This window comes from Quercus lobata, chromosome 11 (genome assembly GCF_001633185.2).
Source record: "Quercus lobata isolate SW786 chromosome 11, ValleyOak3.0 Primary Assembly, whole genome shotgun sequence".
NCBI classification, from domain to species: domain Eukaryota; kingdom Viridiplantae; phylum Streptophyta; class Magnoliopsida; order Fagales; family Fagaceae; genus Quercus; species Quercus lobata.
In genome coordinates, this window is record NC_044914.1 from 32,194,424 (window position 1) to 32,266,512 (window position 72,089).

General features: G+C 36.2%; 4 protein-coding genes and 1 long non-coding RNA gene across 5 annotated transcripts in view; 4 read left to right on the forward strand and 1 right to left on the reverse strand.

Moving 5' to 3' along the window:
- LOC115968014 overlaps positions 1-2,155 on the reverse strand; it is a 2,349-nt gene extending 194 nt beyond the window's left edge. The window contains exons 1-3 of the long non-coding RNA XR_004086639.1: positions 2,083-2,155; positions 1,854-1,896; positions 840-906 (exon numbers count right to left, since the gene is read on the reverse strand). This is a non-coding gene — a long non-coding RNA (uncharacterized LOC115968014). The remainder of the gene's footprint in view (positions 1-839; positions 907-1,853; positions 1,897-2,082) is intronic.
- Positions 2,156-18,506: 16,351 nt separating this feature from the next.
- LOC115969023 lies at positions 18,507-25,576 on the forward strand. Its single transcript, XM_031088581.1, has 9 exons — positions 18,507-18,733; positions 18,854-19,126; positions 19,245-20,013; positions 20,437-20,538; positions 20,896-20,961; positions 22,052-23,617; positions 23,709-24,671; positions 24,754-25,083; positions 25,164-25,576. Exons 1-9 carry the CDS (start codon positions 18,630-18,632, stop codon positions 25,227-25,229), a joined length of 4,239 nt encoding a protein of 1,412 aa, XP_030944441.1. The 5' UTR covers positions 18,507-18,629; the 3' UTR covers positions 25,230-25,576.
- Positions 25,577-26,723: 1,147 nt separating this feature from the next.
- Positions 26,724-29,882, forward strand: LOC115966733 (transcription factor UNE10-like). The gene is made up of 3 exons (XM_031085903.1): positions 26,724-26,735; positions 28,630-28,947; positions 29,739-29,882. Exons 1-3 carry the CDS (start codon positions 26,724-26,726, stop codon positions 29,880-29,882), a joined length of 474 nt encoding a protein of 157 aa, XP_030941763.1.
- Positions 29,883-44,168: 14,286 nt separating this feature from the next.
- Positions 44,169-47,120, forward strand: LOC115969155 (classical arabinogalactan protein 9-like). Its single transcript, XM_031088729.1, has 2 exons — positions 44,169-44,954; positions 46,761-47,120. The coding sequence occupies exons 1-2, from the start codon at positions 44,361-44,363 to the stop codon at positions 46,842-46,844; spliced, it is 678 nt and encodes a 225-aa protein (XP_030944589.1). The 5' UTR covers positions 44,169-44,360; the 3' UTR covers positions 46,845-47,120.
- Positions 47,121-54,666: 7,546 nt separating this feature from the next.
- Positions 54,667-55,123, forward strand: LOC115966734 (tubulin alpha-2 chain-like; the record flags this gene model as incomplete). Its single annotated transcript, XM_031085904.1, has 2 exons — positions 54,667-54,733; positions 54,828-55,123. Coding segments are annotated over 2 exons (363 nt in total), but the record flags the coding sequence as incomplete, so codon positions are not given.
- Positions 55,124-72,089: the final 16,966 nt, after the last annotated feature.

Below are 72,089 nucleotides of genomic sequence, written 5' to 3' on the forward strand. Positions count from 1 at the left end.
GTCTAAGTCAAGTTAGATCCATACTTGGTTTGCCTAGGGCTAATCACTGAACACACCAATGCATGAGTATTACTCAAGTAGCAATAGATAAAAAGTAAACTTAGATGATCACATAAAAGGTAGAATTATTAAGGAAATTCTAGCAAGAATGACTAAGTTCATTATCAATAATTATAGCACAATAGGAACAACACAATCAACACTCCCAAAATAAAATACACTATCTTATATCTTCGTGCAAACAGCCCGCTTGCTCCAAATCAACAACCTACCACAGTAGAATATTTGAATTTACTAAGAGGAGATAAAATAAATTCACACATAGTTGAACAATAATATCACAATATTCACAAGACAATCAACACTCCCAATAATGAAGAGTAAACCACCTTATATCACCGTGCAAGCCACCCACTTGCTCCAAATCAACAACTCACCACAACAAAAAATTTGACATATAATTATATACTAATAAGGTATTTTGAAGTAGATTTTACTCTCCCTTGAGCAATTCATTGGTTTGCTCCCAGAAAGAGGAACTCAAACTTACAATGAGCTGCTAATCTTACAAAATCTAAGTCTAAATTATAGACTACTAAGATCACTTAAAAGACGTAAATTAGGTGACTTCACGTCCAAAATCATGTAAAAAGAGAAGAAACTACTAAATTAAGTACATTGAGAGAACAAACTATAAACTAAAATAGGGAGAGGTGTACAAAGATATACAAACCAGAAGATAAGCTCCAATATTTTGCTAGTTTTCATTTGTTCCACAGTAAACATGAGCTATTTAATAATTTAATCATACGTAGTCAGAGAATGAGAGGTTAACTTACTAGTTGCTACCTTGCTTTGCTCCACAGGGGATGCTAAAGATATTGCAGTAGCCACCAAATGTTTAATCTAGCAATTTAACAAATCCAACAATCAGAATTGAGTTGTTTTTTATTTTAATAAAAAATACAATGACAAAGTAAAATAAAATTATCAACTAAATTGAGTGGAAAGATTAATGCATAGAAGCATTGTTAAAGGCACTTGCTTGATTAATGTTTGAAATATTGATAAATTAGACGTGCCATAACAGACTTGTAGTTCTAGTTCTAGTTGTAGCTCTCTCTCTCTTTCTCTCTTGGGATATATATTGATAGATGATGTATCTAAAATCTTGCACTCTCTTACACTATGCAAGTATTTTTAGTATAAAAAAAAATTAAAAAAAAAAAAAGATTGCAAGAAGTCAAGAGCAAAACTCACTCATCAATTCAAAAGGAATAAAAATGGTAGAAATTATTTAATTGTCAAATTGTAAAGGCATGTTACATATTAAATAATAGTATTTATACATTATTGTCATTCAGGTCAATTTAGATTGTTATTGGGAACTAGCTGTTTGCAAATGTTAGCTATATTTTTAGCACTAGTATACTTGGTCAATGCTACATTAAGCACTCAAAAAATAAAATTCAATGAGTTGGGTCCACTTCAGACGAAATGGTTGGCTAAGAAACCAGACATGAATTGACATAGATGAATGAAAGCCTTCAGTTTGACAGAAATGCCCTGCAAAGTACCATGTTGGCAAAAAAGGGGGGTGGGGGAATATATATATATATATATAACGTAGCCAAGTCTAGATACTCAATAAGGATGGTGAGACAAGGACATTTGACCCATAACCTAAAAATCTACTAATAAAAGAAATGGCCACATTTTAGGCCATGAAATGAAAGGACCAAAATCAAAAAACCGTTCAGTTATTAGTACTGAATGCATTAGCCTTTTCACATCTCAATTACATCAAGATGTAACTAAAAATCATTGAAAGAACTCTTATAAGAAGACCATACCACAATCGAATGCAATAACAGGCTTCAATTTTACCTCTTCTTCCTGAAAAACAATCAACAAATAAAGACTAAATAATTGGTAAAATTAAATGACTAAAACAAGATTGTAGTTAAGGGTTAAAAAAAACTTCACACTAAACTTGCAAAAGAAATACAACAGTAGCAATAATACAAATGAACTTAGTAATATCATAAATAAGGGTGAAAAGTACCAACTCATCACTCATACCTTCACCCTCAGTTTCTTGGCTAGCTTAGATACATGACATTGAGAAAGCTCCCTACTTTGTTGATCCTAAACACAAGTAAAACTATAGAGGTAAAGAAACAAAATTTGTAGGCATAACTAAAGTGGACATCACTTAGAAATTTTTCATGTGATTAAGAAATTCTCACAATTAAATCATGGTATAAAAGTGTCAAAGACCGTTGCATGAATAGATAAGCTCTTAAAGCAAGCACTAAAAAAAAAAAATAGTTTGTTTCTCAAATGTGTTTAATGTAAGACCCAATGAAGGCATCCCTCATATTTAGCATTGCAAAAAAAAGAAAATTAAACTTGTATATGATAATTAAAAAAAAATTAATAAAGCATATATATATACACACAAACCTAGTAAATTTCGATCCCCTACCAGTAGTTTTCCCATAATGAAAATAGTATGAACCGACAGCCCTAGTCCAACCTCAGCTTCCTCCACATACTTCTAGAACTTCCATTCTCCACCATCAATTACCTCAAACCCCACTTGTTCCAATACCTATAAATATCCCAAATTCACTACTGTAAAATTCAAAGTAACTCACATTTTCTCTGCATTGTTAAAAAATCAAATACAACTAAATTTTACACACTTAAGGTTTAACTTCTCACTAAATACTAACCCAAATTCATTATTAGGAAAAAAAAATGCAAATGCCTTTAAATGGCTTTATTAGAATCGTAAACTCAAAATAAAAAAATTACATGGTTACAATCTGATTCGCATATGGTGAAAATATAGCATTTCGAACATAGTTTCCAAATAAAATTAAAAAAACAAAATAGAAAAGGAAAAATGGTATACCTTTGTGAGAGCAGAATGGAGATCGTAGTTGGTCAAATTGATTCCATTTCTATTAAAAATCAAAATTCCTTCTCACTTAATAAGATTGTCAAGCTCTTCTTAAGCATCAAGCTAATAGCCTTAAGTGACAAGCATCTATAGCTAAGCCAAACATATGATTATAGTCAAACCCAAAAAGACAATTCAATTTTCATTCCCAAGAAATTTGAAAGCAAGCACCGGAAGGTTTGTTGCACCATAACTTATACCCATTCTTTTGCAGTTTTAAGAAAAATTCCATTGGAAGTGTAATAATTCTATGAAGATAAAAAAGGGAGCAGGAGCTAGGATGCAAGAGAGAAGAAGAAAGCTCTAGTTAATAATTCTATGTACACCCTTGCTAAATCTTGTGTCCAAAGTTCTAGTTACTTAAATTTTAAGATTTTGTTTAAATATATTATTTCAATTTTGACGAAATTATTGCTCAAAAGTCTTGCCTCCATGTAACAGACCAAAAAGATTTGCAAGCAGTTCCCACTCCCTAGATACAACTAACTCAGCTATCTAACTATATATTTAGGAAATAAGAAAGTTTTGCAAGCAGTCCCCACTCTTTTTATTGCTTTGATTAATGAAATCAATAGTAAATAGCCCGGTAACATTAATATGATTGTTAATCTTGGTAATATATAATCAATACAAATATCAATTCTCATATTAAGGATTTAAAAATGTGCTTTGACTAATCAAATCAACAAGAAATGGCCTAGTAAAGTTAGTAAGATTTGTTAATCTTGGCAATATATAATCAATATAAATATCAATTCCTATTAATGATTTAAAAACATTTAACAATGAATCGTTTAATAAGGAAATATATACAGGCAATTGATAGTTTTAGAATCTCACTAACATTTGAAAAAGTTTTCTAATTACTAAAAAACCAGAAATTTAACATCAAATATATATACAAATATTGCTACAAAATAGAAATGAGAGCTAAAGAGACTTACCTTGCTTTGGGTAAACTTTAATCAAAACCAAATCCAAAACTGAAACCCACACAATCAACCAATAGTTACACAAAAATATACACATAACCCAAACCAAACTTCAACCAAAATCAAAACCCACACAATCAACCAATAGTTACACAAAAAAATACACATAACCCAAACCAAACTTCAACCAAAATCAAAACTAAAAAACCAGAAATTTAACAACAAATATATATACAAATATTGCTACAAAATAGAAATGAGAGCTAGAGAGACTTACCTTGCTTTGGGTAAACTTTAACCAAAACCAAATCCAAAACTAAAACCCACACAATCAACCAATAGTTACACAAAAATATACACATAACCCAAACCAAACTTCAACCAAAATCAAAACTAAAAAACTAGAAATTTAACAACAAATATATATACAAATATTGCTACGAAATATTAATGAGAGCTAGAGAGACTTTCATTGCTTTGGTAAGCTTTACCAAAACACAATATCAATAACTAAACCACACAATCAACAATAGTTTACAACAAAGATAGTTATTACACAATACAAAATACCAAAAGCTGTCACCAAATCTATAATCTAAACAGAAATTTACACAACAGGATCAATATAGTTTTAGCACTAGGAGTTTTGCGTGAGAGGATGAATTAGAATTGTAGAGGTATGATGAGAGCTTAGCGTTTTAGGGCTTTTTGGGGTTAATGCTGTGTGAACCGATTAGAACGCATAGTAGAGGTGCATAACTTAAAGGCGCACACAATCAACCAATAGTTACACAAAAATATACACATAACCCAAACCAAACTTCAACCAAAATCAAAACTAAAAAACTAGAAATTTAACAACAAATATATATACAAATATTGCTACGAAATATTAATGAGAGCTAGAGAGACTTACCTTGCTTTGGATAGGGTCTGTGGTTTTGGGTAGTATTTTTGTGCTTAAAATTTTGGAAAAGAAATGGTGGGTTTTGAGTAAAGAAGAAGAGAGGAGGAGGGGAAGTGGGTTAAGGAAGAGGGAGAGGGAGAAAAAATGTGGGTGAGAGGAAAACAGCTGAACTAAAGAAGTGGGAGACCAAAAATGAGAGACCAAAGTGGTGGGAAGGTGAAAAAAATAAGTGGGAAGTCTGAAAATTTTAAAGTGGTACGAGGGACCTATTCCAGCGTTTTTGGAGACCTATCCTAGCACTTTTGGAAGCGCTGGAATAGGTTGACCCTATTCCAGCGCTTTCGAAAGCGCTGGGACAGGTCTATCCCCATAAAGGAATAAGTGATCCTATCCCGGCACTTTTGAAAGTGCTGGAATAAGGTCCACCTATTCCAGCGCTTCCAAAAGCGTTGGGACAGGTCCCTCCATTCCCTCATGGAGAGAGGCCTATCCCAGCGCTTTTTGAAGCGCTGGAATAAGGTCCACCTATTCCAGCGCTTTCAAAAGCACTGGGACAGGTCTCTCCATTCTTTTATGGAGAGAGGCCTATCCCAACGCTTTTTAAAGCGCTGGAATAGGTGTATCCTATTCCAGCGCTTTTAAAAGCGCTGGGATAGGTCTTTCCATTAGCATTTTCTTGATTAATAAAAATTATATTAATTAATAAAAATATTTTTTAATAAATTAATAAAATAAATTATATTAATCAATAAAAATATTTTTTAATAATTCAATTTAACAAAATTGAATTTAATAATTCAAACTAATTTAATATATTTTAATTTAATACTTCAAATTAATAAAATATAATTCCTCACTAAAAATTACTAAAATATAATGTGATAGCTAAAAAAAATTGTAAGATGTGACTCGAGGACCAACAATATTAAAATATAACCATGAAACCTACGAAATGACCAAAATACCCCAAAAACCAAAAAAAATTACCAAAATATCCCCAAAATCAAAAAATGACCAAAATATCCCCAAAACCCAAAAAAAACCAAAATACCTCCCAAAAACCAATATTTGACAAAAATACCCCCCAAAACCTTAAAATGACCAAAATACCCGCCAAAAACCAAAAAAAGACCAAAAATACCCTTAAAACCTTTAAAATGACTAAAATACCCCCGAAACCAAAAAATTACCAAAATAATCATGAAACCTACAAAATGACAAAAATACCCCTAAAACCTGAAAATGACCAAAATATCCCTGAAACCCAAAAAAGGACCAGGGGTATTTTGGTCATTTTATGGACTTCAGGGGTATTTAGATCATTTTTTAGGTTTTGGGGGTATTCTGGTAATTTTTAGGTTTTGAGGGTATTTTGGTCATTTTTTGGACTTTAGGGATATTTTGGTCATTTTTTGGACTTTGGGGGTATTTTGGTCATTTTTTGGGTTTTGGAAGTATTTTGTTCATTTTTTTGGTTTCAGGGAGTATTTTAGTCATTTTTTTATGTTTCGGGGGTATTTTATTTTTAGGTTTTGGAGGTATTTTGGTAATTTTTTGGGTTTCGGGGTTATTTTGTTATTTTTTTTTAGGGTATCTTGGTCATTTTTTATGTTTAAGGGGTATTTTGCTCATTTTAGTGGTTTTGGGGTATTTTAAAGTTGGTTGATTTGTAGAAATGATACTTGGATCATAATTAGGTACCTATTTAAAATGCAATAAACATTAATATTAATTGGGTTAATACTCATTTCACCCAATTAATAATTGAGTGGGTTTGAGTCTCATTTAAGTAGGCGGGTTTGGGTGGGCAAATGGATTTGGGTTGATTTTGCCACCCCTAGTGTTATTCAAATAATCAAGGGGTTTTCCACCCTTTATATGCAAGGGGGGTGCTTTTGTTATTTTCTAGTTTTTAGGATTCATTTCAATGTTTTGGGGATATTTCGGTCATTTTTTATGTTTCGGGGGTGTATCAATCCTTTTCTGGGTGTCAGGTGTGTTTTGGACATTATTTGTCTTTCTAGGGGCATTTTGGTCATTTATTTGACTTATAGGGGTATTTTGTTCTTATTTAAGAAATCGAGGGTATTTTGGCTAGTTTTAGACACAAGGGGTACTCTAGTCATTTTCAATGCCTTAGGGGGTGCTTAGGTCATTTTTGATGTTTTGGGGTTATTTTAGTCATTTATTAGGTTTCGGGGGTATATTATTCTTTTTCTAGGTATCGGGGTGTTTTTGCTCTTTTTCAATGTTTTGGGGGGTACTTTGGTCTTTTTTTAGGTTTAGGAGAGTATTGGTCATTTGATAATTAACAAATCCCTCCACAAGTATAAGTGTTTGTGGGATGTGAGGGGCAAGTGTCGGGGTTCAAGTCTCCAGGAGGAAATTCCATACACATATACACTTAAATTAGGTTATAGTAGAAATTCTATCTTGTGTTAAAAAAAAAATTAAAAAAAAAAAAAAACCTATAGGTGACCTATTCCAGCGCTTTTGAAAGTGCTGGGACAGGTCCTTCCATTCCTTTAGGGAGAAAGACCTATTCCAGCGCTTCCAAAAGCGCTAGGATAGGCCTCTCTTCATAAGGGAATGGAAGGACATGTCCCAACGCTTTTTGAAGCGCTGGAATAGGTTGACCCTATTCGAACGCTTCCAAAAGCGCTGATATAGGTCTTTCTCCATAAGGGAATGAGGGACCTGTTCCTGCGCTTTTGAAAGCGCTGGGATAGGTGACCCTATTCCAGCGCTTTCAAAAGCGCTAGGATAGGTCCCTCCGTTCCCTTATGGAGAAAGACCTATCCCAGTGCTTTCAAAAGCGCAAGAACAGGTCCCTCATTCCCTTATGGGGAAAGACCTATCCCAGCGCTTTTTGAAGCGCTGGGATAGGTCTTTCTCCATAGGGGAACGTAGGGACTTGTCCCAGCGCTTTTGAAAGCGCTGGAATAGGGTCCACCTATCCCAGCGCTTTCAAAAGCGCAGGGACAGGTCCCTCATTCCCTTATGGGGAAAGACCTATCCCAACGCTTTTTGAAGCGCTGGGATAGGTCTTTCCCCCTAAGGGAAATCAGTAACCTTATCCCAGCGTTTTTGGGCTTCCTATAACAGCGTTTTTGAAAAATGCCGCTATAGACCTCCTATTGCAGCGCTTTATAAAGCGCTGGTTTTGAGCCGCCGTAATAGGATTTCCTATACCAGCGTTTTCAAAAAGCGCTGGTACAGACTTATCTATTATGGCGGTTTGTAAAAACGCTGGGACAGGACGATTTTTTTGTAGTGTGCTAAATTCACAAGTACTTTATTAATTACCAATATAATTTACCTTAAATAAAGCTCTATTAACTAAGTACTAAAAAATTAAAATTCTATTTCTACTAAAATTTTACTACCAAGTTTTGGTAAATTTAAAATAAAATCAATTATCATTCTAATGCTAATTTACAAATTATATCATCAAACTTTACCTAAAATTCAATTTAGTTTTATAACTTTTGAAATTTTTTTTCTTTCATTTCAATTCTATAACTTCCATTTGTTTTCAATGTAGTTTAGAAGAGTTACCACTTACCATTAAGTATTTAAAAAATAATGTAATTTTGATGTTTTTTAATTGGGATTTGGGTGTTATATATAGGTGAAAAAAATTAAAATTTTTTTTTTATACAAGTAAAAATTTTACTCTAATATAATATAAGTATATATGTGTGAGAAGTTTCCTCCTACTCCTGGAGACTTGAATCTCATCTCTTATCCCTTACATTCTACAGACACTTATACTTATAAAATGATTATTGTACTAAGTATCCGGTGGTAAAAAATTTAAAATATTTTGAGACCAACTTTATATAAAACATTTATTTATTTATTTAATAACTTTACAAAATTTTGGGGTCATGTCCCCCCTTATGGTGACCCCCACTAAATTCAGGAGCAACGAATAATGCACATAGAGTGGAGGTGATGACGTTGTAGTACGAATCAGCAACGCGCAAAGGTCCCAATTGCAAGCTATTCTGTGGGCTTTCTTCAACTCTTCCTCAAAAGATTTTAATATTACGTGGTTGAATGAAGTACAGATCAAATATTAAGCTAAAAAACCCATCAAAAAACTATATATATATATATATATATATATATATATATATACGTGGTTGAATGAAGTACAGATCAAATATTAAGCTAAAAAACCCATCAAAAAACTATATATATATATATATATATTAAGCTTAAAAAAAACATAATTCTCAAAAAAAAAAAAAAATGATCTTATTAAAAAAAAGATGAGAAAACTATAAAAAAAAAAAATCTTTTGAATGAGATATTTTGTTCTGAAATTCAATGGACGGGACCATGTAGGAAGCTAGTCTAGTGGTCGGAAATCTAAGTGACATATTACGGTTGTGGGATCAGGAGTTTTAGATTGGAATAATGGCAAGCGATATTAGTGTTTAGTGTACTACTATTAGAGCATCTCCAGCAGCCTCTCTAAATTTTTGCCTAATTTTTACCTGTTTGGAGAATGAACAGTGACATTTAGCTTTTAGCTACCCACTTTTTCAAATACACTTTCCAACAGACTCTCTATCCCATTCTCTATCTCATTTAAATATTATTTCATCATTTATTGTTTATTCTTTTTTTAATCATCATTTATTCTTTTTTTAACAACTATATTTTTCAATAAGAATTGCTATATTTACAACATTTTACACAATACTTTCACAACAAAATTTATGTGAAAAGTTATTACTAGTTCTAATTTGAACCCACTACTGAAATTATTTTTTTACTCGCCAATATTAACTAATAAAAATCTGTTACTTAAAATTTATTGAGAAAATATTGTAAAAATAGTATAGTAGTATTTTTCAATTAGGATTTTTTATTTTTCCTTTTATCTCTTTTTTTCCTCCACACGTTTCTTTTCTTTTCTTTTTTCCTTTTTTTTTTCTCCTCCACACATTTCTTTTCTTTTCCCCTTATCTCTATTCTTCTCTAGCACTTTCTCTGGAGCACCTTTTTTTATCTTTTCTTTTCTTTTCTTCTCTAGCAGCGGCTGGAGCACTTTTCTTCTCTAGCAGCACTTCGGCTGGAACACTAGGAGCACTTTTCTTTTTTTCTTTTCTTCTCTAGCAGCACTTCGGCTGGAGCTCTCTCTCACACATGAAGATCGTCCGCTTGTCCTTCTCCCACCACCGCATATCCTCCTCCCCACCGAAGCTCAGATGGGTCAGCTTTGTTTTTTTTTTTTTTTTGTTCTAATTTGATTAGTTTTAAAATTGTGATTTGAGTTTGTATTTTGATTGAGACTGAGTTTAGAGATGTTTGAGAGAAAAGATCAAGAATAGTTCTGTTGTTACCGTTGTGATTATTGAGTGAAAATTAAAAATTTTAATCGGTTGTGATTATTGAGATTGAATTAATTCTTTTGCTCATGAATAGGTCTCTCTCTTTTCTTTTTTTTCTTTTTTTTTTTCTGATTTCATTTGGTTTATGAGAAAATTTTTTTTAGTGTTTGGATTGTATTCTGCGTTTTGTAGCCGTTGAGATAAAGAAGAGAGAAAGAGAGTGAAGAAGAAAGAGAAAGGAAGGAAAGAGAAAAAAATATTTTTTTAATTCAACCGGGATTAATTTAAGGAGAAATAATGTTTGCAAAATCTACAGTGATTGCTACAGTGCTCTCCAGACTTGGAGAGCTACTGTAGCAAATCTAATTTTTTTTTTGGAGATAGAGAGGCTGCTGGAGAGTTGATTTTGTGTGAACAGTGGCTTTTCTCTCCAAAATTTGGAGATGGCCAGCCCTGTTGGAGATGCTCTTAGGCCATCTAAACATAAAAAGAAGTTATTTTCACGTATCAAAAAACTATTTTATCTATTTTAGTACACCACTTTATAATACAGCATATATTACATATTCCATTTTTTTTATCATCTTATTCAAATATATATATATATATATATATTTGTTATTCCCAGTGTCATTGAAGAGATATAAGAGAGAGAAAGTTTGAATAATTATTAATTAAATCCCAACAATTAGGAAGAGAGAAAGTTTGAATAATAAAAAAAAATTAGAATTGCATTGTAGCTCTTATGAATGTGATTTTTTTTTTTTTTTTTGTGTGTGTGTGTGTTTGAAATGCTAAATGTTAAAAATTTAGCATTTAGCACATTTGATGTTTGTGCTCTTAGATAATCCCACGTCATAATCTAATGCAGGAATTTAAGTGTTGTGGGGATAATGACCACATTTGCAACTCCTTTCTTTCTTTCATTTAAAAAAAAAAAAAAAAAAATCCTCATTTTGCATTTTGCATTTTTTTTTTTTGGTTAAAAAAATACCTAGAGGGGGACAACTAAAGATGTTGCTTTCCTACCTCAACATGATTATAGTAACACTAATCGTTTTCAGACTAAATCCCCACACCACAATCGCTGATGAATTATGTGAAAATCCTCTGAGTATAAAGAGTTGCAATATTGTGTGAATTTAAACTCATGGCATGAAATCTCTACTGGGCTACGTTGATGCCAAATTGATGATTAGAGTAGTTCTATGATCACAAACTATTTCAAAATTTTTTGTCATAATTGTGATGTGACAAACTATAAATAATTGCTTATCACTTTTACTTAGATTCACTATTCATATTTTTTTCCACTATTCACATATTTTTTAATGCAAGATAGAATTTCCACTCTAGTATAATTTAAGTATATATGTGTGTGAAACTCCTTCTTGGAGACTTGAATTTCAACCCCTTACTCCCATACTTCACAAACAATCATACTTATAGAGTAACAATCATACCAAAAATGCGTAATAGTCACTATTCACATTTTTCAACATCATCATAGTTGTTACAAAAGAAGTTGGGTAATTATTTGCGGTATTACATTTTTTTTTCGGATGACTGGTGAATACTCTCAATGGTGACTCAGATCAGATTAGATGTGAAGAGTGAAAGAAAGCGCGTGGTGGAGACGTCTAGTGAAACCAGGGCCTATGTAGTAGTAGTGTTGTGGTAATATGTATGTAAAGACGAGGTACACGTGCAAAGCGATATCGTCATCCACTCAGCAGAGAGAAATTAAAAAAAGACACACAACGTCATCCACTCTCTTCCAACACTTCATTTCCCCACGCGCAGACTTTTTTGCTTTGCTTTTTGCTGCTATTTTCCACTCGAATTTGAAAAAGAGTCCAACCACCTCGTTATAAACTGCACCACAACTCTTTTTTTTTAGCTGCCCAAACTCACTTTCCCACAACTCAAACTCAGTTTGATGTTCAGTTCATCCATTGGTATGTATATATATGGAAAATTTTAGGTTCATTGAAAATTGTGAAACTTGTTTTTGTAGTGTAGTCGGAAAAAGGCCAAAATTGGAAATTAATTCCGTTCGTCAAACAATATAATTAGAAGATACTGTTATTAAATTATATTTTTCCTAACATATCAAGTTTAAAAGACTCGATTTAGGGCTTATAAATCGAGTCTCAAAAACTTGATTTCAGTGTTTTGAACGCATCTTATTTAACATTTTTTTCATATGACGTCTACCTGAAAATCGAGTCTCTAAGACCCGATTTATAAACTAACCGAATTTAATTCCCAATTTTGGCAAAAAATGAAGATACAAAAGAGACCTTGTCCCATCAAAAAAAAAAAAAAAAAAAGACCCTGTGGACATGACCCCTCCATCCAAGCCAACTGGACATAATAGACTGAGCCTAGAATTATTGATTCCTGGTCCTACCTACTCAAATAAATATGCCTGACTAAAGCAAACCTCAAATGCAGAAAAGGAGAGAAGTTTTGAGCATCTTCAACTTGTGACTCTGCAAAATCAGAAAAAATAAATTATGTACTTTGAAATTTTTTTTCCTACCTACTCCTTTAAATTCTACAAGACAAACCAATAGCATTCACTCTAATTTTTTTCCCTATCCACTATAGCTTTACTATCTGCTAGGATGGTATTGTTTAGTGTCAGAGATACTTTCTGTTCAGTGTTCACCCACTGATGACTGAACTGCCCAATTGCTCTGCCCAACTTTTGAGTGGAAATAGGATAGAAAAATGATTAATTGAACCTTCTTGGGCAGAGCAATTGAAGACTCCAGACACTTGAAAATCATTGTAAACGCTATACAGGTATAAATAATTAATTGAACCTTCTTGGGCAGAGCAATTGAAGACTCCAAACACTTGGAAATCACTGTAGATATAAATGGAGTCTTTAATACTCAATTTTTAGGTAAACGCCATGCAGAAAAGCGCCAGTTCAGATCTAATCAGAATATGAAAATCGAATTTTTGAGACTCAGTTTATAGGCCCAAAATCGATTCTTTAAGACTGGAGATGTTAGTATGAAATATAGTTTGAAAACAATGCTTACTAATTATATTGTTTGGAAAACAATGCTAGTTTCCAATTTTGACCTCGGAAAAAAGAGAAACTATTGCTTCCCACAATTTAACTTCAAAATTTCAATTTTCTTTTATGGCTTTTGTTAAGGTATGCTCTAACTGTAAGGGCAATATCCTATTAAATAATTAGTATATATTTTTTAAATAAAATTAAATTGCCCAAATATATCTAAAAGAGCGTGCACATAACCATAGTAAATTTGTACGTGTAAGCTAATGAATCATTGACACATATTTTCTTCTTTGAAAACAGTGATTTATTAATCTTTAGTAAATCACAGTTGGAGTGGAGATATAGCATGTGTATGCATTTTGCATCATCAAAGACCATTTTATATTTTACTCAAAAAAAAAGAGACCATTTTATTTATTTTGCTAAAACAATAGCTTTTATATCCTATCAGCCCAAACCTCCGCTCCATGGACTAAGTCTCAGAAAATCTCCCATTAAAAACTGTAACAATATTATTTCGGATTAGGTCATAATACAGATCAAATACAACTAGGCTCTACAAAAGCCCAACAAATCTTCCACTTGGAGACTAGTTTAATCACCAACATCAACCGCAATCCTCTAAAGACAATCCCTCATCACTGCAACTCATCCTCTTGTCCTCAAGCTAAAAGACTAACTGAAACTGTACATAACTTCAACCTTTCAATAGTGACACCCTTAGTCAACATGTCTGCCAGGTTCTTAGATTCTCAAATCTTCTTAAGTATTACCAGTTTATCTTCAACAAGGTAACAAATAAAATGATATCTCATCTGTATATGCTTCGACTTTGAATGAAAAACTGAATTTTTAGCAAGAAAAATTGCACTCTGACTATCACTGTGTAGAATGCCCAACTCTTGCTTCTTACCCAATTCATCCAAGAAGCTATGTAACCAAATCATCTCCTTTTTAGCTTCAGTTGCTGCAACATACTCAGCTTCTATAGTAAATAAAGCAGCAATCTTTTGTAGATTTAAAACCCAAGATATAGCTATTCCACCTAGAGTAAATACAGATGCATTAGTACTCTTTCTACCATCTATATCACCTGCTAAATCAGCATCTACATAACCCTGCAGTTTTAAACTTGCACTTGTGAAGCAAAGACATGTACTTGTTGAGCCTCTCAGATACCTCAGAATCCACTTAACTGCCTCCATATACAATTGTACAATGATATAAGAATTGTCAATGAACTTAACATAACAACAATGATTAGCTTCACATCTCTTGAACCCAGTTATACTCATAAAATTATCAATTTTTTTGTACCACTGTCTTAAAGCTTGCTTTAGTCCATACAAGCTCTTTCTCAGTTTGCAGACTAGACTCTCTTGTTCCTAAACAATAAACTTTTCTAGCTAACTTATGTAAATGTCTTCCTCCAAGTCACCATGAAGGAATGTTGTCTTCACATCTAACTGCTTAAGATGTAGATTCTCTATAGCCACCATTTCTAGTACCAGTCTAATTGTTAACATCATCACAACTAGTGAAAATATTTCTGAGTAGTCAATGCTCTTCTTCTGCTAGAATCTTTTGACAACTAATTTGGTCTTGTAGCTTTTGCTACCATCATACTCATTTTTTATTCTGTATAATCACTTGTTGTGCAAAGCCCTCTTTCTTTCTGGCAATTTAGTCAGTTCCCATGTTTGATTCCCCAACGAAGAGTCCATCATGTCCTTCATGGCTAACTTCCACTTACTTGAATTTTCATCTTGCAAGGCTTTATCATAACACTTTGGCTCACCAGCATCAGTCACTAGGAGATAATTTAGAGAGGGTGAATAACGTTGTAAAGGTCTAATGATCCTAGAAGATCTATGGACTTCAGCTACAAGTGTACTTTGATTTACCTGCAAATTTACATTCTCCTTTTCTTCTTCACCCTTTTTCTGGATAGTATTTTCAATCAATTCATCTAAGTTGACAAACTCAGATTTCTTTTAATCTATCTCTGTAAGATCTAGCACTACAATTGATTTGTCCTTGTACATAATTAGGTCATTAAATATCACATTTTCTGCTTCTAATGATTTTTCAGTTTTGTTCATCTCAAAATTGATAGCCAAATTTCTTATCACCATAGCTAATAAAATAAAATAAAATAAAACATATTTTAGACTTTGCATCAAGTTTATTATAAGCATCAGAATCAAAATGAACATAAGAAATACAACCAAAAATTTTTAAATGTGAAAACTTTACCTCTTTACCGCTCCAAACCTCTTCAGGAATTTTGAACTCCATGGGAACAAACGATCCTTAGTTTATCAGGTAAACTGCAGTATTAATAACATCAGCCCAAAAAGTTTTTGATAATTCAGCATGCAACATCATACTCTTAGCATGCTTATTGAGAATTTTGTTCATGCGCTCAGCCACACCATTTTGCTGTGGTGTTCTAGGAATGGTCTTCTCCATCCTAATTCCATGTACAGCACAATACTCATTGAACCCTCAATCTATGTGCTCTCCTCCATTGTCTAACCTCATACTTTTTACTTTCAAATCAGTTTTTTGTCTCAACCATGGCCTTCCACTTCTTAAAAGTTTCAAATACATCAGATTTATTTTTCAGAAAATAAACTCATACTTTTCTACTTGAGTCATCAATGAAAGTGATGTAGTACTTTGTGTTGGGGTTTATGCCCTAAAATCCAATTTATTGACATGTCATAAATAATTAAATTGTTAATTATATGAGACTATCTATAAATAAACTAATGAGATATTATCTTAGTCCATGAGATGCATAGTATATGATTTAGTCACAGAAGATATAAATTACAAGTTCTTTGTAAACTCAAAATTTTAATTCGTAGTCGGTAATGAGATTGGGCATTTCATCTGCGAAGACTATAAAACGATTTGTCTTGATCATGGAAGTGGAAATTTCTAGTTGATATGTTGATATGTTTTAAGAGTTAAGATATATTGAATTGAACTACTGTGAAATTTATTATTCTCCTAACGATTGCCAAATGAATAATAAATCTCACGACCTCTATTTACATCAATCCTGAAAGAATAATGAACCTAATCATAAGGTGTAGGTTGCTTTGATATATCAAAAGTGAGATCTAAAATCATGATCAAAATCTCAGTATGTTGGACAATCATATTTAATGTTGATGGAACATATATTCTCAAAATGAAATTCATAATCTCTTAACGGAGATATAAAATATTCACATGAGATAAATTTAATGGGTTTAGTTATTCAGAGTGTTGTGCCCAATCATTTTAGTAAGGAGTTACTAAAGTATATATTTATGAAATTAGATTTCATAAATATATGATGAATAACTTAAAAGATTAAATCAGGTACTCAAGGATTAAGATGTAGTAATTTTCAAAGTGGCAGTCAACATTCATAACTTTTTATTACTACAAATATTTTAATGAAGAGGTTGCATGTATAATAAAATCTTGAGATATAATTTATTAATAAGGCCTAGAGTGTAATTATATTTATATAGTGGTATTGAATATAATTAATGGTAATTTTGAATTTGTCAAGAGTTGACAGAAAAGCCCAAGGCTCATTGGAGCTAGAGTCTTATTTATTCCCTTTTGGTCCCACTCCAAGCCACATACTAAAACCTAATATAGCCTAAAAGGCTAGCCCAATTAGATAACCAGTAAAATATAAGGAGAGAAACATACAGAATTTTACAAGAGAATTCTAATAAGAGTTTTCCTAAGAAATGAAATGGTGTGTATGTAAGTGTAAGCCACTCTCTTATTCTCCCATTAGAAACTGATTGAGAGACCACACTTTTTGGGCATTAAGTGGAATTGGAGTGAAAATTAAAAGTGTTCCCAAGTACTTCTAATATTTTGTTTTGAATTTCACCATACCAAGGTACGCTTTCTTGTTTTTGAATTCTGAAACTTACATAGTACTTATTATCAATTGCAAATGAAGTAGATCCGTTAATTTTCCGCTGTATATGTTTTGTATGCAATACAAATATGTATTTTTTCAACAATTTTATAATGCACCCAATATCAAATGTTCTATTTTTTTTATAACTTCATTTAAAATAATATAAACAATTCATTAAAGTAATAAAGGAAGCAAGGGAATTTAAGTTTTTTAATTGAAGGAAGAGATATAATCTTAATAAAATATTATATTTAATTTTCAACAACGTGTTACAGTCAACTGGTATTTATACTAGTTTACTATAATTGCAAAAAATTTAGCTTTAACTTCTCTAATAACACATGATTTTTTGGTTCTTTGGTGGAAAAATAGTTTTTTTTTGGGGTTAAAATACAATTACCATTGTGAATATTTTTATTGTTTTTGTTAAGTTTTTTGGTTGGATAGTTGCTATTTGGGTGATGCTAGTTAGGTTTATTCTAGAAAAAAGGGGCCTAAGGTTTTGGAAGGGGCTAACTACAAAAATAAAAAATATTATAACTAAAAAAAAAAATTGGACCCGAGGGAGCTCAGGCCACCTTGGGCCCCCACCTAGGTCCGTCCCTACCATCAGCCACTCCATTAACCTCTCGATATATGTGAGCAAGAAGGAAGATTCACTTGTGAGTAAAAAGGGATCTGCAATCATTAATTAAAACATAAAGTTGTGGCGCATAAGCACCATCATGTGTTATTCATTGCATAACTAGAGTAGAATCTATAAACCAAACAACAACAATAATAAAAAAGGTAAAGATATTTCATAATTATAATTTAATAGAGGAAAATAAGTAAAATTTAGATAAATATCTACAAATTATATGCAAATAACATTATTCCATTTGTTTCTACAAATAAAGAAGTTATTCCATTTGTATATTAAAACTACTTTGTTATATATATGTAGTATATAATTTTTTTGAAGATGGAGAATGTCTCCTTTGTCTGATTTTTACCCAAAGAAGAAAGGATTGCTCTATTTAGCTGGTTTTTTTAATTTTTGCTTTTATTTTTTTCAATAATGTAAAGGGAAAAAAAAAAAGGTTCACATCCTTTTGGGCAAAACAAATATCTGCTTTTGCTTTTGTAATTTTGATGCAAAGATACGAACTCATCTCCAATATATAAAAAAGCGTAATTACTAAGAAATATGGCCTTCACAAACTTGGGCATCTAAATTAGCTATATAACCATTTATAGTAGCCATTAGTGAAAGTCCTATTGATACCCAAACCAAAACTTCTCTCCCTCTCTCTCTCTCTCTCTCAAATAATCAAACTTTTTTTTTCCTATATTCTCTACCTGTGGACCTTATTCTCTCTCTCTCATATACATGATAGTCGCTATAAAGCTTAAAAAATAAGGTAAAAGAAGAAGGAACAAACAACAATATAGTCCTCTGCTGCCCGTCTCTCCTTCTGTACCAACACAACTGTTTTACTGGCAACTTCACCCAAAATGAGCCAGTGCGTTCCAAGCTGGGATTTCGATGAGAATCCCAGCCCTACTCCCAGGCTTTCTCTTCGTTCTAACTCCAATTCCACTGCTCCTGATGTCCCCATGTACTCTCTCTCTCTCTTTATCTATATAAAGTATAAACATATATATAGATATATGTATGTGTGTACCATACTTTTTGTTCGTTTTCGTAAGTTAATTATAGATGCAATCAATTTATGCAGGTTGGACTATGAAGTAGTGGAGCTAACATGGGAAAACGGCCAGCTAGCCATGCACCGCTTAAATCCACCACGCGGGCCTGTCAAGCCCATACCTTCTACCACTTCTCTTACCAAGTACAACACTTGGGACAAGCCACGCGCTAGTGGTACCTTAGAATCAATAGTAAACCAGGCCACTCTGATACCCCACCAACACCACCGCAACCATAACAGCAACAATCCCAGGCTTTCTCTTCGTTCTAACTCCAATTCCACTGCTCCTGATGTCCCCATGTACTCTCTCTCTCTCTTTATCTATATAAAGTATAAACATATATAGATATATGTATGTGTGTACCATACTTTTTGTTCATTTTTGTAAGTTAATTATAGATGCAATCAATTTATGCAGGTTGGACTATGAAGTAGTGGAGCTAACATGGGAAAACGGCCAGCTAGCCATGCACCGCTTAAATCCACCACGCGGGCCTGTCAAGCCCATACCTTCTACCACTTCTCTTACCAAGTACAACACTTGGGACAAGCCACGCGCTAGTGGTACCTTAGAATCAATCGTAAACCAGGCCACTCTGATACCCCACCACCACCACCGCAGCCATAACAGCAACAATCACGGCCAAAAACCCCGCTCTTTCGATGGCGGTGGCGGTAACGACATGGTCCCGTGGTTACACCACCGTGCAGCTGTGGCCACCGCCACCACCTCGGCCACCATGACTAGGGATGCTTTAGTCCCTTGTTCCAACCACACCAACGACCAAACCACAACCCAAGGTGGCCTTGGTGGCAGTGGCACGCGTGTAGTCGAGTGTTCTACACGCGTTGGGTCGTGTAGTGGCCCTGTTGGTGGTGGTACTCTGACGTATGACCAAGAAGAGAATGTCATAATAAAACACGCTAACAAGGAGGCGCGTGTAGCAGTCCCTGCCGCCACCGTGGCAGCACCAGAGTGGAGCAGCAGAGACCAAAGCACCTCCGGCAGCGCCACGTGTGGGAGGGATAGTCAGCATGTTACACTTGACACGTGTGAGACGGACTTGGGTGTGGGGTTCACTTCCACTTCACTGTGTTCCATGGAAAACACAAGCCCTGGCAAGCCTTGCACTAAGGCCACCACTACTAGTGATGACCATGATTCCGTTTGTCATAGCAGACCACAGGCAAGCTAGCTAGAAAACATTTGATAATCATTTCACTTTTTGTTTTTAATGTACTTTGCTTTTTTTTTTTTTTAAATTTTTGTTGTTGTTGCAATACAATTAAAACTGAAAAAGCCCTCAAAAAAAATTAAAAAAAAAAAAAAAAAAAAACTGAAAAAGCAATCTTTTACTGTAAATTCGTCGACTGTAACCAGTGAACGATCATTGAAATTGTCCCTCATAATAGACTACTTCAATAACTAGGAAATTTATTGTGAAATTGTCATTGTAATTGGTGAATGCAATTGAAATCATTGCTTATAATCGATTACTTCATTAATTATGAAATTTATAGTATAAAAAAAAAGTTACGTACATGATCATAATTGATATTTAATTGAGTTAGGTCGGTTGTTTTATTCTTATTTGTTTATTTTTGTGAAGAGGGAGGCAGGTGATGTGCAGGACAAAAAGAAGAGTTCAGCAAAATCCTCAGTTTCAACAAAACGGAGTAGGGTTGCTGCTATTCATAACAAATCTGAACAAGTATGTGCTCTCTCTTTCGATGTGGGATAAGGCATTAAATAAAGGAGTGGGGTGGAATAAAAGCCCACCTTTCTTTTTCTTTCTTAATTGAATAACGCTTTTACTTTTTCTCTAAAAAAAGATGGAATTGCTTTTAAGTTCTCCGACAATGATATGTGTGGGTTTAATTAGAGTGAATAAAATAACATATATAAATGGTTAACCAAGTGATTCGATATGAGTAAATCCACTATACTTTCCTAGTCACAAATGGGTTAGATTTTATCCATAATTGATAGTCAAACCTATAGAAAATTTGGTAGAATTTATTTTATTTTATTGATGAATTTAAGAATATTTTATGGGTGTGTGTTTTAGAAAAGGAGAGATAAAATAAACCAAAGGATGAAGACACTGCAGAAGCTGGTCCCCAATTCGAGTAAGGTATGAAGTTCCAATTTTTTGGCTTTTCTGCATAACCTTTATGGTATTTTTTTTTTTTTACTCTCTTTATATCATCTCTTGGCTAAGCATTTATACTAGTGCTTTTATCACGTCTACTTTTCAATTCCATCTTATTGGACATAGTATATTCAGCAACTTTTTTAACTAGGAATCATGTGAGTATGTGTGACACTTATACCTATAATAGAGTTCTTTTGTTTTGATTCTATTGTGGAAGAAAAGGACAACTTTAGTGTGATAAGGTTATTCTCTCTTTAGTTTCACATATTAATACACCGTTTAGTCTAGTGTTAAAAAAATAAGGGATAATTACAGTAAACCCACCTGAGGTTTGGCCCGTTTTTACGTTGCCTACCTGTGGTTCAAAACTTATCACTTTGCCCACCTGTACATCAATTCGTTACCCCCCCCCCCCCGGTTACCCATCTCACCCTCAGACGTTAGAAAAACACCATTTTATGCCAAATTAGAACATTACACGGATCAAACAACACAAACTCACTCTCTTTTCCTCACAAGCCCTACAAACGCGAAAAATCCATTCTGCATCTGATATTGACATACTGCTGCAAGAGTAAACCTAGACGAGCAACGGGTTGTTCGAGTGACTAAAATCCTGGTAAGAAATCAGTCACTCTTTGGGTTTTTACTTTGCGCTTGTGGTTGTTTTAATTTTTTTTTTGAGTAATCAATCAATGGTCAATGTTACATGTAATGAAATGAGAATATTGGTTGTGTTTGTTGATATTTATGAAAAATGTGACCACCTGTTCTTTGGATTTGTGTTTGTTTATGGGCATTTTGTCTGTGGGCACTTTGTCTGTCGTGGTCATTGTGTCTCATAGTGGACCCAAGTTTCTATTGGGTTGAAATTTTTAGTGTTTGCATGTGCTATTTAGTAAAACAGAATCAAAATCAAAAGAAAAGCAGAAAATGTGGTCCCTCTGTGTGCGTTGCATCCCAAAAGCAAAACTGAAACATGCAACTGTTTACTCTTTTGCCTCTTTTGTTGTTTACAATTCTTTAATTGTTAATTGTATACATGTTAACTTGTAATTTGTTATTGCAGATGGATGTTGAAGTGAAATTGGAGGTACATTATGGGGGTGCTTTTGTGTGGAACCCTAGTTTAGAGTACTTTGGTGGGAAAGTTGAAATAATGTATAGGGATGCTAATTTGCTTGGTTATTTTGAAATAAAAGGTATATGTGAGGAATTGGGGATTGATGAACCGTGTAGGGTTCATTATTTAGGTCCTGGGGGCAACTTGGAGCAAGACTTAAGGCTCATAGAAGATGATCAAGATGTGGAACCCTTGTGGAAGCCTAATGAGGGGGGGCCAAGAGACACCATCATACTGTATGTGGAGAGTGGTAATGCTCCACTTGCAATTGAAGTTCCTGATGGTGCAGGGGTTGGTGTAGGAGCTGGTGCAGGGGCTGCTATAGGGGGTGCAGGGGCTGGTGTAGGGGGTGGTGCAGGAGCTGCTATAGGGGGTGATGGTGTGGAGGAGGAGTTTGATTGGTTGAATGAAGGCCTGGAAGGAGAAGACTTTGCTGATGACATTTTTGGTGAGTCTTCTCCACCTCACACAGTGCCACATGAGCCTAACACTGTTCCAACCACTGATACACCTCATCCAAACACTGATACACCTCAGCCAAACACAGATGCACCTGGCCCAAGCAATGTTCCTCCTCCAAACATAGATTTAGATGAAGAGTGGGCTGAACCAGCTTTAGAGAATGATATTGCAAGTGTGGATAGTTCTGATGATGAGCAGGGGCCTGGCAATTTGGAGTTCAATGAGAGGACTGATATGGAAAATGTTAGGTTGGCAAAAGGGATGAAGTTCCCAAACTCCCAGGTGTTTAGGAAGGCTTTGAGGGAGTATGTGATTCAGAATCACATTGATGTCAAGTGGAAGTTGAATGAGAAGAAGAAGATTTCTGTACATTGTAAGAACAATTGTGGATGGAGGTGTTATGCCTCAATGGTGACTGAAGAGTGCACATTTGAGATCAAGACACTTTATCCTGAGTGTACCTGCCCCCTATCATTTAAAAATAGGCAAGTTACATCAGCCTATGTGGCAAAGAGGTATTTGGAGGATTTTGGTAAGAATCCTAATTGGGAGGTCTCAGGTGTTAAGCACCATGTGATGCAGAAGATTTCAGTTGATTTAAGTCTTAGTCAGGTGTATAGATCAAGGAAGGCAGCTAAGGGGCTGATTACTGGGAATGAAGAGGCTCAGTATGGCCTACTTAGAGATTATGCAGAAATGATATTAAGGACAGATGTAGGAAGTAGGGTGATTCTGCAAACAGAGATGGAAAATGAGAATGTAGAGCCCAAGTTTAAAAGGATGTACATTAGGTACAATGCTCAAAAAGTTGGCTTTCTAGGTGGTTGTAGACCCTTTGTTGGGATGGATGGATGCCACTTGAAAGGTAGGTTTGGTGGGCAATTGTTGTCTGCCACTGCCAAGGATGGAAATGACAATATATTCCCAGTGGCAATGGCTGTGGTTGAGCAAGAGAACAAGGATAGCTGGACCTGGTTCTTGGAGCAGTTTGCTGATGACATTGGCAGGCCAGATGAGCTCAATTTGGTATTCATCAGTGACAGGCAGAAGGTATTATCATCTAGCTCATGTTCATGACTTCATTACATGCTTACCTTTTTACATGCTTACTTGCTAACACTGAATGCTTACTTGATTGCAGGGCCTTTTACCTGCAATGGAGACTCTATTCCCAACTGTGGAGCACAGGTATTGTGTGAAGCACATATACAACAACTTCAAGGTTAACCACAAGGGCATGGAGTTGAAGAGTGTACTGTGGAGGTGTGCTAGCACAACATCAGTTAGGGAATTTGAGAGAGGAATGGACCATCTTAAGAGTTTGGATGAAGAAGCTTGGCAGTACCTGGCTGATATAGAGCCTGCACAGTGGACGAGATCCCACTTTTCTTCAAGAGCTTTGACAGATTGTATGGTAAACAATCTGAGTGAGAGTTTTAACTCTATGATTGTGAAGGCTAAAGACAAGCCTATCTTATCAATGCTGGAGTGGATCAGAGTTAGGCTTATGAGCAGGCTGTATATAAAGAAGGCTGGCATAGAAAAGTATAGTGGCAATTTGTGTCCAAGCATACAAAAAAAGTTGGAGCAGTTAAAATTAGAGTGTAAAAGTTTCTGTGCAGTTCCTTCTGGGAGGTTTGTGTATGAGGTTGACAATGAGAGGGAAAGGCATGTGGTGGACTTGGTAAATAGGACATGCAGTTGTAGAGTATGGGACTTGACAGGAATCCCTTGCAAGCATGGAGTTGCAGCCATTTTTGTGAATCGTGAGAAACCAGAAGACTACACCCATCCATGCTACTACAAGGATGCTTATGTGGAGACATACAAGACACCCATACCTCCCTTACCTGGCCAGTCTGAGTGGATGTCAAGTGGCCAACCCAAGCCTGTTGCACCTACTGTCTATAAGCCAACAGGCAAGCCACCCATGAAAAGGAAGAGAGATGCTGATGAGCCGAACCCTTATAAGGTGTCTAGAGGAAACAGGCCAGTGAGGTGTGGAAGGTGTCAACAGGAAGGGCACAATGCAAGGGGATGCAAGGCCAATGTCACTGGTGAGACAGCATGGGAGAGGAGGCAGAAATTGCAGAAAGGGAAATCTGTAAGTTTTTACAAAATTTTTTTATTTAAATGCAAAATTCCAATAACTGACACTGTAAAAACATGCTCATATTTGGTTGCAGGGAAGTAGAAGGCCTTCTACACACAAACAAGGATCCCAGGCCCCATCTTCATCACAGACCCAATCCTCAGCTCAGCCTCCACCAACACATCAGCCTTACCCTATGGCCTCATCCAACCAGGCAGCAGGGTCACAGCCACAAGCTCCAGCTCCACAGCCTGGGCCACAAGCTCCATGGTTAGGGCCACAAGCTCCATGGTCACGGAACCCAAGTCAATGGTACTCTTCAAACTTCAGGTACACAATTAGAGGAGCTCCTTGGTTCTCTTCAAGCCAGCCAACACCACACACCCCTGCAGAAACATGGGACAATAGACCACTATCATCACAGGTACTGTAGTGTTAGGTTTGATGTTTTATTCATAAAACTGTGATGCTGGTAGCTAACATGTGAATTATTGTACTTTGTAGCCTACAAGACCACCTGCTACCAGAGAAGCTGCTTTGAGAGGAAGGGGTGATGCAACTAGAGCTTAGAAATGTAGAACAAGAGGTGGAAAGGTCAGCTGTGGTGGGAGAGGCAAGGGCAGTAAATGAAGACTAAGTCAAGACACTTTTGTTGCTATGTATAATGTATTAGGGTTATGTAGTGTTAGGGTTTTATGTAGTGTTAGGGTTAGGCAGGGCAGACAATGGCAGGGCAGACAATGGCAAGACACTTTTTAATATAGCTGTTTAAACACTTTTTGTATTTTTGTAAGTTTTGTAAACATTGGGCAGCTGCAACTCTTTTGGTTGTTGTACCAAATGCCTTATATTTACTGGTGGTTGATGAAAGACTATTCAATGCCACCTTAAAATATGTATACAATTTCCCAACTTAATGACAGGTGTTCAGAATTATTGTTCTGATTATTACAGTTTGTCATATGAGTTATTATTATATGAGTTTGTTTATGTGTGCAGAGTGTATGTGTTGAATAGCAAGTGTATGTGTTGAATTTGTTGTTTTTTCTTGCAAGTTGACATATTGTCATGCACTTTAAATTCACTTTCAACACAATTGTCTTCACACAATGCACTTTATGCACAAACCAACACAGCTCACAACATCCAACAAAATACCAACACCAACAGCTCACAGCTCACAAGTAGCCAATTCACTTTAAACAAAAATACCAACAGCATCTAACGTAAATAACACTTTATCTTAAAAGGCTTATATTATTAAGTGGCTTCAAGCCAATAGCATCTACCACCTTACATAGTTCTCATTCTCAAAAAATTCTTTCATAGTTTTATTACAATATAATTGAGGACCAGTTTATATTACAACCCATCAAGTAGACTCAATCTCATCATTCCAACATTTTCACTTGAGCCAAAATATGAAAACAACATAACCAAAAAAAAAAAAAAACCATGACAGAATTAGTGTAATTCTGCACTTTCTCTCTTGCTTTAAAGCTCTCACTGCTATCTCCTTGGCTTGAACAGAGGAAGTTCGAAACTTTCTCTCCCTCTCAATGGCTTTTGCTGCCCTGTCTTGAGCAATTTCTGTCATTTGGGTAGTTTCTGCTGCTGCTTAGGTAGCTTCTGCTGCTGCTTGGGTAGTTTCTCTTTCCCTTTCACATGCAAGTTGCAGCTTACTCCGCAGTAAATCCAGCTTTTGTTGCACCAAATGGGCAGCTTCATTCCCACGCACACAAGTGGGATTATCAATCCATCTAAAGAAAGGGCACTTGGGACCAATCTGTTCATAAATTGAATTGAACACATCACATTCCAATCTCATGTGAATCAGCTAGATTAAGTAAAAAGTATACTTACCTTATATTGGCTACAACCCAGAAACCTTCTCCCAAAATTATCCACTGTCAGACTTATTCTCAGCACACAAGTCTCATATGTACACAAATGCCCACATGAACCTGAGTAATTTCCACTCAAAGAAGACATCGATTATCAACTTCCTGTGAATCAACGCTATCATCAAAACTTGAAACCCCAGCTCAGAACCATAAAGCAGAAATGTCGTACCTGGTGATGATCTATCTTCGAATATTCAACGACTCAAGACAACCCAAAGTCAGAACCTCACCCTCACATCAAAGCACGATCAGAAAAATCAAAACCCCAGCGTTACAGGGATTTTCGCGTTTGTAGGGCTCGTGAGGAAAAGAGAGTGAGTTCGTGTTGTTTGATCCGTGTAATGTTCTAATTTGGCATAAAAGGGTGTTTTTCTAACGTCTGAGGGTGAGGTGGGTAACAGGGGGGTAACAGATTGATGTACAGGTGGGCAAAGTGATAAGTTTTGAACCACAGGTAGGCAACGTGAAAACGGGCCAAACCTCAGGTGGGTTTACTGTAATTATCCCAAAAAATAAAAAGCCTCAAAGATTTAGATTAGGTATAGCAGGCAGTGTATGCAAATAGATGTGGTCCACTCTATGTTTGAGTACATGGCTGTGGGTATTTTGGGACTAATCCGATGATTTTAGTCCACACACGCAATGCTATGGGGGACAATTTGACAGAAGGTTGTTAGGTATGGAGACAACTACCTGCTCTTACAATAATCGCTTCACTTGGTAGGGCCTAATTAAGTTTGTGTGAAATCAGTTATTTCCATGTTATTAGTGTATGTTTGGATAGTGCGTTTCACGTCTGCATGCGCGTTTTCCTTTTCTTTTTTTTTTCTTTTTTTTTTTCAGCCGCATATTGTTGACTTTTCAGCCATGAACAGTGACTTATGTACTGTTCATGGGTCCCACAAACTCCACTTTTTATTAATTTTTTCATTAAAAATGGGTCTCACGGTACTATTTACACATTTAAAAATTATTTTGCTACAGTGTTTTCAGTTTTCAGTTTTCAATTTCAGCAAAATAAGTTCTATCCAAACAGACCCTTAATCTCTAGTTTTCGGTACTAGTACACTTAAGTAACTTTTGTGTAGAGAAAGAGAGAGTGAAAGAGTGAAAGAGAGATTTTGAGTTATGGGTACACAGATGTATATTTGAGGTTAATTTAGATATGTATTTTTCCATGTCTGTTCTATGGAGTGGGTCTCTCACAAGTATGTGGATCTTAAATGTGGTCATATGACAACTTACTAATAAAAAGTAGGCATCTCCCAAGTATGTGGATCTTAAATGTGGTCATATTTAAATGTGGTCATATGACAACTTACTAATAAAAAGTAGGCATCTCCCAAGTATGTGGATCTCAAACGTGGCCGTATGACAACTTGCTGATAAAAAGTGAGCATCTCCAATTAATTAGGCATCTCCACCCTTTTTCCCACCATAAAATATAGTATCTCCAACTGAGGTTATCCGTTCTGGAGAATTGGTTGATGGATTGGATCAACACATTTAGTGTGTCTTTTCAAACCATTATTTTATTATTCTACCCAAAGAGGTTGCAAGAACTATTTCCTGCATCCACTGCATGCAGAGAACCAGACTCGTATCTGATAAAGAATGAATAAACAATAGAAAAAAAATATTTTAATGGAATAAATGAAAAAAATAAAGAGTGAAAAATTGGCTATTTATAAAATAAAAAAGGAGGTATTTTGACTTGCTAAAATAGAGAGCATTGCTGGAGATACAACTTTTGAGCTCTGCATAGCAGAGTTATGTACATAAAATATTGGAAGTAAATGTAGTGCAGAGATATAAGTACCATATAGTAGACAGAGTTGATCCTCCTGAAAAAACAATGAGAACCAGGCCATAATATTCCTGACTGTTCAATTATCAGAGTGCAATCAATTCTGCAAAAATTTAATTTCATTCCAAGTCATAAACTTTGCACATACAGTAGCTAATTGTGCAAGTTGAAATATAATTTTGGTGATGGTACATAACTAGTTTTGGAGAACAAACATTGATTGGTATTCATTCTGAGAAACTTCCTGGCATTACTACAGACTGACAAGGCTTTAATGCTTGACGAAGTGATTGAATATCTGAAGCAATTGCAAGCTCAAGTCCAAATGATGAGCAGAATGAGTATGCCACCAATGATGTTACCAATGGCCATGCAACAACAACGACAGATGTCCATGATGGCACCAATGGGCATGGGGATGGGAATGGGCATGGGACTTGGTATGGGGATGGACATGAACAATATCAATCGGTCCAACATCACTGGCATCTCTCCTGTTCTTCACTCTACTGCTTTCATGCCTATGACCTCATGGGATGCCGGCTCTGGTGACCGGATACAAGCTACTTCACCCACGGTAATGGCAGACCCCTTTTCCACATTCCTCGCGTGCCAATCACAGGTAAACACGTGTTGGATTCTCTGTTGACAATTCAGCCACAGCTTGACATTCAGTGCATTGTCAAATTTTATTGATTTTGGAAAGATTTTGCTTTTTCTTTGGCTTTTCTTATAGTGATTGAAAGGAACCCTGGTTTATTATGTTGAACAACAGCGACTGAGTCATTTGTTGTATACTGATTTCAATCAGGACGAGTCAAATCATATTTTATCTTGCCTTAAGGACTGTTTACTTTGCTAAGATGATGAAAAAATATTAGCAATTATTTGTAGCATAAATCTCGGTCATATTGAAAGATATGATACTTTCTCTAAACTCTCTTAAAGTTAAGATTCATTTTGACTAACTTTATAAAAGTATTTAATTTATTAAGTCTTCAAAATTCAAATGACATACATTGACACCCCCCACCCTCTGAGAATTGTTTAAAAAAAGGAGGAAACAAAAGTTTTCTTTGTAAATTGTTTCATTTCTTTATTTTTTTTACTTGGTTTTTATGTCATATATGTTGCTGAATTTATAACTGTCAGTTTCCATTATTTGTTTAGAAACTTTTTTGTGTGTGCCTATATTTTAAAGATCTTGGTTAGTAATCCAATGATCTTTTGAGATCGTAAAGATGACGATTAGTACAAAATTCATTGCAGCCAATGACCATGGATGCAATGAAAGTCTCTAAAGTCTAAAGATACATTAATATATTCCACACTTCAACTCTGTTCTCTATAAATGAGTACCATTTCCAGGTACTCTGCATAAGCAATAAGAACAAAACGCAGAGAGCAAAGAGCTGCAAAGTGCTACCACTTCATTTCCCCCTTAGAAGAATGGACACGAACAAATTCGCTGATCTTCGCGCCGACGGGTACATAGCTATCTCTTTTCTTTAGTTTTTTGTTCTGAGTTTGTCATGAATTCTACTAATAGTTCAAGTCCATTTTTGTGCTAAGTTCTATCCATACCAAGTTTCAACAATAACTTGTTGGTGTTTTACTTACATATGCATTGCTTATGTATAGATGCCTTAATCATTTACTTATTTTGGTGCTGTAATGATTAACAATTGCATATGTGCCTTCAATTAATGTTCCATTTATCTTGCATATCCAAGTACAGTTTGGTGGGAAGTATTTTAAAGTTGTATAGCCAAGAAGATTGTGGCACTAAATATAGAATCCATCTTTAATCTTTTGTTTGTCTGTAGGACATTAGGACCTGTTCAATGCATTGATTTCAGATAACGAAAAAAATGATCTGAGTCTTTTCTTGGTTTGGATTTGTTTGAAATTTTGACATATATATCGGTCTGTCTAAATTTTACTGTCCGAACTTTCTACCATGTCATTTTGTGTTCGGTGTAATATTTGGGTTTTGTTTTTATCCAATATAACCCGACCCTCCTCTCTGTCTCTCTCTTTTATGGAAACTTTTAGTTTAAGGGCCAATAAAGATGATAGACGTGGAACTTTTATTTAAGGTGCCAATAAAGATTATGGACATTATTTATTTATTTGATTTATTCTGTCTTTTACCTCACCTACTGTTCTTTCATTTTTGTTTTCCATCATTTCTATTTTTGGCATCGTATTTTTATTTTCTAAAATTTGAGCCTTTGTAGTTTATAATTTTTGGATTTTTTTTTTTAGTTCACCAAATTTGTATTATCATATTGTGAATGTTTCATAATAAAAATTGTATTAATTTAAAAAAAATATATATATTGAAGTGACTAGTCGTCGTAGTCCATACAGATAAAATGAGGCCACTCTCTAACCACAAGACAACTAACTATATTAATATTTATAAAAAATATTATAGAAAATAAAATATTGTGCCCCAATTTTTCTTTTTTAGATTTGATAACCCCTCAAAGCATTTTCTATTTAAGGTGAGAGACTATTTTAACTCGTGTTATATAGATTTTCCTCTCTCTCTCTCTCTCTCTGTTTCAACGTGTCTTTCGTGCACCCATTTTTGTCTGGACTCCATTTTTTCAAGTTCAAGACCAATCTCTTTCTCATTCCACTCTCTCTATTGTCCATTCCCAAATTGTTCTCTCTTCAAAATCCCACACTTCAACCCCTCTGATAGATTCATGAAGAGCAGTGCAGTTGGCTCTCATCCAAATTTATCTCTCTTTGTGTAAACTTCTGTTTAGGCTTCCAAGAATTTGAGGATAAGAATTGAAGGAAAATCTTTGATCTCGTAAAAGATTTTTGTTTTCTTAGCTGGGAAATAGTTAAAATTTGGGATTGATCAAATTATGGATGATTCTTTGAGGGTCAACCCATCAAAGTTTGTAACTTTGTTGATTCTTTGAGTTTCTAATTATTTTTTCTATATTGTCAATCCAAGCATCCATCAAATCTTAGATTTCTTGAATTTAACTTAACTAATAATAAACTTTAAACTTTTAAGTCAAAAATTAATGCATGAATTCAATGCAACTTGAAGATGATAAAATATAGAGCCTGTTGGGCCTACCTTAATGGGCCTGACGGATTGGGACTGTTGGACCTGTGTGAAGATGGTCCCATGCGCTGTGAAAGCCCATCGCTGACAGACGCAGTATGGGCCCATGACCCGAAATCTCTATCGCCCAGAAAAACACTAAGATCCAAAAAGGGAAATCGTTGCTCACCACATTTTGGAGAATTGGTATCATAGTCCCACATTGGAAAGATCTGGAGGTCAAAAGGAAAAGCCTACTCTCCACCACTATAATCCCACATTGGAAAGATCTGGAGGTCAAGAAGAAAAGCCACCTCTCCACCACTATAAAAGGACTGACATTCTCGGAAATCGGGGTAAGATTAATTGACCCTTTCTTGCGCTCTAAAAAGTAAAACGACGAATTCTGACTTGACCTTCGGAGAGTGTTAGGCCGGCACCACACCGGTGCTCTCTAAAGGTTTTCTTCGATTGTTCTTGTCGTGCAGGTTCGCTTTGAGTCGCGAGTACAGTGTGATCTATTGGTGACAATTTTCAACGTCATCAGTTGGCGCCGTCTGTGGGAAACGATCACTTCCTAGACAAAAGAGTTACATGGTACTCACTCGCTCAATGGCAACCACGAACGACGTTCAAGAAGAAGAAGCCCCTACGACTGCCCTTGAGAAACAGGTCAGGACGCTCGCCACAGTCGTGGAGCGCCTCACCAAACAAAACCACGACCTAGAAGAGCAGCTGAACCAAAAGAATGCGGCGGTCAATAACCAAGGAGAGGATCAAGAAGGGACCAGCGCTGAGAGGAGAAATCAGGACGGACAACAAGAGAGTAACGCCCCGAGCAGACCAGTGCGACGGGACATTAACATCCCTTCCCCGACGGAGACGGTTCCACAATCCTTCATCGCGGAGATGCAGGCGATGAAGGAACAGATGGATGTAATGATGAACGCTCTCAAGGGTCGAGTGTCAAGTGATCTTGACGACCTCGTCAACCGGACTGACTCGCCATTCACGACATCCGTCAACTCTTCCCCCTGCCGAATAAGTTCCGAATGCCAAATATGGATAGTTATGACGGAGTAAAGGACCCTCTAGATCACCTAGAGACCTTCAAGACCCTGATGCACCTTCAGGGAGTGGCAGACGCGATCATGTGCAGGGCCTTTCCTACGACCCTAAAGGGCGCAGCAAGGATTTGGTTCAGTCGGCTAGCACCCAACTCCATCAGCACCTTTAAGGAACTGAGTGCTCAATTTACTACGCACTTCATCGGAGGACATCAGTATAAAAAATCCACGGCTTGTCTGATGAATATCAAGCAGCGAGAGGAGGAGACGTTGCGAGCCTACATATCACGCTTCAATAAGGAAGCGCTCTCGATCGACGAGGCCGACGACAAAATATTGGTAGCAGCGTTCACGAATGGGCTGAAGGGGGGTAAGTTTTTGTTCTCCTTGTACAAAAATGATCCTAAGACCATGTCGGAGGTGCTTTACAGGGCCACCAAATATATGAACGCCGAAGACGCGCTACTAGCCCGAGAAGATAGACCCAAGAAAAGAGACAGACAAGAGGATACCCGGCAGGACCAGGGACGGAAAAAGGGAAGGATGGGAGACCGAAGGGAGGACAGACGTCCAAAACCTACGGGCGGAAGGTTCACAAGTTTCACCCCGTTAACCGCGCCGATAGACCAAGTCCTAATGCAGATTAAGGACGAAGGGTCCCTGACGTTCCCAGGAAAGCTGAAGAGTGATCCCAGCAAAACGCCCAGAGACAAATATTGTCGCTTCCATCGTGACCACGGCCACGACACGGCCGATTGCTATGACTTGAAGCAACAAATCGAAGCCCTTATCCGACAAGGGAAGCTGCAGAAGTTCGTTAACAAGGGAAGAACGGATCAACCCCCACAAGAACAACATCCTTGCCGAGAAGACGGGCGGCCAAGACCCCCGTTAGGGGACATAAGAATGATAATCGGAGGAACGGCTGCGGCCGGATCGTCAAAAAAGGCTCGCAAAACATACCTTCGGATGGTGCAGAATGTCCAGCTGACGGGCATAGTGCCAAAGATAGCAAACAGAGAGAGCCCTGTTTTTTGGTTCTCGGAAGAGGATGCACGGCGCCTACACCATCCACACGACGATGCCCTCGTCGTCAGCCTGCGAACAGGAGACTACAACACGCACCGAGTTTTGATCGACAACGGCAGCTCAGCCGATATCATGTACTATCCAGCATTCCAGCAAATGAGGATTGACAGGGAGCAGCTAATACCTACAAATGCTCCGCTCGTTGGTTTCGGAGGGAGTAGGGTATTCCCTTTGGGCTCGGTAACGTTACCGGTGACGGTAGGAGATTACCCCCAACAAATCACCAGGAACGTGACATTCTTGGTGGTCGATTGTTCGTCCGCCTACAATGCTATTCTTGGACGACCTACACTCAACTCGTGGAAGGCAGTAACATCAACTTACCACCTAATGATCAAGTTCCCAACGGAGTATGGGATAGGAGAGCTACGCGGAAGTCAAATTGCCGCACGAGAATGCTACGTAGCTATGATGGAAATGCAAGACCAAATCCAGGCCTTGAGCATAGAAGAGCACCGAACGATGGCAGAACCCACAGAGAGGCTGGAGGAGATAACTCTCGACAGTTCCAATCCGGACAGAACAACCAAGATCGGAACGCTTGCCAAACCCGCAATCCGTCAAGAGCTCGTAGCTTTCTTGAGGAGCAATAAGGATGTGTTCGCCTGGAGCCATGACGATATGCCGGGAATCGATCCCTCGGTCATGGTACACAAATTGAATGTATTGCCCTCATTTCCACCCGTCCGACAAAAGAAGAGAGCGTTCGCACCGGAACGAGACCAAGCAATAGCGGAAGAGGTCCGCAAACTCCAAAAGGCAAGTTTCATCAGGGAAGTCTACTATCCCGATTGGCTGGTGAATGTAGTAATGGTAAAGAAAGCGAGCGGCAAGTGGCGGATGTGCGTGGATTTCACCGATCTTAACAAAGCGTGCCCTAAAGATAGCTACCCCCTTCCAAGGGTCGACGTCCTAGTAGACTCGACGACTCAACACCAATTATTAAGCTTCATGGACGCTTTCTCGGGTTATAACCAGATCCGCATGTACGAGGCCGATCAGGAGAAGACTTCGTTCGTAACCAGCCAAGGACTATTCTGTTACAAAGTAATGCCATTCGGCCTGAAGAAGGCGGGGGCAACATACCAGAGGCTAATGAACAAGATGTTCGCGCAGCAAATCGGGAGGAATGTACAAGTCTATGTCGACGACATGCTGGTAAAGAGCCGGAAGGAGGAAGACCACCTGGAGGACCTTAAGGAAACATTCGGTACACTCCGATCCTACAACATGAAACTCAATCCGGGAAAGTGCGCGTTCGGCGTAACGGCAGGCAAATTCCTAGGGTTCATGGTTTCCCAGAGAGGAATTGAGGCTAATCCGGACAAAATCCTAGCCATAGTAGAGATGGCCCCCCCGCGAAATGTGAAGGAGATACAAAGCCTTAACGGCAGGATAGCGGCATTAAATAGATTTGTGTCGAGAGCAACGGACAAGTGCTTGCCTTTCTTTCGCACATTAAAGAAATCTTTCGAGTGGACGGACGAGTGTCAGCAAGCGTTTGAGGAATTAAAGGCATACCTATCTTCACCACCCCTATTGAGTCCCTCGCAACCTGGTGAAGAACTTTTCCTCTACTTGGCCGTCTCCTCTGTCGCCGTCAGCGCGGCCCTAATTAGAGAAGAGGATAATGCACAGAAGCCTGTATACTACGCCAGCCGGGCTCTCCGCGGTGCCGAAGAAAGATACCAACCAATGGAGAAACTCGCTTTTGCATTGGTCACGGCGGCTCGTAAGCTCAAACCCTACTTTCAAGCCCATACCGTGAACGTAATGACCGACAAGCCCTTGCGAAGGGCACTGAGTAATCCTGAAGCCGCAGGTCGACTGACGTTGTGGGCAATAGAATTGAGCGAGTTTGATATCAAGTACCGACCACGTGTGGCCATTAAGGGACAAGCCGTAGCCGACTTCATAGCAGAGTTTACGCATGACGAGGACAAGGGGGCAGAAGAACCCCACCAGTGGAGCATCTACACCGACGGATCATCCAATCGGCGAATTGGAGGGGCCGGCATAGTATTGCTGTCACCTGAAGGAGACAAGATCGAATGTATGGTCCGTCTCGACTTCCCCATTACCAACAATGAAGCAGAATACGAAGCGGTGGCAGCAGGAATCGACCTAGCCAAAGCCGCCGGAGCTGAAAGTGTGGTCGTTCATTGCGACTCTCAAGTCGTGACCAATCAAGTAAACGGAGATTATGAATGCAAGGGGGAAAGGTTGAAGAGATATCTTGATCAAGTAAGGGCGAGTACCAACGGGCTAAAAGTGACGGTCGTCCAAATACCAAGGGAAGAAAATGAGCTCGCCGATCGTCTAGCGAAGACCGCTTCAGCAGAACATATGGTGACACCGGGTAATGTACTTTCCTTTGTTCAACTCTTTCCACTAATAGACCCCGACAACATGCAGGAGATACACTCCGAAAGAAACTGGACTACGCAGATAACTTCATACTTGAAGGACGGGTTATTGCCACAAGAGAAGGAGGCAGCGAGGAAGCTAAAAGTCCAAGCGGCAAGGTTCGTCTTGATAAAAGACATTCTTTACAAGAGAGGTTTCTCCCGCCCTTATCTAAGATGCCTCGGGGTTGAGGAGGCAGACTACGTAATGAGGGAAGTTCACGAAGGGATATGCGGGAACCATTCTGGATCGCGGTCGTTGGTGCACAAACTGGTACGAGTTAGGTATTACTGGCCAACCATGCAGAAGGATGCCGAGTCTTACGTTAAAAACTGCGACAAATGCCAGAGGTTCAGCAATTTTATTGGACAGCCAGCTGAAGAGCTGACCCCTATAACGGCTCCATGGCTGTTCGCTCAGTGGGGACTAGATATCATGGGACCTTTCCCAACGGCGGTAAAGCAGCTAAAATTCTTGGTAGTAGGTATTGACTACTTCACAAAATGGGTAGAAGCGGAAGCCTTGGCCACCATTACAAAAAAGAACATTAGAAGTTTTGTCTGGCGGTGCATCGTATGCAGATTCGGTATTCCTAGAGTCCTAGTCTCAGATAACGGGAGGCAGTTCGACAACGGCCACTTCCGGGATTTCTGCGCACAGCTAAGAATAAAAAACCACTACTCATCACCCGCCCATCCTCAGGCTAATGGCCAGGTTGAAGTCACGAACCGATCCCTGCTAAAGATTATCAAGACTTGGCTTGAGGGGGCAAAGAGCATATGGCCCGATGAATTGCCGAGCATACTGTGGGCATACAGGACAACGGCGAGGACTCCAACAGGAGAGACGCCATTTCGACTGACATACGGGAGTGAGGCGGTCATCCTAGCAGAAGTTGGGCTCACAAGCTACAGGGTTCACAACCATGACGAAAGCAGGAACGACGAATCCATGAGGCTACAGCTGGACCTGATAGATGAGGTAAGGTCGGCGGCGGAACAAAGAATCGCTAGATACCAGGATCGCATGGCCAGACATTACAACTCCCGGGTCCGACACAGAAACTTCCAAGTAGGAGACCTTGTACTCAGGAGGGTCATAGGTACAACTAGAGACCCTACACAGGGAAAACTCGGCCCCAACTGGGAAGGACCTTATAGAGTCACGGCATGGAAAAGGAAAGGAACATACCACCTGGAGACAACAGACGGAAAGAAGCTACCGCATCCATGGAATGCTGAGCACTTGAGAAAATACTACCGCTGATAGTAATACGGCGAACGGCAACCATGTTTCTTTTTGGCTTTTTATGTTTTTTATAAGTTTTTCATTTTACTGTTTTTCTATTGCTACAATCTTGTCGTACCTTTTTTAAGCCCAGGGGGGCAGGCACTTTTCCTTTACGCATCTCTATAATTAGATACAATTATGATCTTCTACTTGGATGTCATTCCAATTGTCCACAAGAAGAACGGAGCATCCCACAGGGATGATATCATCCTACAGGGATGATTACTTGGAATCAACAAGATGGGCGTCCGACGGATCGTCCCTGAAGGATAACTACATAGTCCATAAAATGGACGGATCACCCCCTAACGGGTAATAATTTTACAAGTCCATAAAGTGGACGGATCACCCCCTAACGGGTAATAATTTTACAAGTCCATAAAGTGGACGGATCACCCCTAACGGGCAATAATTTTACAAGTCCACAAAATGGACGGATCACCCCCTAACGGTGAATAATTTTACAAGTCCATAAAGTGGACGGATCACCCCCTAACGGGTAATAATTTTACAAAAGTCCATAAAATGGACGGTGTATCCGCCACAAAGAGGACGGATCACCCCTAACGGGGAATAATTTTACAAGTGGACGGTATAGCCGTCACAAAGGGGACAGATCGCCCAAAACGTTTTATAAATTATATACGTACATAAAGCGGACGGTGTAGCCGCCACAAAGTGGACGGATCACCCAAAACGGTGAGTAATTTAATAAGATCATTAATTGGACGGTATAACCACCACAAGGTGAACGGACCATCGACTTGATAAAAAACTGCCCATAAAAGTGGACGGATAGTACATCGTATACGTCATAGACGGGTCCGATTAAAGGTGAGGAAAACTTTTTAAGTGGACGGATAAACAGAGCAGTTTGTCCAAATTAACACTTAATATACAAGAAGACGAAGAGAAAATCCTTAAACGGATACAAATAATGAAGAAGCATATTATGAAAGAAAAACATTGTTCAGTACAAAAGCAAACTTAAAACAAACAGTTTACAAAGTACTAAAAATATATAAAAAGGGGACGGATCCTCCTCAACAATTACAAGGGGTTAATCAGCTTTCTTGGCGTCAGCAACAGGAACCTCATTCGGTATAGCGGACTCTCCGTCACCCTGAGCTGCTTTGTCTCCAAAGAGGTCCTCCGTATTTTCTGAGGCGACGGGCAGAGCAGACGTCTGATCTTGATCAGTGAGTGTTATCATGGACACGTCCAGATCTGGGTAGGCCTTTTTTACCTAACGGAGTGCATCGTCAAAACCTTGAAGGAACGATCCCCCAAGCTCTTTCAGCAAAGCCTCAGAGTCGCGATACTCTTTGACGGCGTCCTCCCTGGCCTGACGGAGCTTCTTCTTCAAATCCTTCACTTCATCATCCTTACCCTTCAAGGCCTTCCCAGCTTCTTCCGTCCTCTGTTCAAGCTCTTTTCTGGTCTTCTCAGACAGTTCGAATTTCTGCTCCATTGTGGACTTCCACTTGTGCAGTTGGCTAAGCTCCTCCTCCGTCTGCCCAGCTTTTGACCGAACACGTTCCAGAGCCGCTTCACGGTTGAGGCAACGGTCCATCAAGCCCTTCATCATAACCAAGGACTGAAATAAACAAAATTAAGAGGGGTTAAATATAAAACTAAGAGCGGGCGGACAAACGCTGACGGATAAAAAGGTTACCTGTCCAACGGCGAATAAACCCGTCTCCCCCATTGCCTCCGTCGAATGATTCCCCAGGTCCTCGTTGTCTTCTGCGGAAATTATCGACGAAAGCTTCTCCAAAGCAAACTTCGAGTCGTCACGGAGAAGGGGAGGGGGTTTCTCCTCGCTGACGGGTGGGGCTTGCATGAAGCCCTTACCAGATCCGTGTTTGGCTGGGGTGACGGCTTTAGAACCCTCAGCCATCAGGCCCACAACGGGTTCCAATGAAACCTTCGGCTGCTTGAATGGACGGTCGGACTTCGGTGGTTGCTTCCTCTTGGCCGACGACCCCGGCGCCTTGGGAACTACAACCTCACCCGTCTTCTTTTGCTCGACGGCCAGCGTTTTTATCATTGCCCTTCTCTTCGCGTCGTCCATTTCTGCAATACAGGACGGATGAGTATGTTCTCAAAATTAAAGGCTATTTTCAAGGGTAAAAGCTGACGGACTTACGTCTGTGTATTCTTTCGTCGTATGCAATGGCCTCGCGTGTAGGTTCTGGACCGTCACAATACCAGTGTATTGTTTTCGGATTCACTAACTTGGCTCAGGTCCTCTCTTTCGGCTTACTTTTTCTGCAAATCTTTTCAAGGAAGCTGAATTCTTCAAGGCTAACTTGCGGGCGCCGTCTACCTGCAGAGAGAGAGACGACTAAGACATACAAAAAAATGGACGGATATGAAAAGCATTGCAAAATTAAGACGGGTGCATACGCGATTGATTTATCACTGCCCAGGTTGTGTCAACGGGCAGATACTCCGTCTCCCCTGGACGGTTCATCCATCTGTCACCCTCAAGGAAGAAGTAACGACTCTTCCAGTCTCTGTTTGAGTCTGGGGTCTCAAAGATCACCTTCAACAAGGGGCTCCGACTAGCAAAACTATACATTCCCCTTGATCCAGAAATCTCGTCTGGACGGTAACAGTGAAGAAATTCACGGACCTTCAGTCTCCTTTCTCCATTCGACATGGCACCATACAGAATCTCCATGGCTATGAAGACCCTCCAGGCGTTAGGGGATATCTGTGTGACGGACAACCCCAGATAGTGCAAGAGTTCTCTATGAAGTGTTGAGAGCGGGAACCGAAGTCCTGCCTTCAACGCCTGTTCGTATACTCCGACACCCTCAACCCCTTCATAGTAACACTTCTCCAACACATAGGGTAGACGGATGGAAACATAGTCTGGTATTTGAAAGTTGGTTCTGAAAGTACTGAAATGTCTCTCCCTGATGACGGATGTGAACCTATGCACTGTCCACTCTGGCAGCGTGATGAACTGCCTTAGTCCATCAGCACCTACAACGGACTTCGGTTTCTGATTCCCATCGTCATCAGAACCCTCTATTTCGACTATCTCCACATCCTCATTTGTTAAGGACGAAGAGGAGGCAGACGGACTCCTATCTTCGCCGGGGCTCTCTTGGTCTTTATGACCGGACGGGTATACATCTTCGTATTCCGCCCCGTCACGAACCACCGACTGGTTACTTGACGCACTAGACATTTCCTACAATTGACGATGAAACCTAAGACTGACGGGTTTGAAAACATTGACGGGTATAGTAATCCTAACAACAATGCTTGGACAGAAATGTAACTTGATTATTGTATGAAAGTAAATACTTACCTCCCTTGGCGGAGGATGGGTGCCGGTTGTTGTAATCGGGGGATGCTCGTCCTCGACGGGGTGCTCTGACAAAGTTGACAGTTTCGCTCTGACAGACGATTTCTGGTTGAAAATTGTGTAAATGGGATTGAGGCGCCTTATATATATATAGAAGATGCACGGAAGACGAAGCGACGCTTCGATCCCATACAACGGCCAATCAGAGATTGACACGTGGCATGCTCAATAAATGCTGACAACCTGTCAGTACGCATCGACGGATTGTACCCTTCATGTAACCGTCAACTTGATGAATCTTCTTCTGACGGATTTATCTATCTGCAATCGTCATTACATCTTGCATGAATCCGTCGACCAGTTTAAACATTGACGTATCACGGAGTGCATTCCGTCATAAAAGGACCCGTCATACACCACGTTGGGATCGTCACCCCATTGATCCTTACCCTAAAGCGGACGGACTATTGGGGTGAAGGGGGCAACTGGAGATGATAAAATGGTCTGATGGGCCGACCTTAATGGGCCGGACGGATTGAAACTGTTGGGCCTGTATAAAGATGGTCCCACACGCCTCGAAGGCCCATCGCTCACAGGTGCAGTAAGGGCCCATGATCCGAAATCTCTATTGCCTAGAAAAAGCCCTAAGATCCAATAAGGGAAATTGTATCAGAGTCCCACATTGGAAAGATCTGGAGGTCAAGAAGAAAAGCCAACTCTCTATTACTATAAAAGGAGTAACATTCACGCAAATCAAGGTACGAAAAATTGACCCTCTTTAACGCTCTAGAGGAAAAAGGACAAATTCTGACTTGACCTTCGGAGAGTGTTTGGCCGGCACCACACCGGTGCTCTCTAAAGGTCTTCTTCCGTTCGTTCTTGGTGTGCAGGTTCGCTTTGAGTCGCGAGTACGGTGTGACTCATTGGTGACAATTTTCAACGTCATCACAAATTGTTGTGGTAGAATATCACGTTTGGTCTGTTTTCTAGGCATATAGTAGGGCATCAATTTATAGTATGAGATTTAACTAGAACCGTATGAAGCACATAATATTACAAATTAACTGTCACTTCAACTAAAAGAAAAAGGTTGAAATCTTCCTATATTTCATGCATTTTAGTGCTAAATGTTGTTGGATTCTAAAAATATCATCATTAATAGATGGGGTTTTGTTTAACAAGTTCAGCCTGTAAAAGTTAAAAATACTAAGTGGTGAATTGAAATTTTAAACTTAGAGCAATGATATATTAGGTTGGAGGAGTACATGTTAGCAATATCTCAATGTCATGATTATGAGCCCATTAAGGTTAATGAAAGCTCTAACAAACCAATTTCCCCAACAAAATTTTTAATGGACAAAGCTTTTTGTCATAACAACCAGAGTGGACCAGCTTGTCTCTCATGACAACTATTTAGTGTTTTTCATAAGGCAAAAGTTAATGAATTCCTTAAAAAGCATTTTTTTTAGTGAACCATTTTTAGAAAACTAACTAATTTTTTTTGGATAGATTTTTTATATTTTTTATAAAACTTATATTAAAACTTTCTTAAAATGATTTACTAACAAATACTCTAAATGCATTTGTGAACCGAACTCTTTTCATAAATAATACAACATTTATAAGCCAGGGTCACCAAAATAAGGAGACATTTTAAGAATAGGTGAAGGTTCCTAACTAGATTATCCACATAAAAACACAAGTGCTGTGTTTCATTAAAAGAACCTACCACTTGTACAGTTATTTAAGAGAAGGGTTTAGATGCCAACATATATGGGTCACATTGACACTACCCTCTGAGCCTGAGTGATAGGAGAATCACCCCTTATGGAATTCACATCTAGAATGAACACTTTCTATCTTGGTTGGTGTCAAGGGATTAATTCTAATTTATTCCAACTGACATTTCTTGCCATTCGCCCTATGTATTTAGGTCAGCCATACCATAATCTAGTGACCATTTATTATCTCAGCATACACATACACTTGAGTTTGATAGATTCAACCAAAACATTTTTACCCTAGAGCTATTACTTTATTCGGCAATCAAAATGAGTACTTATTTAGTAGGCTAACGAGACAAAGGATCACATCTATGTAATTTATTTGGGATTAATGTCCTAAGTTCAAACTCTCAATGATTCCTCCATGTTATCTATCTATATAATAATAATATAAACTATAAGTTTTTAAATTTTTTGTTAATTTCTTCTAATATTACCATATAAAGGTATAAACTGAAAAACTTTTCAAACCTCACATTTTTGCTTCTTTATATTTGTAAGACATATTAATTTAGTTGTTAGAGTTGAAAATGAAAATGGTGCTAATCTGTGTTATTTTGAATTAATTAAATCTTACTAAATCTTAAATAAAGTAACCCCACACTATAAAGATTATAATTAATTCACACTTAAAAATTATTACAAATTCTCTAGTTTATCTTTTTATTTATTGGATTCTCAAAAAAAAAAATTATCTATTGATACTTGTTAATTACAATTTTTCTATATATTATACAAGTTAACAACTAGCTGTAAGAGATTACCATGGTTACACTCGTGGTTTTAAAAATTAAATCGGTCTAACTAAATCAACCAAGAATCAAACCTTAAACCAGTAGGATAAAAATGGCAAAAATTGATAAAAATAGTTGATTCAACAAGTAAAACTATTTCCTCAAAAAAAAAAAAAAAAAAAAAAACAAAAGTAAAATAAAAAACTGAAATTTTTTCAGGTTTTCTAACTGTTTTGGTTTGCAAAACCAGGAATGCAACACATTGTTTATCAACACATTATTAGTTTGAAATTTTTTAGACAATAAGGGAGCGTTTAGTTTGTGTTTTTAAACAATAATTTTCAATTTTTAAATAATATTACATGTATTTTTACACTTTTTTTTATCCACACATATTTTCACACATATTTTTAAACAACAACTTTTAATTTTAAAGACTTGTAAAAATGGACAATAATTTTAATATTTTTTAATTTAAATAAATTCCACCATCCAAGCAGGTCCCACAGCATCACCTATTTGTGTTTTCACCCGAAAAGGTAAAACTCGAAAAGGGAACCACCAACAAACCCGGTAAAACCAAGATTCACTGCCATACACACGAGAAATTATAGTTTCATATGGTGGACTATGTTATTTGTCAATTATTTCACTAAAAAATTTTTATTTATTTAAAATTACTGCATAAGTAATTAATTTCTGTTAAAATTTTTTTTAACTAACAATTTTAAATAGATGAAAGCTTTTAGTGGAATGATGGACCATATCATTTGTCCACTATGTGAATGTTATAATTTCTCCGTAAACACACATTAACAACGGGATTAAAAAGCCAGTAGCCCACGTGGCATCCAGATCAATCATTCCCCCACACAGAGCAAAAAAATAAATGGGAACCACATCATGATCGAACGGCTACAGATCTGTTTGGTAGCACAAATCATCCAATGTGGACCAATAATCCCGAACCTTCCTATACAGAGTTATTATAACAAGTCTCTCACAGATCCAAAATCCAAAACCCCAAACAAACCCTTATACGCCTATTTATATTCTGTGCCATTTTCCCACTAAATACACACTCTCTCTCTCTCACACAAACTAAAAAGCAAAAAAAAAAAAAAAACTCGCGCTCGCTCTCTCTCTCTGGGTCTTATTAGCACTGTGAGCACTGACAGTGCGCAGGATAAGCAGTGAGAGGGTGCGCACGATAAGAGAAATTACGATGGATCGGAGGGCAGCGTTTTTTGTAGGATTTGTCTGCATTGTGATCGCCGGCGTCGGGGGTCAATCTCCGGCGACTTCTCCCAGCTCTACTCCCAACACGCCTTCTCCACCGACTCAGTCTAGTCCTCCATCTGGTGCACCACCTCCGGCCACCACCACTGCTCCGCCTACTCCTGCGGCTACATCGCCACCTCCAGTTACTCAGTCTCCTCCACCGGCGGCTACTCCACCACCGGTGAGCGCTCCTCCTCCGGCTACTCCTCCACCAGTTAGCTCTCCACCTCCTGCATCGCCTCCTCCGGCTACTCCTCCACCAGCCACTCCACCTCCCGCAACTCCACCTCCAGCTACCCCTCCTCCAGCAACCCCACCACCTGCTACCCCTCCACCAGCAACTCCTCCTCCGGCAACTCCACCACCTGCACCACTCGCATCGCCACCTGCTTCAGTCCCTGCACCAGCACCAAGCAAGAAGAAGGTGAAATCTCCAGCTCCGTCTCCCTTGGGGCTGAGTCCACCGGCTCCACCAACTGATGCTCCAGCACCTAGCTTGCTCGGAACTGCTGCTCCTGGACCAGCTCAAAACGACGACGTAAGTCTCCTCCTCCTTTTTTGCCCTACTAATAAATAATATATTTAAGACACATAAAAATGTGCACATGAACATGATCCATCGTCGTTTAGCGCCGATCGATCTTAGTGTTTAAGGTTTCCAACTTTGAAGTATTACCATACGATCGATCTGGTTTTAGTCTCCAAAATGTTAATAAAGTGATATAGAATCAGATACATAAAAAAATAGTGATAGTAATTTTACATTTAAAAAAAAAAAAAAAAAAAAATTTAAACAGTTGATAATCAATGTTTTTTTTTAAAAATATAAGATGAATGTTAATTTGGATTAATGAGTCCTTAAACTTATGATGATCTAGTTTATAGAGTTAGTTAGAGGAAGTTAATTTCCAAGGTAGTTTTTTCCTGTTGCGGCGAGGGAGCAATGTAGTCGAGGATGAAGTGGATCTTTCTGTGTGTCAGACTTTTGATCATGTGTCTCCGGTGTTCCAGTTCTATTGGCTGGAACTCACGTGAGGTTGGGGAGCCGTGTAGATCTGATTAGTACTGTATAGTCAGAAAAGCACGTGTTCCTTTTTTTAACTATTTAAAATTAAAAAAAAAAATTAAAAAGATTTTCGGACACTACTATTACCATCTAGTCCCTCCCCATCCTCTTCTCCTTCATCAGGTATAACAATAGCAAATCCAAATCAGACGATTCACATGAATAGTAATTGATTGCACCGTACGAAGGAAGTAAACGTGACCTATTAAAAAAAAACCAATAAAAGACAAGGGAAAGAAAAAGAGAGAAAGTTGTAGGGGTTGATGCCATTGCCAGCTAGCGATTGAGCAGATATATATAGAGAGGCACAAAGTGTTGTGGCTAGGAGTGAGACCGCAACACAAGACACAGAATTCTAAGTCTGCAAAGATAAAGATAGGTCATAGCATGGGGTGCCTGTACTCTCGTGCGTGCTGGTTCACACAGTTTCAGGTGCAAAGTATTTTAATGAATGATTTGGTAATTTAAAAAGTGAACTTGCATACCAATGGATCATGCTACAGATTGAGATTAGGGTAGTTTCCATGTAAAAAATACTATTATATTAGATTTGTGAGATTGATATTTACTAATTTTTAGCAAACCCACCAAAGTTTTGGGACTTTGTTGTTTTATTATTATTGATTATTAAAAAAAAAAAAAAACTATTTATTACCATGTTTTAAAATAAAAATATTTTCTTACAAATCAGGTCCCAATTTATATTCTTCTCCAAAAAAAAAAAAAAAAAAAAAAAAAAAGGTCCCAATTTATATTAGAATAAAACAAAGCAGTAGCTAACAGGTACTGGCCCCAAAGTAAAATTTTGTACTACTTTTATGCTGCAACTTTAAATCATTTTTAGTCTAGTATAGACATTTCTTTTTCATTTATGTTCTTTTTGGGTGTATGTTTCTGTTTCATTGACTGTAATTACTTTTAGAAAGGATCTACATTGCATGTCCAGACATATATGATTCCTAAAGATATTTGGTTGATTGAGATTTTGGTAGTCATCTCACACAATTAAGTAATTAGACACATTTCACTTCAAGTAGCAACTGAGAACCTGTCCTACTCCTACCCTTGCTCATGTTGTCACATACCTGAAAATGGTAAACAGGGGAAGGGGATGATCAAATATGTCTAGGATTTTTCTTCACAACGATATGGAATGTCCGATGATAAGCAAAAATTGTGTCATGGGATTTAGTTTTTGATGTTTCATATATATTATATTGTCTTTTACAATTAATGCTATTATTGTTTAACAAGCTTTGGTGCAACCTTATATTGCAGAGTGGGGTGGAGAAGATCTTGTCCATTCAGAAGATGGTTGGGAGCTTGGTCTTTGGATGGGCTCTCCTATGGTTGGTTCTTTAGAGCTGCGTTTTTACCTTCATATTTCTGTGTTATCACTTTTGCCTCTATATATTACTTACTGCCCATCATTATAGTTCTACCTGATGATGGGACTTTCTTTCTACGTGTATTTGAGCTATATACATTCGGTTGAATTCTTTGGGAGATTTTTGGAGGGGAGTTTTATGTATTATTGACTATTGAGGGGAGTTATTTTGTATTGGATTGTAGCTACCTCTTTCTTTCTCTGTCTATGCCTCACTTTTGATTGATTATTCATTATTGTCTCTCTTTTTATTCAGTTCTGTTAATACATACTCAAATAGCATATTAGTCCTGTTCCGTATTAAATACTTAAGCACTTATCCAAAAAAAAAAAAAAACTTTAGAGCATAAATGAAGCCCCGCCTAAAGGCAAAAATATTGTTGCATGTTTGGTAAGAGTGGGAAACTAATTTGTTGAAATTAAAGGAAAATTGTATGAACGTTCTTGAGGATTACATTTTTGATATTATCAAGTTTCCTGGGTTGAGTAATACAATTAGGCCTACAAATATTATAATTAACCAGAATGGAAACCTCCAATTGGGTGAGGAAAAGATAGGGAGGATATAAAAAGGGTGATCAAAATAAAATTAAGATTATGCCTTCTCAATTATGTGTACTTTTGGGTAAAAAAAAAAAGAAAGAATTCATTCATGTGAAACAGAGGAATTGTTTACAAGACCAAAAGCAGGACATGTCCCTTCGCTTTGGAAAAGAGTGCTAGCCGAAGTAAGTACCATGGACTTTCGAGACTAAGAGCATCATATGGCCCATTGCATTGCAAAAGAGAAGTGGACGTGACAGACCAGAACATCATATGGCCCATTAAAATGCAATTCATATTATACATCTGAATTAGTGCAAGTCACACTATATCTGAACGTATTTGAAACCAAAAGAATATCTGAATATATATGTGATATTGTTGATATAATATATTCAGGATATCCAAAGAAGTGTGAACATATGGTCCAATTGGACCCATATTATCGCAGACATTCTTTAATGGCTATCGGCACCTTTTTGCAGTGATAAAAATGGTCTTCTATTCCAATACAACCTGAGTTGTTACTCGTTTACAACATGAGCCATTCACATGTATACATCCTAACCTTCTCACATGGTAGAGCCATAGAGGGGATACCTTAAATATCTTATCCATTTTAAATGGGGCTGGGCTATGACAAACTTTAGCCTAGCATTGCCTCATCAACTTCGGTCAAACTTTCAGCAATTTCCGTAGCAGCAAGGAATCATGAAAACTAACAAATTTCAGCTTACTTGAGGAAAGGTAACCCTTTGATTGGGCAAGGATAAAGCTCGGAAAACCAAACAAATGACGTGGTTATTTCAATAAGGTTCATGTTATTAAATGCCCTTAGGACAATTGTTAATAAACCATAATAAGAAAGTTTTGACATCACTTATATAGAAAATACAAAATACTGTTAACAACATTTATTATTTTATCATTCTCCTAATAAAATGTTTCTAAAAATAACTCCTAAACAAATGCCCGCATTGGTTAACATTTCCCATTCAATAATTTAACCATCTTATTTTTGGAAGAGAGTTTCAGTACTTACCAAAAGAGGAAAAAATTGTTTTCCACAAGTGAAAGGTAATAAATACAAAAGGTTATTGACATCTCGTTTTTTTTCGCTAAAAGGAGGCTATTATTCATTCAAATATGTACCTAAAGTTAATCAATTATATGTGGGTTTGGGATATCAAAATTTAAACAACTTGTAATGTATATATTTTTCCCTCCAAGTAAATTGTGCTATCAAATGTGGAAGGTCCTACTTAGACGATTTATTATTTTTTGTTATAGTTGCATTCACATAGGGTTGTGGGATTCACTCCATGTGATAGGGATATTGCATACAATGTTTACGTATAATACCACCTCGTTTTTGGGATTTCATTTGATAAGGAATGATTAGAGGTTGGAAAATTGGAGTTTTTCCAGCATCTAATTGTGCTTCTTGTAAAGAGTAATGTTGAATATTGTCAACCTAACTTCTCTCTACAAGGCTCTCTCTCTTACATAATTTTTGAATTCTAAAAGTTTTTTTTTTTTTTGATACAAGATGGAATTCTACTCTAACCTAATCTAATTGTATATGTGTGTGAAATTCCCTTCTAGAGACTTGAACCCCGGCCCTTGCCCCCCACACTCCATAAGCACTTATACTTGGATCCCCTTTTCATGATGGTTTGTTCTTGATTTTATAGAGGTAGATGAATTAAGATATTCAAATTTCCCTCTAGTTCCTCTATTTAAGAGTTTTTGAACTCATGTTTATCCTCTTAGACATATCTAATACTATATATAAAAGCAGAAGCATATTCCTGCAATTAAGGAGGTTTTCCCACATTAGCAAAAAAAAACCCTTAAAAACCTACCACGCTCCTAGAAAAGGAAGCGCAAAAAAAAAAAAAAAAAAAAAAGGCGAAAACTTATAAACACCATTCAAGCAGTGCGAAAACTTAAAACCATCAAGCGGCGCAGTCATTCGGCCAAACGTACAAACACAAATACAAAACCCCTCTCTCCATTGTTTTACATGTTCATTCTAACTTCTCCTACCAATTTTCCTCCCTTTCCTTCCCTTTTTCACTGCTTTATTCGTTCTCTGCCCTATTACTTTTCTATCGACATTCCTTTGTGACAACAAACTATTCAGAAGTCAAAACCATTCCTTCTCTGCAACAATTGACAATTCAAAAGGTAAGCACGCCTTTTTTTTTTTTTCCTTTTTTTTTTCTTTTTTTCTATTCAACTACCATTCCCAATTGCCTAAAACTGCCTACAGATCGTTTTTCCATCTACTGAATTTAATTTTTTTCCTTTCTCTTCCATCTTTTTCTCCAATTGCAAATTATTGATTCCTTGTGCCAGATAAACCCATTAGGTCTTCCACAAAAAGAATCTCTCAATCAAGGTTTAAGGTTTGGCTACCTGTTACCCTAATTTTCCATTTATTTTTCTTCAGTTTATTGAGTTATGTTTTCTTCAATTGTTGTATTGGTTAGATTTTATTTTTGTTTGGCAAATTTTTGTTAGGTTTTCACTTTTTTTTTTTTGTTTTTTTTGTTTGCCTTTATGTTTTGTCAATTACTGTAGAGTGAACATTTATTGATGATTTTTCTCAAAGTGAAATTATGGTTTCCCTGGAATTATTTACTGCATTCTTTTAATAGAAACAAACATATAGATAACAAAGATTTTGTTAAATACTATTTTGCTGCATTACTCAATCAAGGTTTAAGGTTTGGCTATTGTAGGGACACATTTTGGAGCCCAAACCCAAAATGTAAAGGGATATTGGCCCAGTGAGCCTAGTACAATAAATTTGTAGAGAGTGAGTTAGAGAATTAGGCCCTAATGAGTTGAACAACGGCCAGAATGGGTTTGAAAGATAATCAAACAAAAGCAAGAAGGATTGATCCAAATAAATTCACTCTCGGTATGGTTCGAGGAGGTAAGTTATAATATAAATCAATTCAACAGATTACTAATACAATTTTGATTGCTACCGTCCTTTTTCTCTCTCTTTTCCGATCTCTCTTCCATGAATGGTCTCTTACATTATATAGTTCCCTTTTGATGATCTTGACCATACATTTGTTGATCATTTAAGCCACTACTTGAGTGTCTGTCCCATCGGACACCCCCTCAGGCCTTCTGTGAGTTGAGGCAGCCAAGACAGCACTGTTCAAGGGTCTTCTTCACATTAATGTAGCTAGAAAGTTAGCTGCAGAGTATTTAATGCGGTGGTAGCAGTTTTTCCTTTAATATTTCTGAACTCCCATTCTTCCGGTACATTCATAAGGCACGTCCCTCTCAGTGGCATTTTTTGGAAGGTCACTTTGAGTGATAGAACATACATTCGATCCGTGCTTCATTTATCCGAGGAGACAATCCTCCTCGAACCACCTTTCTCAACCTTTTCGCTTGTACGTTACTTATGGGACTCTGAACTTAACACCCTCACAACTACTTATTCGTCCTCAGACCAATCAATGTTCTCGGTCAAAGCCCAAAGCCCAATATACAATTTTGGGCCCTTATCCCTACAGCTACCATTTTCCCTAATTTCCGACTTATTTCTTCAATTTCTTGAGTTCTGTTTTGTTCTATTGTTGTATTGATTTTTTTTTTTTTTTGGGTAGATTTTTGTTAGGTTTGAGCTTTTTTTGGTTTGCCCCTAAAATTTGAATTGATTTACGTTTTGTCAACTACTGCATGTTAGGGAATTATTTCCTTAATATGATTGTATGGTTTACACACTAATTTTTAGATCTATGTTTTGTTGAATCGTTCTCAAAAGAATAAAAGAAAAGAAAAGAAAAAAAACGTTGAACTGCTGGATTACCTTTTAAATGGAAACAACCCTTGATTTTAATAGCCATATTAGAAACATAGATGGTTTGAAATCTAAATGTTTGGAGAGTACAATTATTTATAATTTTTTAAAGTAAAATTATTGGATTTTTTATATTAATTACTGAGTTTCTGTAGATTGAACCGCATTTTCTCTGATCTCCTTTTTTTTTTTTCTTTTTTTTCTTGATATTTAATTTTACTATTATTTCTCTACTGATCATGTCTCTGATTTACTGGAATACTTATTTTGTTTTGGTTTTTTTTTTTTTTTTTTTTGAGCATCTTCCGCTTTCTTTTTGCTTTAAGAATAATTTCTCATATAGTTCAAAATTGTTCTATTAGACTTGGTATCTGTTAATTTTTGTACTGCTCAGGCTATTAGGCTAAGTTTATTGGCAGGGTTTTTATTTTTATTTTTATTTTTTATGTTGTTGTTGTTAGCTTTGCTTATTTTTTTTATTCATTTTTTTTTATTGTGTATGTCTTAGTGTTTTGGATTTGAGTACTTATAGATGATTTACTTTTATTTATTTATTTTATGAATAGTTTTTTTTTTTTTTGATGGGATATTTTATGAATAGTTGATTACATAATAATGGGTGAAAAGTTTCATGAATTCCATAACTTGGGTGTGCATATAATCTAATCTATCTCTTTGTGTAATTTTGAAGCAAAGCCTAATAAATTTGAGGAACCTATGTGTAATTAATCTTGATTCTTACTGTCAAAGAAACTATTATCAACTTCCTTACAATGATTATTTCTGACTCTTTTCTGTAGTCTCTTTTACACTATTCTCCTATTTTTTCTATCCCTTATTGAATACTTATATACAAAATAGAACATAAAATTATTTTAGTGTTATTAAACTTCAGTTTGGTTTTATTAGACATTCAAATTTCTTACTGTTTACTTCAAATAAACCTGCCATGTTTTGCTATGTTTTGTGTTTTCAATGACATTTTTATTCTCATGTGCTATTGTAGATTTATCATCTCTACTTTGGCTTGTAAGACCTTTTTTACTATTCAAGAAGAGCTACTAAATTAAATTGAGAGGTCAATACAGCCTAATTTTCCTTTTATTTAGATTTGTGTCTCTTTATCATTTGTTGATGTTCCAATAAAAAATATTTGAACAAAAATAGTTTAAAAAGATTATTAAATATGTACCCTTTGATTCTTAAAACAGATGCTATTTTTTTTTTCCACTTTAACATTTTATAATAGTAAAAGAAAAAATGGAAAATACAAGAATAACACGACAAAAAAGATGGATGATAATGTTTAAGAAGCGATCCAAAAGAAAACAATATGAAAGAAAATACTTTACAAAATAAAGTTACTGAAGCTAGGAAATACAGAAAAATAGACATTGCTTGAAAAAAAAAAAAAGGGTGGGGGGAGAGATAGTACGGTGGTCAATCATGAAAACTCTTCGTTACATTTACCTAGTATAAGTATGAACCTTTTTGAGACAAAAGATTCGTTAGATATTGATGTTAATATTTTCCATTCCTTTGGAGAAAATGAGTCGAACTTAACTAATGATATTGAACCTTGGAATTTTGGCCCACCTTCTTATGTATGTAACCATTGTGGTGCAGTATTATGGTATGAAGAAAGAAGTGTAAAATCTAAGAGGCCTAGAAATCCAAAATTTTCTGTGTTGTATGGAGGGTAAGGTGAAGTTGCCTTTGCTTAAAAAAAAAAAAACACCTCTTCTTCTTAATGAGCTATTAGATCCTCTTAGTGTACAACGATCTAAAACATTCAAGACTCAAATAAGGAGTTATAATGCAATGTTTGCAATGACATCCATAGGTGGCAAGGTGGATAATAGAGTTAACGATGGTAGAGGCCCTTACATTTTCAGACTTAATGGTCAAACCCACCATAGGATTGGAACACTTCTTCCTAATAATGGTGAGGACCCACAATTTGCACAACTATATTTCTATGATACTAAAAATGAAGTCCAATATAGAATGAATGCCTTTGGTAGAAATCTTGTTAATAAAGACCTTGATCCATCTATTGTTGACACATTGGTCCAAATGTTTGATGAGTCAAACAGTTTGGTGAAGATATTTCGTATGTCTAGAGATCATTTCATACAATGTGATATCCATTGTTTAAGATTACGTCTTATTGGCTCACGAACTACAGATGGAAGAGAGTTCAATCTTCCTACATGTTCTGAAATTGCTACAATCATTGTTGGCGATATTGGTGTTGATAATGCATACCATGATATTATTGTGGAGTTAAAAGGAGGGAAACATAGGATCAATGAGTTGCATCCATCGTACATGGCATTGCAACATCCTCTTTTATTTCCATATGGTGAGGATGGCTTTATGCTTGGCATTTTGTGTAGAAATATAGATGAGATCAGATCTGACACAAATGACTTTGTTACAATGAGAGAGTATTATGCATTTAGATTGCAAGAGTGTAATGGTGAGGGACATACTTTGATATCTGGTGGTCGATTATTTCAGCAATTTGATGTAGATGCCTATACATGTATTGAGGCAATAAGACTTATGGGGTGAAGAATAACCAAGAAAAGTTAAGGATTGAACTGTATAATGGATTGAAGGATGCAATTATGAGGGGTGATACTACCCCTGCATCTGCTAGAAAAAGATTTGTTTTACCTTCAAGCTTCACAAGAAGTCCAAGGTACATGATTGAAAATTACCAAGATCTCGTTAATAAATACAAAAGGTTATTAACATCTCGTTTTTTTCGCTAAAAGGAGGCTATTATTCATTCAAATATGTACCTAAAGTTAATCAATTATATGTGGGTTTGGGATATCAAAATTTAAAAAAGGCGAAAAACACATTTTGGTCCCTACATTTTCGCACGATTCCTACTTTGGTCCCTAAATTTTATTTTTACCGCTTTTAGTCCTTGTTTAGAAAAACGCCTTTTGTTTTAGTCCTTTCCGTCAGTGCCGTTAGGGCACTGACCTACGTGGCAAACGGAATTATTAAAATAATAATAATAAATTTTATTTTGTCATTAAAAAATGCCAAGTCAGCATTTAAATTTTTAAAAATAATTTATTAAATTTAACTAAATAAAAAAATAAAAAACAGAAATAAAAATAAAAAATCACATTAATTAAGATTGAAGTGTGTCTTGAGCAAGAACAATAAGAACACAAACCCAGATTTAAGTACACAAACCCAAAAATTAAAATTCAAAAATTAAAATTTTCAAAATCACCATATTCTCAACCCAGCAAAATCATCAAATCCTAAAACTCCAAACTACCAAATCAATCCAAAAATATCTCACAATCAATCCAAACAAAAAAATCTTAAACTCAGAAAAACCCATCAACCACCACGTCTGAAGCAAGCCACGAACTCAGGGACAATCACAGTGACCAAACCCTGAGCAACTCATCAGTGGCAAGGAAGATGCTGCCAACAACTTTGCCCGTGGCCACTACACCAGTAATTTTTCCAAACTCCCTTATTGTTATATACTGTGTTTTTGTGGTTGTTTATTTATGTTGACAATTCTTGTGTGTTGTTTAATTTATGGCTGTTGGAAAAGAGATTGTTGATCTTTGCTTGGATAGGATCCGAAAGCTTGCAGATAACTGCACTGGTCTTCAAGGTTTCTTGGTTTTCAATTCTGTTGGTGGCGATACCAGATCTGGTCTTGGATTGCTTCTTTTGGAGCGCCTCTCTGTTGATTATGGCAAAAAGTCGAAGCTTGGTTTCACTGTCTATCCCTCACCACAGGTCTCCACACCCGTTGTAGAGCCTTACAACAGCGTCCTTTCCACACATTCCCTCCTCGAGCACACTGATGTCGCTGTGCTTTTTCTTCATGTTTAATTCCTTGTTGAGGTTTAATTTGATGTTCTTATTTTTTGGGTTTGTGATTTTTGGATTTTAATTTTGTGTTCTTAAATCTGGGTTTGTGTTCTTGTTGTTCTTGCTCAAGACACACTTCAATCTTAATTAATGTGATTTTTTTTTTTTTCTGTTTTTTATTTTTTTATTTAGTTAAATTTAATAAATTATTTTTTAAAATTTAAATGCTGACTTGGCAATTTTTAATGACAAAATAAAAATTTTTATTATTATTTTAATAATTCCGTTTGCCACGTAGGTCAGTGCTCTAACGGCACTGACGGAAATGACTAAAATAGAAGGCGTTTTTCTAAACATGGACTAAAAGCGGTAAAAATAAAATTTAGGGACCAAAGTAGGAATCGTGCGAAAATATAGGGACCAAAATGTGTTTTTCGCCTTTAAAAAACTTGTAATATATATATTTTTTCCCTCCAAGTAAATTGTGCCATCAAATATCAATAAGTGGAAGGTCCTACTTAGACGATTTATTATTTTTTGTTATAGTTGCATTCACATAGGGGTTGTGGGATTCACCCATGTGATAGGGATATTGCATACAATGTTTACGTATAATACCACCTCGTTTTTGGGATTTTATTTGATAAGGAATGATTAGAGGTTGGAAAATTGGAGTTTTTCCAGCATCTAATTGTGCTTCTTGTAAAGAGTAATGTTGAATATTGTCAACCAAACTTCTCTCTACAAGGCTCTCACTCTTACATAATTTTTGAATTCTAAAAGTTGGATCCCCTTTTCATGATGGTTTGTTCTTGATTTTATAGAGGTAGATGAATTAAGATATTCAAATTTCCCTCTAGTTCCTCTATTTAAGAGTTTTTGAACTCATATTTATCCTCTTAGACACATCTAATACTATATATAAAAGCAAAAGCATATTCCTGCAATTAAGGAGGTTTTGCCACGTTAGCAAAAAAAAACCCCCTTAAAAACCTACCACACTCCTAGAAAAGGAAGCGCAAAAATAAAATAAAATAAAATAAAAAACCGCGAAAACTTATAAACACCATTCAAGTAGTGCGAAAACTTAAAAACATCAAGTGGCGCAGTCATTTGGCCAAACGCACAAACGCAAATTCAAAACCCCTCCCTCCATTGTTTTAAATGTTCATTCTGACTTCTCCTACCAATTTTCCTTCCCTTTCCTTCCCTTTTTCACTGCTTTATTCATTCTTTGCCCTATTACTTTTCTATCGCCATTCCTCTGTGACAACGAACTATTTAGAAGTCAAAACCATTCCTTCTCTGCAACAACAGACAATTCAAAAGGTAAGCATGCTTTTTTCTTTTCTTTTTTTCCTTTTTTCTTTTTCTTTTTTTCTATTCAACTACCATTCCCAATTGCCTAAAACTGCCTACAGATTGTTTTTCCATTTGCTGAATTTAATTTTTTTTCCTTTCTCTTCCATCTTTTTCTCCAATTGCAGATTACTAATTCCTTATGCCAGATAAACCCATTAGGTCTTCCACAAAAAGAATCTCTCAATCAAGGTTTAAGGTTTGGCTACCTGTTATCCTAATTTTCCATTTATTTTTCTTCAGTTTATTGAGTTATGTTTTCTTCGATTGTTGTATTGGTTAGATTTTATTTTTGTTCGGCAAATTTTTGTTAAGTTTTCACTTCTATTTTTTTCGTTTGCCTTTATGTTTTGTCAATTACTGTAGAGTGAACATTTATTGATGATTTTTCTCAAAGTGAAATTATGGTTTCCTTGGAATTATTTACTGCATTTTTTTAATAGAAACAAACATATAAATAACAAAGATTTTGTTAAATACTGTTTTGCTGCATTACTCAATCAAGGTTTAAGGTTTGGCTAATGAAGGGACACATTTTGGATCCCAACCCATAAATGTAAAGGGATATTGGCCCAGTGAGCCTAGTACAATAAATTTGTAGAGAGTGGGTTAAAGAACTAGACCCTAATGAGTTGAACAACGGCCAGAATGGGTTTGAAAGATAATCAAACAAAAGCAAGAAGGATTGATCCAAATAAATTCACTCTCGATAAGGTCCAAGGAGGTAAGTTCTAATATAAATCAGTTGAACGAATTATTAATACAATTTTGATTGCTACCGTCCTTTTTCTCTCTATTTTTTGATCTCTCTTCCATGGAGGGTCTCTTACATTATATAGTTCCCTTTTAATGATTTTGACCATACACTTGTTGATCATTTAAGCCACTACTTGAGTACCTGTCCCAACAAACACCTCCTCAGACCTTCTGTGAGTTGAGGCAGCCAAGACAGCACTGTTCAGGGGTCTTCTTCACATTAATGTAGCGAGAAAGTTAGCTGCAGAGCATTTAGGGTCCGTTTGGATATAGCTGAAAACTGAAAACTGAAACTGAAACTGAAAAATACTGTAGCAAAATAATTTTTAAATGTGTAAATAGTACCGTGGGACCCATTTTTAATGAAAAAATTGCTGAAAAGTGAAATTTGTGGGTTCGTGAATAGTATACGATGTGCACTGATTGACTAAAAAAAGTTTGGAAAGTCCAACTTTGCAGCTACTGTTCATTGAACAGTGCATGAACAGTAGCCACAAGTCTAAAAAATGCATGAAAAAAAAAAAGAAAAAAAAGGAAAAACGCAGACGCAAACATTTCAGTTTCAGCCGAATCCAAACGTAGCCTTAATGCAGTGGTAGCAGCTTTCCCTTAAATATTTCTAAGCTCCCATTCTTCCAGTACGTTCATAAGGCACGTCCCTCTCAGTGGCATTTCCTGGAAAGTCACTTTGAGTGATAGAACATACATTTGATCCGTGCTTCTTTTATCCGAGGAGACAATCCTCCTTGGACCACCTTTCTCAACCTTTCTGCTTACACGTTACTCATAAGACTCTGAACTTAACACCCTCACAACTACTTATTCGTCCTCGGACTAATCAATGTCCTCGGCCAAAGCCCAAGGCTCAATATACAATTTTGGGCCCTTATCTCTACAGCTACCATTTTCCCTAATTTCCCATTTATTTTTTCAATTTCTTGAGTTCTGTTTTGTTCTATTGTTGTATTGATTATTATTATTAATTTTTTTTTTGGGGGGTAGATTTTTGTTAGGTTTGAGCTTTTTTTGGTTTGCCCCTAAAATTTGAATTGATTTATGTTTTGTCAACTACAACATTTTAAGGAATTATTTCCTTAATATGGTTGTATGGTTTACACACTAATTTTTAGATGTATGTTTTGTTGAATCGTTCTCAAAAGAAGAAGAAGAAAAAAAAAAAAAAAAAACCAAACGTTGAATTGCTGGATTACCTTTTAAATGGAAACAACCCTTGATTTTAATAGCCATATTAGTAACATGGATGGTTTGAAATCTGAATGTTTGGAGAGTACCGTTATTTAAAATTTTTTAAAGTAAAATTATTGGATTTTTTATGTTAATTACTGAGTTTTTGCAGATTGAACCGCATTTTCTCTAATCGCCTTTTCTTTTTCTTCTTTTCTTGATATTTAATTTTACTATTATTTCTCTACTGATCTATGTCTCTGATTTACTAGAATACTTTTTTTTTTTTTTTGAGCATCTTACGCTTTCTTTTTGCTTTAAGAATAATTTCTCAAATAATTCAAAAGTGTTCTATTAGGCTTGGTATTTGTTAATTTTTGTACTGCTCAGGCTATTAGGCTCAGTTTATTGGCAGGGTTTTTATTTTTATTTTTATTTTTTATGTTGTTGTTGCTAGCTTTGCTTTTTTTTTTTTTTTTTTTCTTTTTTTTTATTGTGTATGTCTTAGTGTTTTGGATTTGAGTACTTATAGATGATTTACTTTTATTTATTTATTTTATCAATAGTTGATTACATAATAATGGGTGAAAAGTTTCATGAATTCCATAACTTGGGTGTGCATATAATCTAATCTATCTCTTTGTGTAATTTCGAAGTAAAGCCTAATAAATTTGAGAAACCTTTGTGTAATTAATCTTGATTCTTGCTGTCGAAGAAATTGTTATCAACTTCCTTACAATGATTATTTCTGACTCTTTTCTGTAGTCTCTCTTACACTATTCCCCTATTTTTTCTATCTCTTATTGAACACTTACATACAAAATAGAACATAGAATTATTTTAGTGTTATTAAACTTCAGTTTGGCTTTATTAGACATTCAGATTTCTTATTGTTTATTTCAAATAAACCTGCCATGTTTTGCTATGTTTTGTGTTTTCAATGACATTTTTATTCTCATGTGCTATTGTAGATTTATCATCTCTGCTTTGGCTTGTAAGACCTTTTTTTCTATTCAAGAAGAGCTACTAAATTAAATTGAGAGGTCAGTACAACCTAATTTTCCCTTTGTTGCTTTTAATTATTTAGATTTGTATCTCTTTATCATTTGTTGATGTTCCAATAAAAAATATTTGGACAAAAATAGTGTAAAAAGATTATTAAATATGTACCCTTTGATTTTTAAAACAAATGCTAATTTTTTTTTTCCACTTTACCATGTTATAATAGTAAAAGAAAAAATGGAAAATACAAGATTAGCACGACAAAAAAGACGGATGATAATGTTTAAGAAGCGATCCAAAAGAAAACAATATGAAAGAAAATACTTTACAAAATAAAGTTACCGAAGCTAGGAAATACAAAAAAAATAGATATTGCTTGAAAAAAAAGGGGGGGGGGGGGGAGATAGTACGGTGGTCAACCATGAAAATTCTTCGTTACATTTACCTGGTACAAGTACGAACCTTTTTGAGACAAAAGATTCGTTAGATATTGATGTTAATATTTTCCATTCCTTTGGAGAAAATGAGTCGAACTTAACTAATGATATTGAACCTTGGAATTTTGGCCCACCTTCTTATGTATGTAACCATTGTGGTGCAGTATTATGGTATGAAGAAAGAAGTGTAAAATCTAAGAGGCCTAGAAATCCAAAATTTTCTGTGTTGTATGGAGGGTAAGGTGAAGTTGCCTTTGCTTAAAAAAAAACACCTCTTCTTCTTAATGAGCTATTAGATCCTCTTAGTGTACAACGATCTAAAACATTCAGAACTCAAATAAGGAGTTATAATGCAATGTTTGCAATGACATCCATAGGTGGCAAGGTGGATAATAAAGTTAACGATGGTAGAGGCCCTTACATTTTCAGACTTAATGGTCAAACCCACCATAGGATTGGAACACTTCTTCCTAATAATGGTGAGGACCCACAATTTGCACAGCTATATTTCTATGATACTAAAAATGAAGTCCAATATAGAATGAATGCCTTTGGTAGAAATCTTGTTAATAAAGACCTTGATCCATCTATTGTTGACGCATTGGTCCAAATGTTTGATGAGTCAAACAGTTTGGTGAAGATATTTTGTATGTCTAGAGATCATTTCATACAACGTGATATCCATTGTTTAAGATTAAGACTTATTGGCTCACGAACTACAGATGGAAGAGAGTTCAATCTTCCTACATGTTCTGAAATTGCTACAATCATTGTTGGCGATATTGGTGTTGATAATGCATACCATGATATTATTGTGGAGTTAAAAGGAGGGAAACATAGGATCTATGAGTTGCATCCATCTTACATGGCATTGCAATATCCTCTTTTATTTCCATATGGTGAGGATGGCTTTATGCTTGGCATTTTGTGCAAAAATATAGATGAGATCAGATCTGACACAAATGACTTTGTTACAATAAGAGAGTATTATGCATTCAGATTGCAAGAGTGTAATGGTGAGGGACATACTTTGATATCTGGTGGTCGATTATTTCAACAATTTGATGTAGATGCCTATACATGTATTGAGGCAATAAGACTTATGTGGGTGAAGAATAGCCAAGAAAAGTTGAGGATTGAACTGTATAATGGATTGAAGGATGCAATTATGAGGGGTGATACTACCCATGCATTTGCTAGAAAAAGATTTGTTTTACCTTCAAGCTTCACAGGAAGTCCAAGGTATATGATTGAAAATTACCAAGATGCAATGGAGATCTGTAGATGGGCTGGCTATCCAAATCTGTTTGTTACCTTCGCATGCAATGCAAAATGGCCGGAGATTGAGCTTTTCATGTCTAGGAAACCTGGGCAGAAAGTAGAAGACCGACCTAATGTGGTTTTGAGAGTATTCAAGATAAAACTTGATCAACTTTTAAATGTTTTAAAGTATGGTTGACACTTTAGAAGAGTGATTGCAGGTACACTAAACTACACACCTTTAATATTTTTTTTTTCTTTCTCCTTTTTGATCTTCATAATTACTCTAAATTAATATAATTAACTTGATATTTTGGTACCAATTGTCTACACCACTGAATATCAAAAGAAAGGCCTACCTCATGCACACATATTGCTTTTTTTACATAATGATGACAAACAGGGACGAAGCTAGGACTTAGAGTTAGGGGGGGCAAAAGTATAAACAATTTTTTTTTTTTTGAAACTCCAAGTAAGCATTCATTTAGAAGAGAAATGCTATATCCACAATATTTTCACAACAAATTGTAAGTGGTAAGTTATTATTGGTTGTTATAAGTGAGCAAAAAAGTAATTTAAGTTGTGGATTTAAATTAGAACCAATAATAACTTACCGCATGTGATTTGTTGTGAAAATGTTGTGGACGTAGCATTTCTTAATTTAGAAAGTTAAGCTTTTTTTTTTACTTTTTTTTTTGGGTGTCTTGTGTGTTGTCAAATGTGTATGGGTGTTCACTTAGACTAGTTAGCATTGGCTTAGGAATTTTTTTTTTTAATTTAATTTTTTTTTTGTTTGTGTCTTGCGTGGGTTTGTTTTAAGGTGTTGTTTGGGCTTAAGTTTGTTATTAGTAAATTTTTTTGTTAAGCTTGTTAAATTTATTTCAAATTTTAGATCAATAAAATTTTTTATAACCTTTAAAAAGATCAATAATATTGTTGAGAGGACAAAGTGCAAATTTATTGAAACAAAAATTGCTAAAATTAATACACACACATATATACTGAAAGTTCCAATAGTGTAAAAACACCCTTGAACGTTTAGACTCCCAATTTACAAATTAACCAATTCAAGCTTTATGTCAAACAACTAGTGTGCGGAAAATGAACAAAAGCTATAAAACAGAATTGGTAAACAATCTAAACCAATTTAAAATCACAACCTACAACAGATAATAAAAGGCAAAGATAAAAGGGAAGGAAGATGCAAACACAAGGACAACACGCGATGTGTTATCGAAGAGGAAACCGAAGCCCTCGGCGTAAAACTTCTCCGTCGCCCTCCAAGCAGTAAGTAATCCACTAGAAAATGTAGTTGGGATACATGGACAGCAATAGACCCTCCAAGCCTAATCTACCCAGTGTACCTAAGCCTTCCAAGTTTCTTGCTCCAACGAGGTTGCGCCGAACCTATTTCTTTTCTAGCTTCTCGGAATCCGCTACTTGACCACATCATCAACCAATGTAGATTGGTTCCTTCCTAACTGCTTCCCAGAACACCAAACAGCCCTCTCACAGTAATGGATATGGTGAGAAAAGGTTTTGGTAAAATGCCTCTCAAAGATTTGACAATGGAAAGGAAGAGAGTTGAGGAATTTGAAGAGACGCTTATGTAAAGATTGTAGATGAATCAATCTTGTTTTACTCTATTGTTTTTCTCTCAAAATTCTCTTTGGAAGCCCTCTTTCATTTATGGGTATAAGGGGTATTTATACTGGGGTGAGAAAAGAATGTGAAACGTCAGGTTTTTCAAAACAGGGGTGGCTCGTGGCTTGGACTTGCGGCTTGACTGAGTCGCGAGTTCCAGCCGCACGATAACAGAACAGCCAGTTGTCCTATTTTGTCCTGTAGTACTCCAGCTAGCATGATGCTTTAACTTCTGGCATGCTTGGCACGTGTGCTGCTTCTAGCGGCTTGCAGCCGTGAGTCACCCGCGAGATCCAACCACGGGACTCTGTTTTCTTGCACACTCTTGAGCATTCAACACTCTATCTCACTCACTACCCTTACAACAAACCCACCTAAATACAGGGTTACTAATTGCTGAAATACAAGCAAATTTTGCACGGAATAAAGCCAACAAGATGGTTGATTAAATTCAACCTTACATATACTAAAAAAAATTTGAAAAAATTTAGGGGGCCACTGCCCTCCAAGTCCAACTATAGTTTCGTCACTGATGACAAGCATCCTACAGCAACAGGAATTGACAAGATAATCTCAGCAAAAATTCCAGATTTGAATAAGTGACCTCTAGCTTATGATGCTGTCAAACAATACATGGTCCATGGTCCTTGTAGATCTATAAATTTTGTATGATTGAGAACAAATGTGTCAAGCACTTTCCTAAGAAATTTTGTTTTCAAACCACTGTTAATAATGATGGTTTCCCAATATATAGAAGAAGGAATAATGGAATACTTGTTGAAAGAAACGGAGTTAGACTTGATAATTGATTTATAGTTCCTCACAATATTGACTTATTGGTGAAATTTCAAGCCCACATAAATGTCAAGTGATGTAATTGTTCAAGGTCTATCAAATACTTATTCAAATACATAACGAAGGGACCTAATCGTGCAATTTTGATTCTTGAAGAAAATTTACATGTTGATGCTTTACTAGAATGCAAAATATGACAGATACGGATGAAGTTAAGGAATACTTAAATTGAAGATATGTGTTTGCCATAGAGGCATGCTGGAGGATATTTGAGTTTGAAATCCACTATCGACAGCCTGCTATTCAAAGACTTAGTTTCCATATCGAAAATGAACAACCGGTTGTTTTAAGGATACTCAGTATTTAGATAACGTTGTGGATGGACCAGATATTAGAAAAAGTAAATTTATAGAATGGATGAAAGCAAATGAATTGTATGAAGAAGCAAGGGAATTGACTTATTTTGAATTTTCAACAAAATGGGTTTGGCATAAAAGAGACAAGGAATGGAGATTGAAGAAGTTTGGAAGATGTATAGGGAGTATATACTATGCTCATCCTAAAAATGGAGAACGTTTTTATTTACGGATGATATTAAATGTTGTTAAAGGAGCTCGATCCTTTAAAGAAATAAGAACTATAAATAATGTAGTAAATTTAGATTTCATATCAGCATGTTATGTGCTTGGTTTGCTTGATGATGACAAAGAGTGGCATGAAGCTTTAAATCATGCGCCACATTGGGCTTTAGGAAAACAACTTCATGAGCTTTTTGTCACAATACTGATTTTTTGTGAGGTTTCTGACCCTTATAAATTATGGATTTCGAATTGGTGGCTATTATTTGAGGACATTCTTCATCGTCAAAGAGCAGTTTTACGCTATGACAATCTACATCTTGATGACTTCCTATTGTAGAACTATGCACTTAGTGATATAGAACAAATTTTGATAAAAAATGGAAGGTCTTTGCAAGAATTTGAAACAATACCATATTCAAACACATTGCTTCTGAGACAATATAACAATAGAATATTACAAGAAGAATTGGATTATGATAGAGATTCTTTGGCAGCAGAACATATTGAACTTTTTAATGGTCTTAATTTTGATCAAAAGAATATATATGATGCAGTAATTGATTTTGTTTTGAGAAATAAAGGTGACTTCTTATTTGTATATGGACATGGAGGAATAGGAAGACTTATCTTTGGAAAACCATTATATGCTGATTGCGTTTAGAAGGAAAAATTGTCATTGCAATTGCATCATCTGGAACTGCTGCATTATTGTTGCCAGGAGGAAGAACGACTCATTCGAGATTTCAAATGCCAATAATTGTAATAGACCATTCAACTTGCAGAATTAAACAAGTTTCACAAATTGCAGAAGTTATGACAAAAGCAAGTCTTATAATTTGGGATGAAGCTCCTATGGCACACCAAAACTGTTTTGAAGCTGTTGATTGTTCACTAAGTGATATTTTACGTTTTACTGGCAGTGACAATGGAGATAAACCTTTTAGAGGAAAAACAGTTGTTCTTAGTGGTGATTTTAGACAAATATTACCGGTGGTAGCTAAAGGACAAAGAGAACAAATAGTTGAGGCATCAATTAACAAGCCTTCATTATGGAACAATTGCAAAGTTTTCATTCTGACAAAAAATATGAGGCTCACAAAAAACCCAGGTGATATTGCTGCAAGGGAATTTACTGAATGGATATTGAAAATTGGTGATGGTGAACTAAATAACATTGAAAGTGAAGCATTGATTGAAATATTACATGAATTATTAATTCAACCTAGTACTCATCCTTTCAATAATATCATGAATGCTACCTACCCTGACTTTCATACTAAATTCAATGATTCAAAGTATTTAGAAGAGAGGGGAATTTTAGCTCCAACAAATGAAGTTGTTGAAGACATAAAAGATTACATGATTGACCTTATTAATGTTGATGAAGAAACATATCTTAGTGCAAATTCAATATGTAAAGCTTCAACCAACATTCTAGATCAAGATGTCATGTATCCAAGAGAGTTTCTCAATTCATTGAAGTTCCTTGGTATTCCAAACCATAAACTCAAGTTGAAAGTAGGACTACCAATAATGTTACTTCGAAATTTAAACCAAAGTGCTGGACTTTGCAATGGTACTAGACTTAGTCACTCAATTATCAAAATGGATTTTAGAAACCCAAATAATATCAGGATCTCATGTTGGAGATAAAGTATTTATTCCAAGAATAGTTTTGCTCCCTTTTGAATCTAAATAGCCTTTTGTACTAAAGAGAAGACAGTTTCCACTATCAGTTTGCTTTGCTATGACAATTAATAAAAACTAAGGTCAATCTTTGAAATGCGTTGGACTTTCTTTGGACAAACCATTTTTTAGTCATGGACAATTATATGTTGCCATCTCCAGAGTTACAAGTAGAAATGGCCTTCGATTGTCACTAATGTTGCAAACAGTAGATTTTACTCCATAATTATATATAAATTTTATTGATGTTTAAATTGTGCATATATTAGAGATTCAAATCAATATAGAGTACACAACTTTGAAGCAGATATCGGGGGACAAAGACAACTCGAAAGTGAAAGTTAGAGTTTTATGAATGTGGGATGCAATTAATATAGCAAACAACCATGACCTGATCAGTCTTGATATAATTGGTTGACAAAGAGGTAAATCCATAATTGGTTTTCTTTTAGAATAAATTTTACTAACATGGTGTTCTTAGAGTTTCTTTTCCATACAATATGTCTATGTTTTATGTGGTCATGATTTGCATGAACTAAAAAAAAACTCACCATGTAAATATAATAAATTGCTCTTGCTAATGCAAAATGCTTTCATCAATAAAGTCTAATCTATTATATACATTAATCTAAGGTGGCAACTTCAAGTAAATAAACAGGACTTCTAACTCATGCTAGAATTCTTTTTTATTTGTTAAATCTGTGTGTTGATGCTATGTTGCTTACAATTTTGATTAAAATGTTGATTAGTTCTTTTATTTATTTTCTTAAAATTCTCAGGACCTATATGCAAATTTTGGGGATCTTGAGTAGATTGATTTTGGGTTAAATTGAGTAAATCAATTTAAATTGGGTTAAATTGATTTTAGATGTCTATTATTAATGAGGTCATAGGGAAAAACCTCTACATTATGCCACCCTGAGTGAATGTAAGTTGGTAGTTATGTACTGCTTCTATTCATTCAAGGAGTAATTTAATCACTGATCTCTATCTTAAGCACGTATATCTCTTCTATTAAAAAAAAAAAAAAATCATCTTAACCAATGTATCAAATAAATATAAGTTTAATGTAACCGAGCTATTTCTCAACTGATTTCCTTAGTGTGTGTATGTAATTATTTATTTATCTCATAAATTGATGCTTAATGTTATTTTTCTCTTTAGTTAAATATGAGTGATTGAGGTCGTTTTGATCAAGGGCTAATTCATTTGAAATGTTTGTAGGGAACATTAATACATGCAAGCATCAAAAAGATTCTGGCTCATAGTTACCGTCCATAGCTAAATGATGAGAGTCTATATGCAATTACAAATTTCTTAGTTGAGGAAAATAAAGGAAACTATCATCCAATACATCATAATCTCAAAATTCTTTTCAAGTCAACAACTTCAGTTTTAAAAATATGTGGGTTTGATCATTTAATACCTCAATTCCAATTTGAAATTGCTGATTATGGAACAATAGCTTCTCGTTGCTACGAGACTACTTACTTGACTGGTAATTTTAATTGTTTTACAAGTTAGTTTACACATACCATTTATATATTATTTGCTAATAACTCACAGTTTGGTAATTATGTGTAAGCAACTACTTTTAGTAAGCTAAAAATTAACAATTGATAACTTAATACTGACTCTTATCTAAAATAATATCATGTTCTTACCAAATGTGATTAGCATATTGGACTACATCGAAGACATTGAGAAGATCAAAATAAGAGGGTGTCCAACAAATATTAGATACATTTGATTGTTGTTAGAAGAGTAAGATATATATACATTTTTTAAACCTCATATGTTATAAATTTTTAGTAGCTCAAACTTACATATAAACAACTTCAAAAATAAATCAGTTCAAACAACTTTGTGAGGAAATACTACACAACAAATAGATGATGATTCCTACAAAACAAATAGAGGGTCATTCATTGTAATAGTCACTTCAACTATTGTGAAAACTTACAGAGATAACCATTGACTGAGCCATTTATCAAGTACATAACGTTTATGTATCAATAATCCTTATAAATTTTTACGACTTTTTTGTAGGTGACTATCAACTATCATCCACTTTTGCAACAAAGCTGTATGTCAATCTAGACATTCCAGAAGTTGCAGAAATTAAAGACAAGTAACTACTGTTAAACTTTTTTTTTTGGTGGCTACTTTGTGATATTTTTTAAATGATAGATAGTATAAAATTGTGTAATACAAATGCTATAGGAGATTAAAAAAAGAGACCAACAGGTATGTTCAGAAAAGACATGTTTATTTCAATTTGTTTAGATATATATTCATATAGAATATGATGAGGTAAAAAAGTTTTGAAGGCAATACTAGATATCAATAATTAAATATGTAGAAATAGTTATGTTATTGTTTTTTTGAATTGTATCTAATTTCTGGATAGTTACTCTTATATGTGCATTAGTTAAAAGACAAACGATTATTTATTCATTCAGTTTTAGAGGATATGATAGATGGCATAAACTTTGTGTTAAAACCAATTCAAACTATCTTTGAACTTCTAGCTATTTGTATGAAACATTGGAGTCATGCTTGAAATATATCCTCTAGCCTCTACATATATCACATCTAGAAGATGCTACTTATAAATTGTGTCTATCCTTTTTGTTTCTTTTTACAATTTGTACGATTATGATAAAAAATTGAATATTTAGCAAACAAATATAAAATAATATTAATGTTGATACATAGATTGAACACCACAATGGGCATAAATGTAAAAGAAATTATGCCAAAGGGACTACCTAAAGTAAAAGATGAAGAACTTGTCTTACATAATAGAAAAACAGTTTCTGAAATAAAGGACTTGGAATGGAACCCAGAGACAATGGTATCAACTTTACTCTTACAATATGAATTTATCGTAAATGGTAATTGTTTGTGTTTTATAATAAGATATAATTTTAAAAACTGACTTAAGTTTGTATTACAGGATTTATTGGTGACATGCAATGCCAAAATCATTAATATCAACAACAAATATGGATGGTATTATATTGCATATCTTACATGCAAGTCGAAGGTAAAACAAGTCAAAGAAGTTCAATGGTGCAACTGTTGAAAAAGTGAGCAAAAATTTGCAATCCCAAGGTAAACGAAAAAATGATTGGTAAGTTCACAAACACAAACAAAATATATGTACTTCTACTAACAACTTTGTATCTGAAATAGCTATAGAATACAAGTCCAAGTACAAGATGAGACCGGTTCAACAACATACATTTTGTTTGATAAATGAGCTGAAAAAATTATATCTAAGACTGTAAAAGAACTTGCAGAGACGCAAGAAGAGGTAATTTCATATATAAATGTCAACATAGATCTTTATTATCTGAGAGTTGAAGTTTTGATACTTTCTTACCAATGCTACGCATGCGCGCATACACACACACACACACACACACAAACACACCATTTTCTGTAGAAGGCGCTCATCATCCGTGGTATTCCTCATATAAACAGTTTGTGCAAATATCACATACAAAACAGTTACAAAAGAAAATGATAAAACTTTAATAGATTAGATTATTAATTACAATAAGAACATTACTGGTCATTATGAAGAGGAATTTCAATTTTGAATTAAAAAAAAAAAAAAAAACTAATTGCACTGGACATGATGCATACATGTATATATATTTTGCTAATTGTATGACTCTTTGTTTGTATAGAATTTGAAATTGGATGTGTCCTACCAAGGGAGATTCAAAGAATAATTGGCAATGAATGTTTCTTCCAACTACATCTTGATGAATATAATTTGAAATATGGAAGAGAAAATCACACCATTTCGAAGATTTTAGAGACGGAGATCTTGCATAAAGTTGAAGAACATCAGGTAATAATAAAGTTGAAGTCTATTTTTAGTATATTTATCACACCTAAGTACCATAGGATTCTTGACTATTCTTTACATGATATTCCCAGTATGCTTTATATATTGTTCATTGAAATTGAAGCATACACACTTCACCTTGCTTGTTATATGATTTAAACATTAGTCTCCACGGGACTTAGTATACATATCTAACTGGTACATAAGAAGTTGTTATCAAAATAAGAAAAAATATATAAAATTTTGTATGATACCATCAAAGTCAACATAGTACAATGAAAGCACTCTAAATTTTAAGCAACATGCATATAATCTTCCATTTTTTGAAACACCATTTAATAAAAGAGCAAATTATTGCAGGACACAATAGAGAAAATTGTAAGGAAATCAAGGAAGAACAAGTCCATTGCTAGTCAAAAAATAAACATAGGACAAACATTTGTTGAAAGACCTCAATTAATTGTCGTTATAACTACTGAAGATGAAAAAACTAATGATAAAAGTATGCCGTTCCAAATGCTTCAAAAACGTCAAAATGGTACTAAGCTGATTGCATCAAAGAAGAAAAAAAAATTTGAAGTCTAATGTATCTCAATGTATTTTATAAATAACATACTCTCTAGTTTCCTCTGGAAACCCTAGAGGTGAAAAAAGTCGCTAGTAATAGCAGTATGGTTGCCGTCAGGCATATTTTCTCTCTGCGTAAGCGGTAGAATCGGTTTATGTTTCTTCCAAAAGCTTGAAGATGGAGGAGATTACAGAGAGATGTGCAGGTCTACATCTGTCATTGAAGGAAGATGCTGAAGTTATAATCCACGAACCAGTACCAGAGGAGGGCTTAGTCCTTCTAGGGAAGTTCTATACAAAGAGGAGAGCTAACTTAGAGTCTGTTGCAAGGGTGCTGAAATCGGTGTGGAAAACAGAGGCTAATTTCGAGGTCAACGATCTGGGTGAGAATAAGGTCATGTTTCTTTTTCAAAAAAAGGATGATATGGATAGAGTGCTTTTCCTTTGCCCGTGGTCTTTTGATAAATACTTATTAGTCCTTCATAAATTGGTGTATAGGGAGGTGGTGCAAGATATCAAGTTCGACAGGACTCCGTTTTGGATCCAAATACATGGGCTGCCTACAATGTGTCAAACGAAGACAGTGGGAATGAGTATCGAAGCTACTCTAGGGGAAGTGGAGAAGGTGGATGCAAATGGGAGTGGATTTTGCCTGGAAAGTTTTCTGCGAATAAGGGTGCAAATGGAGATCACTAAGCTGCTGTGTTGTGGGCGAAAGGTTAGGCTGGGCGAGCATGGGATGAAATGGGTAGAATTCAAGTACGAGAGGCTCCCGATTTTCTGCTACTTGTGTGGGATGATTGATCATGATGAAAGAGATTGTCTGCAGGGTTTTCGAAGCTAGGAAACGCCAAGGCTAGAAGAGAAGCAATTTGGTCCATGGCTGTGTGCGAATCCGGACAAACACCAAAAAACCTTACTAATCACTGCCGGAAAGTATGGAGAAAGTAGAAACGGGGAAGTCGAACCTGAAACAATGGCTCGAAGACGGAATGCAAAACCTGCAAAGGAAGGCGTGATTACCAGAAATGACGGTTTGGGTAAGGCGGAGAGAACGGTGGAGGCCCGGGCTGACGTGGTGAACGTGGACAACACTCCAGATCATCTGAAAATCAAAATCTTGAATATCTCGCTAAGTTCAAATTTTGAAGCGGAACTCCAGGCCATTGATGCCGCAATTATGGGAGACGTTTCAGGTGTAAATGATGAGCCAATAAAGGAATTAATAATGGGAAGGGAGGAGATCACGTTGACTCAGAAGGATGCCAGGCTGGACAGTAAGGACCAGAACCGTATGAACGGGCCAAATCTCCAAGGCCCACAGCCAAAAGGAGTTATTGGGCCTCAGGAGCAACTTATGGAGATGAATGAAAGACCAAGTGTGGATTTGGGCTTGACTTCATCCAGTATTAGTTTTAAAATGGGGCCTACTTCTCCAAAATTAACAAAATCTTTGAAAACCATTTGGGATCGGCATTTGGTAAACTGTTAGCTCACCATTTGGGATCGGCGGAGGCTGGCAACCAGCCCCGCCGAATACAATGAGTGCCATCAGTTGGAACTGTAGGGGGCTTGGGAACCCCCTAACAGTTAAAGCACTCCAAAAGGTAGTTTTGGAAAAAGACCCCACCTTAGTTTTCCTAATGGAAACTAAGTTTAAAGTCAGTGAGATGGACGGAATTAAAAGAAAAATAGAAAGACAGGAAGGTTTGGTGGTTCCAAGTGTTAACCGTGGAGGAGGCTTGGCTCTTTTATGGAAAAGAACAGTGAAAGTTGATGTGTTGACTTACTCCCCTAGACACATTGACGTAGTAGTCTTTGAAGAACAGGGGACAAGAAAATGGCGCTTTACC

Bases quoted from the DNA above. Each gene is read 5' to 3' on its own strand.
- LOC115969023 (XM_031088581.1), top strand. From the start codon at position 18,630: ATGAGCCAGTGCGTTCCAAGCTGGGATTTCGATGAGAATCCCAGCCCT. The intron at 20,014-20,436 runs GCAAGCTAGCTA...ATTTTTGTGAAG, and splicing joins TTTGTCATAGCAGACCACAG to AGGGAGGCAGGTGATGTGCA. The intron at 24,672-24,753 runs GTAAGTTTTTAC...ATTTGGTTGCAG, and splicing joins AATTGCAGAAAGGGAAATCT to GGAAGTAGAAGGCCTTCTAC.
- LOC115966733 (XM_031085903.1), top strand. The intron at 28,948-29,738 runs GTAATGGCAGAC...TACCATTTCCAG, and splicing joins TACAAGCTACTTCACCCACG to GTACTCTGCATAAGCAATAA.
- LOC115969155 (XM_031088729.1), top strand. From the start codon at position 44,361: ATGGATCGGAGGGCAGCGTTTTTTGTAGGATTTGTCTGCATTGTGATC. The intron at 44,955-46,760 runs GTAAGTCTCCTC...CTTATATTGCAG, and splicing joins GACCAGCTCAAAACGACGAC to AGTGGGGTGGAGAAGATCTT.